Source organism: Aptenodytes patagonicus, chromosome 19 (assembly GCF_965638725.1).
Source record: "Aptenodytes patagonicus chromosome 19, bAptPat1.pri.cur, whole genome shotgun sequence".
In the NCBI taxonomy this organism is placed as follows: Eukaryota; Metazoa; Chordata; class Aves; order Sphenisciformes; family Spheniscidae; genus Aptenodytes; species Aptenodytes patagonicus.
This window is the reverse complement of record NC_134967.1, coordinates 6,296,167-6,360,115: the sequence shown is the minus strand read 5'-3', so window position 1 is coordinate 6,360,115 and position 63,949 is coordinate 6,296,167. Positions and strand designations below refer to the sequence as shown.

Here is a 63,949-nt window from a genome sequence, read left to right as displayed (position 1 = left end):
GTGGGTTCCCTCTGGCTGCAGAAGGAACTGATGCTGGCCCTGGAAGCGCACAGCAGAGGTAGCGTAGCTGAGGGCAAGTTGCATTTGCTCATCAACATTTGGAAAACTGAAGACAGACAATTCAGCGTGCTGGGTGGCTGAAGGCCTGTAATAGTGAGCCCTCACAGGCTGTAATTGCTGGCTTTTGTGCTAATGCATACCTGTGAGCCAGTCTGTGCTGGCTGTACTGTGCTGAGACGTATAATCCTATCCGAAGAGTGAAACCATAATAACATTTGATAGGATTGGAGGCATTTATGATGTGATTTTTTTTTTTGAGGATTTGGGTGTTGGTAGACTGTCGGTTTAAATAAACTAATGTAGATATTTCACTCTAAATAAAAGAATTTTTTTTTAATCGCCATGTTCAGTCTTGTCACTCTTCTGTGAAAAACTTGTTTGGATTTTTTGTTCCAATCCTCCCTAAAATGGCAGAAAGTAGTTAAAAATAGGCAGAGAATCTTGAACAAATTGGTACTGCCTTCTGCCCACACTTGTCGTCCTATGTGCCAGAAGTGAAACTTTCCCTTCTCAAAGGTATGGGCCTGTGTCACAAAGTAAGTTCCTGTTTTTCAACCATTCAGATTTCCCCGTTTTCAAGCACTTGACAGAGACACGGTCTAAGTTGTGCAGCTTCGTCTAACCTGATAACAAGAGGGCTGTACTGGAAATTTTTTTCCAGTGTAGTGCAGTAAGATGAGGTGTCAGTTCTTCTTTCATTCTGCAAACCAATGCGAACCCTGGTTTTGGTGTGAACCGTATTGGCAGTTAGAGTACTTGGTAAACCTATATGATTTGTAAATTAAATGCATCTTGGTTGCCGTAGAGCCCTGATTCAGGAGGTCACTTAAGCACATGCAAAACTGCATGAATGTTGTCACTAAAATTTGGCCTCTTGATTATTTTAAGAACCATCTGTAAAACTAACTAATAATTCCTATAACTTTGTATTTCTGGGTGAGAATAACACCATTTCTTCATGAATAATTAACTTCTTTTCAGCTGCACTAGCCATGAGTTACAGGCCACGTGGCCAGCCCCTTACATTGTTTGTTTGTAATTAGCTACAGACAGAGGTTAGGTCAGATTGCTACAAAAAAACCCAGGAGGAAAACCAAACAAAAAACCAACCCCTCTTGTCTTCGGGATTTCTATCTACCAATGTTTTTTCTCTCTTAGATGTGAGGCTATCACATACGGCTGCCTGGAGTTTTAACAAGGCTATTTGTTTAAAATCAAGGTTGGTTTTCTTGTGTCTTATTGTGTTGCTGCATTCAGTTCTGGAGAAGCATTAGGACAAGAACAGATGGTATTTGAGAGCCATGTTGGAAAAAATTTATATAAATGACCTGGGTTTTGCAGTTCTTGAACGTTCCTTTCAGATTCTGCAGTTCTTGAATGCTCCTTTCAGACTGCAGATTTGGCAGTTAACGTATGTATTTCATGTTTTAGTAGTTACTAAATTTAAAAAAAAAAAAAAAAACCACCACAGGTCCGTAAGTTTATGCTTTTTGTGTTCATTTCCTCCTTTGTCTTTTTTTTTTTGGTTTTCCCCTACAAATATATGACAAGTTTCCGCTCCTGTGGCTACCCCAGTTCCTTTATCTCCTGCGTTTTCTCTTCACATTCTCCTGTGGCTTAGAAGTGCATCAAAGTGACTCAGGTTTGCCATGAGAGACTTAAGAAAGGTCACATCCGCTGATAGACACCATGCCAGGTGCTCAGCTGGAGAGGAAATACACAGCTTGGTAATGTCAGGGACTTGGGGTTTTTGTCTCTGTCTGGTTTGGTTTTCCTCTGTGAAATGTCAGTCACGTTACTGCCTGGCCTCTGCTCCGTTGGGATTGTCTGCAAGGAGTCGCCGCTTTCGGCGGCCGGGCTGTGCCAGCAACCCAGAGAGGTGACACTGAGACTCATTCCACAGGCTAAGGCAGAGCTCTCATCAGTGCGTGCTGCAGGGTCCTTAGTGCTGCTCGAAGGAAGGATCCAGGGGTCTTTACAAAGCCCTAATTGTTTCGGGGTGAGAATTTAACTTGCCTCGGGAACCCGCGTGTGGCACTACATGAATCACGCGTGCTTCTACCACGTTGTTTGACTCCTGTGCCCCCAGCCTTACCTATCACAGGTTTGCAGGGCAGTAATTCTCCCTGTGTGCCAAAAGAGGGCAGGCATTAGACAGGCGCTGCAAATACCCCAAGATCCGGAAACCCCCAGGGTAGCCAGTCCTAGTCACTGCAAAATCTCAAGGCTGGCCTAAAGGTCAGCAGAGCTGAAAGGGACACAACAGTTTCGTCTTCTGGTTCCAGGCTGCAGATAAATTATTTGTCCCTAAGCTGTTTTTTTTTTACCCCAGACTTTGGTCTCTGTGAGCTGTCGCTACTCATATGGTATCCTTCTGGGGAGCTGATGTCCCTGTGCCCGCTCTGGCACCAGCCTCGCCGTGTTGCAGTACTTGCTGCGCTTGCTGCAGTATGAAGCCTCACTTGCCGCAGTGCTGACCTGCGCCCCGTGCACCGACACTTCTACGCTTTCTGCAGCCTATCAGAACTGCTGTTCTACCACAGGTTCCCTGGTGCAGCAAGTCACTTCACCTTGTGTGAGTAGCATCTCTCATAGCTGTCACGACATAGCAAAGGGCTCTTTAAGTAACGACTGACTGGCAGTTGTTTCCCAAGAGCATAGGTAAGTTCTGTACAACGGAATGTGAATCCTGTAGCCAGCAATGGAGTTTTTTACAGTGGGATGAAAGCGACTTATGAGATGGAACTTACAAGGCAATTTATACATCGGTCTAACAAATATCATTAGTTATTCAGAAATTAATGTGATTCAGAAAATTATTGTTCATGTGAACAGCCCCTTACTTGTAGGAGAACTGCATGGCTGCTTTGGTCACCCATTATGGGTAATCGGCAAAATCTCAGTGTCAGGAAACCACATACCCTCCCTGGTAACAGTACTATCTCATTGATGACATTAAGTCCAAGGAGTGTCAGTAAAGCCACTGGACTTGGAGGAACTAATTATGTTTTTGAGAAGTGATTACACTCTTCTCTTGGGGTTTTTTTTTTTTGTTCTTTCCAAAAGGTTAGTGATTTGGACAGTTCAGCTAACTGGTGGCTCCAGTGGCCCCAAGCAAAAAGGAAACTGTAAAATGAGGCTCCTGGCGATATTTATAATGTTCAGCTCATGGCTGGATATCCTTAAGGTGGGCAAAAGTAGAATTCACAGCCAGTTCTGTAAATACTCTTAGGAATGTGTGCCCTGAAGACAGAGGTACAAGTTGCCACATCGGTGCACTTCAGTGGGTGGAAGAATCCACTGGTTCTTCCTTCGAATCTCATCCTTGAGCACTCCTTCTAGTGCTATGTGTGCAGGTCGTGGTAGCACAGAAGAGGGAGAAGGGATTAGGAGATCTGTAACATCTTTTCTTCTGTTCCATCGCTGTGTGCACTTACGTTTCGGCCTTAATCTGCCCTGAGCCCACGTATGGGTATGGGCAGGTGCGGCTGGAAGAGAGTCCTTTCTTCTGTGGAGGTCGGGGCAGGAAGCGAGCCACTGCGTTTGGGGTCTTTTGCCACACGTTTCTGTGCCTCCCTTTCTTTGCTGAAGGAAGGAGAAGCAATCCATCTTCCCCGGGTCTCCTGATATAGCGAGGCCCCACGCTCAGAACTGAGGTTCATTTCTTGGAGACAGTCATAAAAGATGAAGACCTCTTCATCCAGGACTGAGGAACTAGAGCCTGGCACGCAGGAGACGCTTCGGTTCAAACTCCAGCACAAGCCCTTGCAGAGTCTCTCTTCAAAGGGACAGTAGCAGCAGTGTTTGGATGCTCCTTTTTAGTGGCAACTGGGAACTCTGAACCCTGAAGCATTTCTGAACATCTTGGCCCCTAGCTTCTTCTCTTTGCCTGTTTGAGACTCTGCTATGTCTTCCTGTTTCATGCAAAGGAGAAGGCACTGCATGATATACATGCTCGGATAACCCTGAAAACCACATTGCTTCCAATGGCCTTTTAACCCTTGGGATTATAATTTTGAACACAGGTCACACGGATTGAGAGAAACTCTGCAGGCCACAGAACCTCTGCTTGTGTGTGAAGATAAAGACTGTAAGGATTGCCAATTTCTGAAAAGTCTCAGTCAAACACTGTCTAGTTAATCCTGTAGCTGCTGCTGAATAAAATCACCAAACGGTCAGGTGATGAGGAGCGAGAACTACTGCTTATTGATGAGTGAAATAGGCGTTTGTTCTATCAATAGGTGCAGACAGAGCTGGAAGCCCTACCGGATCAGGCAGCAGCATGGAACCTAGCAGCATTGACATACATCACATACAGGACTGAGCAAGAAAGGGATTGACAGATGAAATGTCACTACCTTACATCAGAGGCAGGTAAGGTTAGCTTTAGAAAACCCCCAAAGATTTTAAAGCCAGATAGTCAAGTTGTCTCTGAAAGGTCACTGCTGACTCTAGAGGTTTAGGCTTGGCATGTACAACTGTTGTCTGTGATCTGACTGTAAATGTTCCATTGTCTGGCAGTATCTGTGCATGACTGTAATGCTTGAACAAGAATGAAAACATGTAGAGACCAATTCAGAAAAAAACAACATTCAAAAAAGATAGAGGGAAATAAATTATTAGTTCCTATTCCGATAAACACCAGGTGTCAGATACCACATGTGCTCACTACGTGCCTGCTACCTTTGCCAGGCTTAGGTTCCCTTGTGTACCACCTGCCAGTTGTCTCGGTAGGACCTTTGGAGGTCCCTTCTCTATTGCTGTGATTATGATGCTGAGCAGAAGTCTGATTAATGTTCGTATTTGATATTTAGGCAGTGCTAGTTATTAATGTCCATCTCTGAGCTTCAGGGGAACGGCCAATCCCTCCGTCTGGAACCAGTACACTGTCCGTGTCCTTTCTGAAAGACACGGTCTAGTCTATTGCTACTGCCATACTTCTAAAGATGAAGAAAGTAAGGCATCAGGAGACTAAGTGCGGTGCCTAACTTAGAGACCTGGTCTTCTACCACTCAAGTCTTTCTGTTAGTTATAGAATTACCCATCCCAGCTGTTGCTGGAAGTAACAGTTCTTCCTCTTCGTTATTCAGCAGCATTAGTTATCAGTGGCTGGTGTGCCAGATATTCTGGGGTATGGCCTTGAGGTGTAACTTCCAGAAAGTGAGGCTAAATGACTCTCAGCTCCTCAGGACCCCAGCTTTGGCATCAGAACAACTGCCAGGGTCCTAACAAGGTTTGTCTCCTCCACGTTAGCATTGATAGCGGGACTCCACCCAGGGCACAAGTACACATAACAAAGCCTCAGGGAGTTTCTGGGGAGCCTGAGCTGCACCCCTGGGCAAGTCTCTCAGCAACACACAGAGCTGATCCCATCTCTTCCTATTCCTGAGTTACATTTTTCTCAGCACACCTCATGAATAAATGATTTGTCAGGGTTACTCCTAAGACCGTTTGTGACATGTCCCACGATTTCCGTCAGTGTTGCCAGCTACTCTAAGAGGGTTTGCAGCCCTTTCATGTTTGTAGGGAGCCTACACACTATCTTTTAATGAAAGTGGAAGCACCTGACCTCAAAGGTGGGTGCTGCTGGGACGATGAAGAAGTCTTGATTTCAAGATATCTGGCTTTCCTTTGTGGGTCTTTTGTTCTTGCTTTCTTCATGCAGGTGAGACTAAACACCTCTTTTACAGACTCTGAGAAAGACGTACAGAGCCAGGGACAGTGTTGGGCTGAATGGGTAGGTGTATCCCCTCCTGTCCACAGTCTCTGTATGGACACAGTGAGGAGCTTCTAAAAGTTGCTGGTGCCGCTTTTCCCCACTCTACCGGCCTGTGCTGGGGAAGGGGCAAAGGGTAGGAGAAGGTGGAAGGGAGAGTTTGGCTAGCACGCCGTTTACAAGAGCAGTAGCAGCACTTGTTTTCAGGGCAGATGTGGGCTGCTCTGCCCCCAGGAATGCTGACTGCAGCCACAGTAAGGTGGAGGGGCTTAGTGTGCTCCAGGTATTCCTTGCCCTATTATGTGAGGAGGAGTATTTTCAAATGGTATTGCAGCCAGCATGCCCTGGGGTGAATCTTAATGTAACCGCATAGCAAGGATTTTGAAACGAGTTCTCCTTATTCTTCTAAGAGCCAGGGATAATAAAAATATCCTCAGGGCTGGTCAGGGCTTGTGTGCAATTCAGAAATGGTCATAACTGATTGGACTGCAGAGTATATTGCTGCAGTGTCCAAGCGCTTTGCCTAATAACTTGTCTTCATCATAAGACTATGCAGAGTTCTGAAGAGGGTGAGACAAAGTTTTGTATGCTGCTGAGTGCACCGTGTTTTCTGTACAGGGCCCTGACCAGTACCTGTAAACCTTCCCTGGCTCTGTGTTGCCCAAGCATGGTGGTTATGCTGTTTGGAGGAGCTGGTGAAAGGAATCCTGACTTGGGGGACTGCACCCAAGAACTGTGGTGTCCAGGACTCTCCGTGGCCAGCTGGGCAGCAGCTGCGGCAGGCAGCGTGTCTGTGTTTCCAGTGTAGCGTGAGCGGTACAGGCTGTGACAAATTTGAGGAGCAGTGTTGTGTGGGAAGAGGAGGGGATCTCCTGTGTGGCAGAAGTACAAAGTAGGAGGCTTTTAGTTTCCGAAACATACCAGTTGGCCGTCGAGGGGCATTATGTGGGAAAAACTGACGGCAGAGACCTGTGTCTTTTGTCTGCTTGCAGCTAGTTTGGATGTCATCTTTTGATAGAAAGGTTTCACCTAGCACGTTTAAGAGTACAAGCAGCTTTGCAGCATACGTTTTTAAAGCTAGAAGGGTCTGTTGCATACCAAACCTATCTGATTGTTTCCAACCTGTGACAGGAACATAGGTAGATCCCTGAATAGACCAAAGGCTAAGTGAAAAGTGTGTTGACTGACCTACTCTTTGAGAGCCATAGATGAATCTTCAGGAAGAAAGTGTAGAACACACTGAAGGAAGAGTGATGATGTCTGTGTGGGAAGTTTGTTCAGGCTTCATTGGCTGTCTATTAAACTAAGGAATTAACAGGGCAAATGTCAAATGCTGTAGGCATGGCATTTTCTAGAGGCACTCATCTCTCTTCGCAGGCCTGGCTCTCCCTTGCCTTGACCTATTTGTCATCTCATGCAGCGTGGAAAAGAATCTGTTAAAAACTGCTTCTGCATCAGAGTTCATCTGTTCAGTTGAGAATGAGGTTGGGTTTTAAATACTGTCTTCACTGTGCACACATAAAAGCAACCACAAGCTACAGGGATAGAAGCAAACCCTAGGGTACAGCGGAAATAGAAGTGGGGGGGAAGCAAGCAAGCTGTCTACACGTAAAGCAGAGATGGAAGTTTGCGTATGATTTTGTATAAGGCAAGACATTTTGGAATTGAAACCCAGCAGCAGGTGATGATTACAGGCAACACGTCTGTGCCTATGTACAATTTTGCTGAGCAGCTGTCTTTTGTTACCTAAATCCCAGGGGCCTGAGGGCCAGAGGAGCTGTACGTGTCTCTAAAGAGCCCGTTGCAGCCGTTTTCAGTTTTGGTACCAGGGCTGATCTCGCAGCCTGTGGGGAGGACAGCATTCTTTTGTTTGGTTTCATGGTATCCATATGGAGTTACACTGGCTCTGGAAAATAATTCGAGAGTCTCCTGATCCAGAGTGAAGGAAGCTGAAAACAATTAACAGAATCAGAATCAGAAAATCTGAGTGGATGGATGGACTTACTATACATTGCAATCTGATAGTTAAATCTTCAAGGTTTCTAGACTCATTAGGAACTGTAAGTCAGAATAAAAGTGTCTGAGAGCGCTGAAGTTCACACACTAATTTAATTTGCCTTAATTTTCAATTGTATATCAACTTGCAAAATCCTTTGAAAATCAAATTACATGATGCTACATCGTGCTCCTAACCTGCTGCTCTCTTAATGGAGTCACTGATGCATGGCTGCTTAACCCTGCTTTTTTAAGAATTTGATGACGTAAAATAAAAATCTTTTCCCCGCCCCGAAAAAAACAGGAAGAATGCAGCCACAAAAAGCACAGTGCCTTCCCACAGTGTCAGGGGAAAGAGTGCTTTTGCAGGAAAGTGCTGATACAAGCCCACCCTAGTGCCGTTTGGGTTGTATAGCTCAAGACATGACTGAACAGAGAAGTGAAGTCGGTCACCTCAAGATTCGAGCTTGCTTGCTGCTGGTGGTGTGCCTATGGCAATGGACACAGCAAACTCTGGCAACACCATGCCAGGATGGTGAACTGAGAATAATCCATAAAGAGGAAAAGAAATGCTGCCCCAAATGCAGCTCAAACACAGGTAAGGGAATGATGTGTCTGTCTTCTTTCTGTTTGTCAATATTGTTTTATTTCAACCAGGGTAATCAAGTGTGGGGAACAGGCCTGTGTGTGTCTGTATGTAAATGTATCTTGAGTAACTGTATATGCAAAACAAAACGGCAAGGGCTTCCCTCCTGCCCCCTAAATTCATAATGTGCCTTAGCTATAAACTTCAGAGTGGATTCATGTTTCAGATTCGTTATGTGCTTATAGTTGTTATTCTGTAGTGGGAAAGGGAAAGCTAAGTTTCTGTGGGTTGGTCTTGCTCACTAGGAAAGAAGGTGTTTACTTAACACTGATTCCGAGCCCTTGCTCCATTCAAACGTGGTTTCAAAGTTTGTCTGTGCCATTCAGACTTCAGAGGGAATACAGGGAGCGATGCTCTCTGTAAGGCTGTTCTTTGCAATTTGTGGTCCTAAAGAGTAGGAAGCATCCCACTTCGGTCCCTCCATCCCACTGGCCTGTGCTTGTCCCAGAAGTAAATGCACAGACAAGGTCTCAGGTTATCATTAGTTTCAACAGCCTGTTCTAACCTGTATCCTTGCCTGATCTTAGGATGGTGGTGAGATGGTAGTGGATTCTCACTTGCCTGTGATTTTAAGTCAAATTAAGGCACTAGAGGTGGAACAGGCTAGCTGCAGGACTTACTGGGTGACATTTCTGTGCCTGTTAGGCTGAAGAACAGAACAGGTGATTCTAATGGCCTCTTCCATGGTCCCAGGAACAATCATACTATTCTTCCTAATTTAGTGCTGTCCATAACGGTAGCCAGAGCTGAACAGTAGGGAACATGCAGCTGTTTGTATGACCTACAGCAAGGAATGCACCTTCCTTTTCTGTTTGTCCCGAAACAGGGTTGCTGGAAGCCTTGTCTAGCTAGGATGGTAGTGCTGTTGTTCTGCAGGTTAGCGACAAAATAGCTGAGAAGTTACATCTTTCATTGGTGCCTAGGTAGGGGTCAGCCTCCCACCTATTAGTAGCTTGAATATATCTGCCTCAACCGACAACAAGGACGCTGAGTTCCCTGTGGAAGGAGTGAGTGGACACATGGGATTTGTGGGAATGAGCAATAAATAAGTGAAGAGCTATAGAGTCCTCGGTAGTGTGGAGACCCCAGGGTTATCTCCCTTCCCACTGAGATGAAGTCATTCAGCATGAGGTAGGAGAGTCATTGCTTGGTGGGATCAACTCCAGAATCACCCACTAGTAATTCACAGAAGGAAGCATCCCCAAGCTGTTTGCTTTTGGCTGCCAGACTTCATTAAGTTTTGAAGGCCAGTAAGAGGAGGCCAGTGGGCAGAGGAAGATGTGGGCAGTTCCTGGTGGCCCTGTACATTCCATCACCAACCTCAGGAAATAACCTTTGCTTGATCTTTGCTGCTCACTGTGGGTTTTTAAGCATGCTATTGAACTAGCCAGCATTTCCCTCTATGTTTTTTTTTTCTTTAAGGTTATAGAGCTTCCTGGTTCAACAGCACTTTTCCTCTAACTGGTCTCCAACTGCCTGAAGGACTGCTTGATACTGTTTACTGATGGGATCAGTATATATGGTCAATCCCTTGCTTTCGTGAACCCAGGAGCCTCTCAGAATCAGAGATTATATTTTTTGAGTGCAAGCAAAGTTCACAACAGAACTCCTCTAGAAATAGAAGGACAGAGGGTAGGAAGGGTGCTGGGTTTATGGCTTGGATTTAGACCCACTTCTGCCAACAGAGTGTAGGAAGCAGCTGCTGCTGTTAGGAAAGGCATGGAAAAGGAGCTCTAGCTTCACTGGCCAAGGATCTTTTGGGCACCCCTCCTCTAACGTGGCTGAGCCTAACTGAGAAGAGCTCTGGCACTGTCCTGAGAACTGGCTGGATGGCTAGTTAATGTGTAGTGCCCCTTCTTTGGGGCACTGGCAGCGCCCTCCTCACCCCACAGTGTCTAAATCTACACAATGTAGTAAAGCAAACCTGCTGCCTTACTTCTGTCTACCATGACCTACACTGGTATTCCAGATAAGAGAGAAGGGTTACAGTGGTGAGTCATGCAGTGCTCAGATAACCATGGTGTAAAAATCTGAGTGGTGCTGAATTTGAGTACTCTAGACTTTATCCGGTATGCATGGGAGTGACATCTTTCTGGTATCCATTTTTCCCACCACAGCACAGTAAGGAACTATTTCACCTGTGTCAGCCAGGAAGACTAATGGTTAAGTTAATTTCTGGCCTCTATGACAAAGGCAAGTCTAACTTCTTTCTTCTTGACAGGAGACAACAGCACATGTCCAAATAATGCGGACGATGACTGCAGATGTCATCAGGGATACAGCTGTATTGATAGTGCATGTCTCTACTGCAAGAAGCTGCCTGAATGTGCCGAGGGCGAGGAGCTGGTTAAGCGTGGTAACAAAAGAAACGCAAATGACTCTAAAAGTCGGAGTTGAATATGAGTGGCTGGCTGAGCAGCAGACAGTTTCCTTCACTTACTATAACCTGCTTTTGGGAAGTCTCGTGATGCAGAGAGAAATGGCATGCATTTATACCGTGGCCTCTGTTGCTAAACCCCTTGCTTCCCTAATTTATAACTCTTCCCTTCCTAAATTTGAGCCTTTCACTTTCATGCTCGGACTTTCAGTATTATTTTTCTTCTAAGCTGCTAGAACTGTCGGTAGAAGACTGTTTTACTCTGTGTTGCCTCTTAACTTTACACCCTCTGCTGTCAGATCAGGCTATTCGGTACCTCTTCTGTAAGGGGTCCGCCCATACATTGCCCAAAACACACAGGTGGCAAGAACTGCCTATGTGTTTCTCCAGGGGGGTGATTCATAATGCAGAAAGAGTGTCGAGGGAACGCATTGTGCTCTAGTCTGTTGTATCCCCATCTTTCAGTAAAGGCACTGACCACTGATAATGCATGTTCTCTTTTCTTGTAGGCATCGTAGACTTCACATTCATATGTAAACCGTGTGAGACAGGAACCTATTCTAATGTTAAGAATGGCAGGTGCCGTAACTGGACTGAGTATGTATTTATTGATACTTTCCTTCTTTGGAAATACGCGTGATAAAATTCTTAAATGATTAATAGTTAAATTAGCAAATAAAATTGGATCAAAGATGAGATCACCAATGAGGTTAAATGATTAGTTTTTTAAATTCAGCAATATATGATATTTCTCTCTCATTTGGCTTTATAAATAGTCGGTCTCAAAGCAGAACTTAAGACAAACTGCTGTGTATTCAACTTGCTTCCAAGTCCAGCTCAAACTGATGCAAAATTATTCCAAACATGGACATCACTTGAAACACAGAGACTAAAAAAAGTCTGCACATAAATAATTGTGATGTAGTGTTATCTTGTCGGGGAACAGCCATAACTTTACCTGCACTGCTATAAAAAGGAAAAAAAGGAAACAAGTTGTGGAAAGAGTGGAGGGAAGGAAGAAAGGGAGCCAAGAGAAAGGCTGGAAAGGAATGAAGGGAAAGGCAGGGACATTCTAAATGTGACTCTTATTCTTCTTTTAGTTGTGAAAGTTCTGGGTTTCTAACAATCAAGCAAGGCAACAGTACACATAATGCAATATGTGGTTTCCCTGCTAAAGATTTGGAGCAAGGTACCTTCTCACAATGATTTGTTTCTTTGAGCCTGTAACTTTTCTCTACACTTCTTCAGTTGGTGACTTGCTGCATAGTTATCATCCAGAGCTTGCTGTCATGAAAATTTGCTTTGAAAATTACTGTTGTGTTTCTTGCAATATTAATATAGGTAGAATTGTTGACCTGGGCAAAGATTCCACCATTAAAGCACTATCAGTAATAAAGGTAGAGAGAAGCCCAACAATTGTCCTTGAATAGAGCACACTTACTTGGCAAATTATCACAGTTTTCCATTGAACTGCTCTTGCTGCTTTGCTAGATTTTCTTAGGAAGACAATAGCTTAGTTAGTCATCCAGTTCCTTTACAAGTATTGGTTGAGTCCACAAGAGCCGGAATTGAAATCTCATGTCTCATCATGGATCAAATTAGATAGGAATACGTGGGTACAGGCTTTGCAGGTACTGAGTATCTTGAAGACAGCAAGCTGCACTGCTCCTGCCTTTCCCCCCACCCTTGTCCCTACAGTGAATTGGTGCCTTTCAGGTCTGGGCCCTTCATTCAGAGAAACTGTTAGTTCTGCTGAGACAAATTGCAGAAAGGTGCTGCTTTTAACTTCTATGAGGCAGACACAAGTGTGACAATTTGGCTTGCTGTAGTGCTGTTCAGGGAAACATTGAAGCCAAATCCCCCCCCAAAAGCAAAAACCAAAACAGAGTAGATAGATCAAGCGATAGCTGCGAGAGAGAGAGAGATTGAACAACAAAGAAATCAGGCATGTGGGGTTTTTTTGCATGAATGCTTCTTACCACAGACAGTGATCTATTGCACCCTTGACTTAGAGCATCGCAGTTTTATTGTTAATACCCGCACTGTTTTTTTTCCTTGGAAAATTATTTTCCACAGAAAGAGGAAATTAATCTCTAAATTTCCTTGGAAGAACTGCCTTTCCTTTAACAATAGTTTGGGCACATGATTTCTTAATCTTTATTAAATATATTTAATTGCAGCTCCTATTACAAATGACTCTCGATATACCACCATCCTGGCCATCCTTACTGCAGTGGCTGTATTTGTTCTCATCTTGCTGACCTTCTTCTTGCACTTCTGCATATGGTCACTGAAGAAAGAAAAATACCCCACAGCTGACGGTACGTGCACCTTTGTGGACTTCTGTGTGGCTTTTCAGTGGCGAACAACGTGTCCGTTGATCCAGAGTCAGAACGGAGTAAATTAAGTTGAATAAATAGAGTAAATACAGATTTGCTCTGTGATTTTGGGCGGGTTACTTAGTTTCACTAAGATGCAGTGCATCACCTGTACCTTTGTCCTTTCTTCAGAGAGAGGCTGTATTGGTAAAGGTAATGGGCAGCTAACTGACTTCTGTGAAGACCTCTTGTATGTGCAGTCCTTTTGCTTATTCTCACTGCAGATCTGGAACATAACTTCCCTAGGCTGCCGGTGGCTTCACAACCGCCACACCAGAGAGAAGAGACTTACAGCTGCCAGTTTCCAGAAGAAGAACACGGAGACAAAGCACCAGAAGAAAAGCCTTGCTATTTCCACCCTCAGAGTCTACAATGAAAAGAGATAAATTGCCATGTGCTGTGAGAGTGGGGAGCTGAGCTCAGCTTTCCAAAAAAAAGAAGGGAGGGGCTGGGTGCGTAAGGCATCATTATATACATAGCAATAAGGAATGGGTTTGGGGGGAGTTTCCCTTTGTTTCTTCTCAACAAACCTAGCATTTAGAAACAGAAAAACTGCTAAGTCGGGCTGACATTCGGTTCAGCTGCATTGCGTTACTGCAAGTTTCCTGGGTTGTTGGAGTTTTTTTTTCATTGATGCTCTTTTCAACTTTGTCTGGGACCAGGGGCCCTTCTTGTCATTATTCCCCTTTGCATCTTCTGCACGTGTCTCCGTGGTGCTCCCACAGATTGATACGCGCGTAGAAGGCTGGCGTCCCGCCATCGGTCCCTTCAGTGCTACGGGAGATACAGTAGTACCTGTCGGGCACTCTCACAGCTTTCACAGGCTATCCGTATTTCCAGCTATTTATCCTCTCCTATAACTCAGCAATCCTTGGTACCTGGAATACTGAATTACAAAAGGGAGACTTCTGAACGGCTCAAATGAGGATCACGCTGTCTAGAGGAAGGCATTCGGTTTGATGCTCTCTTCTCACCTAGTTTGTAGAGTAGGGAAAGACAGTGGAAAACAGAGAAAAGCCCGACGTGTTCTTGATGCTTTTTCTCCCCACCCCGGAACAAGAAGCAGAGCGTCTGCTGGTGTATACCGGCATAGCTCCGGTGACTTGATCATCAGCTGAAAGTTGTTCTCCTTACTGAAAATTGTACCATGGAGGATTTTTTTGTGTGTGTTAGATTAGTGCTCCTCCAGTTTCATGGAGCTCTAACACGGCTAGAATTAATTGTTTTGCCTGAATTTAAAGGGGCAGGGTTTCAGCTGGAGTTGGTTGCTTTCTGTGAATTGACACTGATTTCAAATAAGAATATAGCCTCTGGCTTTAACTAGTTAAAACTCGTATGTCTTTTTTAATATAATTATCTTTGTGTTACGTGACTGCAGTAATAGATTCAAAGCTCTGGATGCCTTCTGGTTTGGCCTTCTGGTGAAAGCTGCTTGGAGTAGACTCTTTTATGACCGAATCAGCTCTGGGCAAAAATGAGTTTTGACTCAGCCTTCACATGAAGGGTTATAAATATCTCACAGTACAGCCATTACATCAGCTTCCTCAGGATTTCTTACAGATAATGTAAACAGTACAGGGCTTCTAAATTAAATCCTAACAGAATAATGAAATTTCGGTTAATCACCTTACTAAATACTCAGAGGGGATTATTCCAAGTCTGAATGATACGCTGTTTTAAGTAGGGCTCTGTGAAATTACAATAGCTGCAGAGCAGAAGTTATTGCCTCCACAGATGTGTGTTGCAAAAGCACTTGAACAGAGAATCCTAGGAAGTGGGACAGGTTATTACCTTGGTAAGCCAGTCACGTAGCCTCTGTGCTCCAAGGCAGGCTTGGTGAGCCTGGGTAATGATCTGCCTGTTAGACTTTCATTCAGGTGACTCCATGACCTCTCTAGGCAAGCCATTCTAGTGACTGATCTCAAATCAGAGGAGGAGAGTGATTTTGTTAGTTAAAATTTATATTATCCATTATGATTATGAGGAAGAATTGACTCTTCAGCATCTTTTTAAGCATTCATAAACTATCATCTCTGCTTGATTGCTCTGGGCTCTTCTCCCACTTCACAGGCTGTGGTTTCTGGACCTCTTAGCTTCTCTCTCTAAGCTCTTTCCAGTTGGTCTTTCTTGACACCTTCTCTGGAGGAGGTCTTGGCAAGCTTGAATAAAGCTGAAGGATTAATTTTATTATTTGTGGACATGGTTTTATTGCTGAACATTTCTTCAGTGATTATGTCAAGAGGAGTTATCCTGTCTTTTTGTTTTGGGGTGGGTTTTTTTGGTGCATTATAGAATCTTATCATAGAATCACAGAATGGTTTGGGTTGGAAGGGACCTCTAAAGGTCATCTAGTCCAAGCCCCCTGCCGTGGGCAGGGACATCTTCAACTAGATCAGGTTGCTCAGAGCCCCGTCCAACCTGACCTGGAATGTTTCCAGGGATGGGGCATCCACCACCTCTCTGGGCAACCTGGGCCAGTGCTTCACCACCCTCAGCGTAAAACATTTCTTCCTTATATCTAGTCCATATCTACCCCCCTTTAGTTTAAAGCCGTTCCCCCTTGTCCTGTCACAACAGGCCCTGCTAAAAAGTTTGCCGCCATGTTTTTTATAAGCCCCCTTTAAGTACTGACAGGCTGCAAGAAGGTCTCCCCGGAGCCTTCTCTTCTCCAGGCTGAACAACCCCAACTCTCTCAGCCTTTCCTCATAGCAGAGGGGTTCCAGCCCCCTGATCATTTTCGTGACCCTCCTCTGGACCTGCTCCAACAGGTCCGTGTCTTTCTTACGCTGAGGGCTCCAGAGCTGGACGCAGTGCTCCAGGGGGGGTCTCACCAGAGCAGAGCAGAGGGGCAGAACCCCCTCCCTCGACCTGCTGGCCACGCTGCTTTGGATGCAGCCCAGGATACGATTGGCCTTCTGGGCTGCAAGCGCACGTTGCTGGCTCATGTCCAGCTTTTCATCCACCAGTGCCCCCAAGTCCTTCTGGGCAGGGCTGCTCTCCATCCCTTCATCCCCCAGCCTGTATTGATACCGGGGGTTGCCCCGACCCAGGTGCAGGACCCTGCACTTGGCCTTGTTAAACCTCATGAGGTTCACACAGGCCCACTTCTCCAGCTTGTCCAGGTCCCCCTGGATGTCATCCCGTCCCTCTGGTGTGTCGACCGCACCACTCAGCTGGGTGTCATCGACAAACTTGCTGAGGGTGCACTCGATCCCACTGTCTGTGTCATTGATGAAGATACTAAACAGTACCGGTCCCAATACGGACCCCTGTGGGACGCCACTCGTCACCAATCTCCATCTGGACATTGAGCCGTTGACCACTACCCTCTGGATGCGACCATCTAACCAGTTCCTCACCCACCAGACAGTCTACCCATCAAATCCATACCTCTCCAGTTTAGAGAGAAGGATGTTGTGGGGGACCATGTCAAAGGCCTTACAGAGGTCCAGACAGACGACATCTGTAGCCCTTCTTGTGTCCCCTGATGTAGTCACTCCATCACAGAAGGCCACTAGGTTGGCCAGGCAGGACTTGCCCTTGGTGAAGCCATGCTGGCTGTCTCGAATCACCTCCCTGTCCTCCATGTGCCTTAGCATAGCTTCCAGGAGGATCTGTTCCATGATCTTGCTGGGCATAGAGGTGGGACTGACTGGCCTGGAGTTCCCCGGGTCTTCCTTTTTTCCCTTTTTAAAAACGGGGGTGATGTTTCCCCTTTTCCAGTCAGTGGGAACTTCACCGCACTGCCACGACTTCTCAAATACGATGGAGAGTGGCTTAGCAACTTCATCCGCCAGTTCCTTCAGGACCCACAGATGGATCTCATCGGGTCCCAATCTTGTAACTGGGTGAAATAATTGTAAGGGAAAATGAAGTGCAAAGGGTTATCCCTTCACTGTAATGTATTCCTCCATAGTCCTAGTTTTAATCTTCTAACTTCTTTGTTATTGTGTTTACTGCAACTGACATCCATATACCTTAGCTTCCCCTTCATGTAGAATGAGAGCAGTGATACTTCTCAACCCTAAAAGGATGTTGTGAGACTTAATTAGTACTTTCAATGTATTTTTGCCATCTTTGATTGTCTTACTGTTAATCATTCTGTTGCTGAGAATTTCTCCCATAGGTATCCCTATGTGAAATTCACTTAAAAAGAGAGAGTTTTCCTCCATTGCTTTGGGAAACGTGCAGATTCTTAATTGAGGTGAACTGGAGATTCAGCCAAGGAAAGGTGAAAGCATTGGACTGGATTAAATACGGTAACTTTTTTAAAGTGTAAGACTGTCTCTGCCTTGTAAGCAGTTTCGCTGTGGGATTTAATATACTCAGAAGTCTAAACACCAGTTAGTAAAGACGCTTCTTACAGCTCCTTCTGTGTTGGCCCTGTTTACTCTCAGCTCTGTATTAATCCTTGTTGTGGTTTAACCTCAGTCGGCAACTGAGCACCACGCAGCCGCTCGCTCACTCCTCCCCCCGCCCCCCCGGTGGGATGGAGGAGAGAATTGGAAGAGTAGAAGTGAGAAAAACTCGTGGGTTGAGATAAAAAAGTTTAATAATTGAAATAAAATAATAGCAGCAATAATAATAATAATAATAGTAATATACAAAGCAAGCGATGCACAGTGCAATTGCTCACCACCTGCCGACCGATGCCCAGCCGGTCCCCGAGCAGCGGCCCCCCCCGGCCAGCTTTCCCCCGGTTTATGTACTGAGCATGACGGCACATGGTATGGAATGTCCCTTTGGCCAGTTGGGGTCAGCTGTCCTGGCTGTGCCCCCTCCCAGCTTCTTGTGCCCCTCCAGCCTTCTCAGTTGGTAGAGCATGGGGAGCTGAAAAGTCCTTGACTAGTGTAAGCACTGCTCAGCAACAGCTAAAACATCGGTGTGTTATCAACATTGTTCTCATCCTAAATCCAAAACACAGCACTGTACCAGCTACTAGGAAGGAAATTAACTCTATCCCTGCCGAAACCAGGACAACCCTTCTTTTTTTTTTTTTTAATATTTTCAACAAGTTTTCTGATTGTGACCTCTTGTAAAGGTAAAATAAACTTGAAAATTGAATGAAGTGCCTATGTGATATAATTAAGCAAATTGGAAAGGAAGAGTTTTATTCTTTAGGTTGTCCCAGTGTTCTTGAGCGCACTTAGTTTTACTTTCCCAATTCACTTCCCCTCTCTTACAGAACTCTGGCTATTTCAGCAATGTACCCCCAGCCAAACTCTTCTTTCATTGAATTTTAGATTGGTGCACTTGCGCTTTTTTCCCTTTTTAAGCAAGTGGTTTAACGTTTCCTGGCTGGTGGCTAAACCAGCTTTTCAGCTACCCACTACCAAAATATCAGGAAACTCTGGCTGACGATTTTTTCCGTTCCTGACAATGGCAGAGAAGCAGCAACATTTTGGGCAAAAAAAAAAAAAATGCAACAGAGCTTACTATTTGAGGAATGAGAGATTTGAGTGTCTAGTGGAAGTCTGTGCCTCTGGCAACAGGCGGCAAACCTTGGTGAGGTGCACAAGACTTTCTGGGCTGTGGGTGTTGAATAGCCGGCACTACTGCCACTTAATACTGAAACATGATGAGCAGAGCCGTATTATTCACTGGAAATTTGCAGAGTGGCCTTTTGGATTTCTTTATGCCTACCTTGAAGAGCGGTCCCGCTTCCTGCTTACCTAACCACCTGACTGTACGGCTGCTTATTGATGGGAAAAGCAACCCATTTCCTGACTTCTTAAAGCTCCAAGTCAAAGGGAAAAACCCAAAGTGTGAATCATTTAAGCCCTGGAGAATTTCAGTAAAAGAGCTGTTCTTTGCATCAAAGGAAATGAAAGCTATTGGCTCAGAACAGTGAGCTTGTAAGAAAACACAATATTTAAGTTTCCACTTAGAAAGAATGATAGCTTTATTTTATCAGTGTGTAATTACTGTAATATTTGAATCAGATCATGGCTGAATTTTCAGCTCAAATCCCAGAGTTTATGGGGTTTTTCAAGTTCTGATTTGAACTTCAGCTTGATTTCTGTATATGGACTGTAGGTTAAAAAAGGCTTCTCCCTCGAATCATTTACATCCAATTAAATGTCTGTGATGGTTTTTTTTTTTTTGCTTTAATCTCTGTTCAAAAGAGAAAAAAAAAAATCCCTGAAAAATATCCCAAAGTTTCTAGAGGCTAAGTGATCAAGCAATTTCAGAAATACGTTTCATTAAAGTTATTGTCATGAGTAAATAGTTAAAATATGATATATGGTGATATCTAAAAAACCAAAAAAGTGTTCCTTGACAGTGCTAACAAAAAGGCAAATATGCAGACTCCGAAACGACAACATTAAATTATGGCTTAACTGTTTTACACGATATGTAGGTGAAGCTTAAAAGCTTGTTTATGGAAAAAAATGCAATTTTTTGTGGGACAGTTGGTAGCACGTAGTCTGTGTTTTATTAGGATTTGTCCAGCACTTATCTTAAGCTTGTCTTTGAGTTGTCCTATGAGCTGAGGAATCTAATTGTAAAAAAAGCTCTTGAGCTGCCAGTGATGAGTAAAGACTTGTTGCCATTTAGCGGGAGTCTTTCTTAGGTGCCTATTTTGTCATAGCAGCCTGGGGGGAGTTTGCCCTCACCACCAATCTTCATGCTGTCCCTGACTTCGCACCCTTGAATCCATCCAAGAGGTAAGGACGTGGATCGCTCCGTCGCAGCCACGGCTGGGCATCGGGGCCGGGGGTGGGAGCTGGGTTTGTGCTGCCGCCGCCGCTGCTGCAGCCGCCGAGCGGCCAAGGACAGAGGTAGCTGCCGCTCCGAGGGCTGTGTCTCTCCCCCATGGCGGGTGCGGGCTGGGTGTCGCAGCCCAGGGGAGGCTGTCTGCCCGTCGGGTCATGCCGATCAGCCTCGGCTCTGGGGTAGCTGGTGACGTGGAGCTCTGCTGGCGGTGTCCGTCTTTGGCTGTTAAGAGAAGCAACCCTCGGGTGATGTCTTGGGGTTGGATGTGGTGGTGGTGTCTGTCTGTCTGTGAGGCTGGGGAATGCCTCTGCACCCCTTCTCCACGGAGGCAGGCTGCCTGCTCCCGGACTCGGAGGGCTCTGCGTTCAACTGTGATAGCGTTTCACGGGGTTTGCCCGGCTGTTAACCTCTGTCGTGCAGCCAGCGCTGTTGCTTTTGTTCGTTGAGGAAATGGTAGATAAAAACAGTGTTGCACACAGATGTGTCCCGCTGCAGCCTCCATATGAGTGAGGACTCTGAAAAGCGGATAGCGCTTATCTAAGAAATTTCTGAACAATTCTGTTTATACAACAGAGTTGGAAGAAGTCTCCTACATGCTGAAAAGCGTGCCTTTTCGTTCCGCTTTCCATTCTACTTGAGACAGCCTCACGCTGCCAGGGTGTGTCGAGTGTCTCAGACCCGGTCAGCAAAATCTTTCACCATCTTAAGAGCCAGCTCTTTTAGCACATGTGCTTTAATAATACTTAGAAAAGAACACCACTGACAAATTTTAAGAAGCTACTAATATAACACGGTTTGTGATTTCTTAGAAGCTGACACCACTTAGCCGTGCCTGAGGCTCCCTTGCCTGCCCCCGTAGAAGGGGGAAGTGGCTGGCATAGTGAGAACTGAAACCGGCCTTCAGGAGGGGAACCTCCGATTGCTGCGAGTTCTGGGATCTTCCAGTGACCTAGCTCTGAAGTTAGAACCAAGTTTAGCAGCTTTTCTCTGAGTAACGTACATTGTTTTCCTGATGCCACATCCAGTGTCGCCATTTAGCGTTTTGTGCTTCTAATCTGGATCTGTGTTCTCAAAGTTTGACTTCTAAAATGAAAAAGGTATGACAGCAAAATTTCAGGGCAGGGGAATGGCACCTAGCAGAGGAGAGGCGTTATCTTTCTATCTTTGCTTTTGTGCACCTTCTCCAAAAGTTTAATAAAAAAAAAATCTTCTGGATCTACAGTTCTTCAGGATTTTCTCTATGTGTAAATGTTTATGAAACTTCACACTCTTCACACAAAGTTTTAAACTTTGATTAAAACAATGTTTGATGCTTAGAAGTGGCTTGCTGTTCAGATTCAGAGAAGGACCTTCCCACACAGTTTTAGGAAATGCAGGGCAGCAGTTAGGAGAATAAGGCGATACCCTTTTATATAGTCATTCGCTTACATGCATAAATAATGATCACGGGTGTTTGGGGCCCCAGTGAGCTCTGGGGATTTCTTCATCTTTTATCTGCACAAAAGAGCGAAAGAGTAACTTTCACAAGGATAAGAGGATAAGCGAAATGCTTGAGGTATAGAAACGGCTTTTCTCGTGCTAGAGGTTTTGCTCAAACAGAAGGCAACGAAGGGTACGTGCAGACAGTGTTTTGTTATGCTGCCACGTCTGCGCATGATTCCTGCAAATTATTAGTGTTTTGAAACTGAAGAAAGTAAAACAATATTTTCACGGGACTTCCTGTCCTTAATTCTTTTTGTCGCCTTTCCCAAGGAAAGGGAAATTAAGCAATTGTGTGATTACACACCTGTTTTTCCAAACAACTTTTCAACTTATCACCTAGTTTCAGCCCAACCCGGCAGAGGTGTTCAGTTCTTAAAAGCCTCAGGAAAAGAGACTCATTATTTACGGTGCTTGTGGTCACACCTTTGTTAGATTTTTTTTTTTTTCCTTCTAAAATTGTTGAAATTTTTTTTGCAGTACACGTAGCTGTCTGTTTTCTTGATTTACACGTGGCCAGCGTAGGCTGCATAAAGGAAAAATCGGGATAGATCAGAGACCGTGGGACCACACAAAGCTTGTTCAGGTGACTTTGCAGCTATATCATGGATGCAGCCTGGATGATTAACCTTCAGATAACTGAGAACTGTTTGGAATTAAACGCTTGGTTGTTTTCGTTTGTAGCAATGCTTCCTCTTCAGTGCTACATGTATGTAAAGTGGGGAAAAAATTCTTAAGGTGTTCAAAATCCAAATTAAATACTTTGAAATCGTCAAAATTAATAGATTTGATTCAACCTGGAGGTTTTTGGTTTGTTCTTCTTAGAGGGTAGAAGACAGCAATGAGTATTTGGGGAAACAATTTTTGGTTTGTGAAAACTTCCAGGATTAACATTCCTTCTTGATTTGGGCAGGGAAGAAAAGCCATAGAAAAGGGGCTGTTCACCATCAAGAAGTGCACTATGCCTGCCATTTCAAAGGAAGGCAGTGGCTCTCCAAACCAACAGCTACCTGAATGCTGCTTTCTACACATGGTTTAGGCTCAGGTGAATGGGTTTTATTTGTAGTATTTACACGGTATTTTACAATGTTTCTTTTTCTGATAAGAAACAGGCAATAAATATAGTAAGAAAATTGAAAAAGATTTCTCCTTGAGGCATATGTACAGCTGAGATCAGAATCAGAAGATCCTACAGTGATTCCAGTGGCCCATTCAAAACAGCAGCCAGTGGAGAATAGTTCCTGTGCAGACCATTATTCACCTCTCAGTCTGAGCGCAGCTTGGTTTCCCATTTCCAGTCTATTCTTACTCATTCTTGCAGCTTCTTCAGTTTCTGTTGGGATCGTATTCAGCATGCCTCCTCATCATTGCATGCTAATGTCCTACTGATGCTGCCGGGTTTTCTTAGGGATGATTGGTGGTGGCTGGAGAGTCAGAGGATCAAGGATTTTCTCTGGCTGGAAGATATTTTCATCACGTGAATATCCTAAATCTGCCAAGAATTTACACACTAGATAAACATAGCCACGCTCAACTATAGAATAGCCATATTGATTAAGAAATACTCAGAGCCCAACATCTCTTCTGCTTTTAAAGCATCCACTCCTGATTCACCTTTCTCTCCTCTGAGCCAAGATAGGGTTGTCCACTGTGTAGGGTGTGCTATATGTGCTGGCCAACAAAAAATGATTGACTCTGAAAACTAGAACCTGATAAGGTCCTATTTTGAAGGACCTACTTGGAACTAACTCCTGTTTACATGGCTGTAACTTCCAGGGAACCAGGTCATAAGCTGGTAGTGCACTCATGGGTATTTTAGGAGGTAGTGTGACATAATGTGTCTCTAGCTTCATGAAATAGAGCCCGGTGGCCTGCCTCCTCCCCTCAGTAGTTCTGCTTATTTCAGTATGTAATTTCCATTGAAATCAGTGCAAGTGGAGTGCTTAGGTATCAGTCTTTCAGTCCTAGAGTAGGTAGGTGTTTTGCCTAAGAGGACCCAAATTCAACCCCTGCTGACAGAGTGTTTTTCTTTTTTTAAATATCCACTGGTATTTTACTGGCCAAATGGATGAGTCTTATCGGGAGAAAGATAGGCTTGAAGACAACTCTCTACTCAGGTGAGTCTTTTGTGGAAAAGGAGAAGAAAAGTTGGGAGGATGATAGATCTTAGATGAATCTATGGCTGGGAAAGTCCCAGGCTTGAAAAGAGATATTGCTGCAGTAAAGTTCTCTGAAAAATACCTTCTGTAGGTAGAAGAGGCATTTTTCATAATCCTCTGCTGTGGAACAGGTGATAAGGATTGGTTCTGTCAGGCTTCCTGCAAGGCATTAGCAGGAAAAAGTTTGGTGATGGAGAGGTGTGCAAAGTTTGCCACGACACACAGTTTATTAGCCTATAGCAAGGAAAGTCACAAAGATGGGAAGACAACCCATCCTCAAGGCAAGCCTGAGCACCAGTGTTGCTCAGTTTCTCATTAGAATCACAGAATGGTTGAGGTTGGAAGGGACCTCCAGAGGTCACCTGGTTCAACCCTCCTGCTCAAGTAGGGCCACCCAGAACCGGTTGCCCAGGACCATGTCCAGACAGCTTTTGAGTATCTCCAAGGTTGGAGATTCCCCAACCTCTTTGAGCAACCTGTCCCAGTGCTCAGTCACCCTCACAGTAAAAAACTGTTTCCCTACGTTCAGACAGAACCTCCCGTGTTTCATAGCTCTCATCTTTCTTTTTCAGTTACGTACCTGTAATTTCAAACTGTAACCTGCCCAGCAGAGCAGATTTCTCCTTTGCCTGGATTCCAGTTAGGGGGAGTCTTCCCTTCAAAGAAGAAAAGAAAAAAGGTGCTTTTCCTTTGGCTTCCCCCTTTTCTCCTTGCTAGTCAGACATTTTCATCACTAGCTCCAGCTCCTTTTAGTTCTTCACTTATTTGCCCAGGATTTCCTGTTACCTTGTACGTGATTGCAGTTCTGTCCTCATCCACAGAGAGGAAAAGCAGATCTTCTGGAAACAGGATCAGCAGTCTTTCCTCAGAGTCCTGTGGAAAAGAGGCATCTTAGAGACAGCAAAAACGTTCAATAACTTCCACTCAGTGGATCCATCTCGGTCAAAGGCAGAATATGAAGTTTAATGACTGACAATACACCAAAACTCGGAACTGTCTGCAGCACCCAGTTGCTCCTGCGCCAGCCACGGATACTATTCTTTGTATTTCTTATTCAGGCTGGATAGTCATTGCTTAGAAGGCTGATAGGATATCACAAAGTGGTGAGGGGTTTTTTTAGAACAGGTCAGGCACACATCTGCAAGGAAACGTTTAGAAAATGTTGATCTTGCTGTGTGACTGGAAAGGGGTGGACTATCCCTCCCAGCTCTACTCCCTCGGAAGTTGAGTGCAACTGTTTGGACACGTTGTCAGAAGCAGCTTTCAGAAATACAACTGCATTTCCTTTTGTCTCTTTAATACTGTGGGACTTTGACATAATTGGCCTTTTCTTTTTTTTTCTTCTTTCCTTTTCTTTAAGCATCAGCTCCACGTGAGCCTAAACTTTCACTGGTTCCCGTCTTTTTAAAGCCACCCACATGTCAGAGTGGCATACGTTGTACGTTACCCCCATGCAGCCACTAGCCACTTGCACCATGGTCAAATGCTGTATCCTTCCCAGATGCTGAATAGGTTTTCCTTCCCACTTCAGAATGGTGTTACACAACAGATGTCTCATCAGCTCCCTTTTCTTCCACTGTTCGTCACACGGCACCTTCATTTTTTGGGGGACAGAGCAAAATGAGATAAAACTACAAGTATGATGTTTTTCAGGGTTATAGGGTGGTGAAAGAAAGGTATTTAGGATATATATATATGCTTGGAAATTGGGAAACCCATGATGAAGTTCCTAGTTAGCTGTGGGTTTCCTACCTACTTGAACTAAATCATGTGTACTGTCGTTTCATGAGCAGCAGGTGAGACAACCAAACAGCTTTAGCTATTAAAAGGGAAAGGTCTCATTTTCCTTCTCCCTCTCAGAAGAGGTTGTCCGAGACACTGGTTTGATTTGAATTCGAATTTCGTCTTAGTTCAAAGCACTTTGGGCTTGGCATTCAAGTCCCTTTATTGGGGGATATTTTCCTTCAGAGTAGTGCTGTCCAGCTAACAGGGGGCTGGGGTTTGATGTGGGCTCACGGTGTGCAGGGCTGGGCTGAGTCCTGGACGGATTGCTGCAATCTATATTGAATCCTTAGAGCAGGACCACCTGAGCTAACTACTGTAACATGAGCTTGTATGCACCAGCTACAAACAATTACGTGAACCGTAGGGAACATCAGAAATCAGCAGCTCTTAAGGATGGGTAGTCTGGGTTGCACTTTCTTCCCCCAAACTGAAGACAAGCATGCTGTTAGACACAGCTAAGGTACAGTGTCGCCCTAAAGTCTGTGCCATGCTAGAATCATAGAATCATAGAATGGTTTGGGTTGGAAGGGACCTCTGAAGGTCATTTAGTCCAACCCCCCTGCCGTGGGCAGGGACATCTTCAGCTAGATCAGGTTGCTCAGAGCCCCGTCCAACCTGACCTGGAATGTTTCCAGGGGTGGCATCAAGGACAAGCAGAGTGGATGTTTAAAAAGGGGGAAACCTTAGCAGAACTGTTAGTAAATAACACTGGGGAGCGGGGAATGACAAGCTGGCTTTCCAGTTGACTTTTACCCTTCAGGAACCTGAGGGTACCACGACATGGGCAAAAGCTTTGGGAGGGCTCGTTGCGTTGCTGTCTGTGAATTCCTCAAGGCACAGCTGCGTGGGTGTTTCCAATGGCAGTGTAATCCTGCCATCTTGTGACCCTTGTGGATGTTGCAGCGTGCAGTGTGTCGCTTGTGCGACAGTCAGCATGTATCAAAAAGTCTTTATTTTGTGACTGTAACTGAAAGGAAATGTAATTTTTTTTACCAGCGGAGTAGTTACATCCCAGGAACAAAAACGACCAGTAATTTTTCTAAAATCTCTCTTGAGCATAGAGTAGCAGTTGCAAATTTGCGTGTAGCAAGTTTACTTGCCACAGCCTAGAACAGCATCCTCAAGTAACACTACTGTTCATTTCCAGCCTGCATTCTAAAAATCCCTGAAAAACCCCGTTCGCTTTCAAAGCTGCCACAGTTTCCTATTTTCATCCCATTCCCTTCACATCTCTTCTGCATTGACTCACCAGAAAAGAGATACTATTGTTGGGACAGGCTGGGCAGTGAGCGTTTGCCATCTTGATTTGGTGCTGGAGGTGTTGAACCCACATGTCGAAGTCAGCTGAATTCTGGCAGCAGATGAGCCTGGATTCTATCATGGACCCTGTGCAAAGAAACATACGGGCCCTGGGTCTGAGGGAGGGTGGTTGCGACCTGCCTTTGAGCCTAGCGGGTGAATTCTGTGTGCTGCCCCTCCACTCTGTCGTTCATTATCTCTATAGCCACATTCCACCTGTGCTTTGATACCTCATGGTGAAACAAGCTCGTGTCTGTCTTGCGTTGTTCTTGATGGCAGGTACTGGGTTGGCACTGACACAATTAGGTAGCTTCCTTGTTCTAAATGCAGACATCAGCATTTGCCTCCTGTTTAGTTTAAGTAGAAAATTAGAGTAAAGGGGAACCTATAATTTATATTGCCTTGCACGTGGGGAATTCTGGTTAACCCTAAGGCATTCTTGGTTTAAGGCTGTGCAGCAGTTGTGTCTACCTGCAAAAACTAAGATTCTGAATTCCTTCCATGTCTCATCCCTCTGTGCAACTATAGCATATGCTGCATGTGAGAGTCCAGCCCAGAAAGGCATGGCATATTCTCCAGCATGGCTGAATGTTGGAGAGGAGGCATGTCCCTTCTTCAACAGACCTGCTCACGGCTGCATAGCCCCTCTCATCTTCTAGCCACGTAGGCCAGTCCTTGAAGGCTAGAGCATGGGTATCACTGCTTTGTGACTATCACAGGCCCCTTCAGGAACTGCAGAACAGGCTTACCAGAAATTTCAAATGTGTGGCTGATTGCACTTGCAATCTCTCTCAGACGCATCCCAGCAAGAGGAAGGAGACCCTGGTAGGGTAGGGAATTGTGTTAGAAATTGGTTGGTAACAACAAACTCTTTGCGTCCCACTGCGGTCCCTCTGATGTACAGCGGAATGCTTTTCTGCAAGCCAGGCTAAAGAATTTCCCATCCTTCGAACCTTTGACTTACAGAAGTCTGTGTGGGATGACATTCAGCTCAGCTGAAGACATAGGAAATCGGGGGGTTATTCGTGTTTCTCTACCTGTAAAATGACTGTCCCCCTTCATAAAGTGCTCTGAGATATAGGGGTGAGCTCCACCAATAGTCCAAGGCTGGTGTTGAAAAGTATTTTGTATGAACTAGATGGAATTGCATCTGCCTTGCAGCCTCCCCCTCTTTAATTCCTGCCCCACGCCCCAAACCATGCTAGAAGACTACACTCATGTTCAGGACAAAGAGGCCCTAGTTTGCATTTTGGACGCTGTATTTCATAAACTGATGATTTCTTTTCTGTGTCCTCTTACACCACCAATCCTAACTGATGGAGGGACTTAAGATTTTTATCGACTCCAATGTTACACGGATCAAGGACCTTCTTTCTGTAGTTACGAAGTTTCCCAGTTTGGCGCTCTTTTTTTCTCACATTTAGGATCCACAGGCATATACCAAAGACAGCCATCAGGAGACATTGCTGTGCTGAAGGCGGCTATGGATTCTGGATTATGTCTCTCCTTGGTACACCATGTCTGTTCTTATGACCTTCTTTCGATACCTCCTGGTTGATGCCTTGTTCACTTAGCTCGCTCCTACAGAGTTGCAGTCCCTCTCCCCGGGTAAACAAATGATAAGAGGCCAGCTAACATTATAGATCCTAGAAGTAGGCATATAAATAGAAACTGGCACTCCCTTTTCAATCCCTGGAGCAGACTCCCTCCCCTGTTCAAAGTAAGCTGAAAAATGGAGAATTGTGAGCTACTGTGCTAGAAAACATGCCAAAGCTCCCCTGAACTCAGTGAAGTGTCTCTGTCTTGGCTGATGGGCCCTGCAAATGTTTGCTCCATCCTGAGCCTTCCTCTTGGCCGGGCACCAAGGGTGGGTACTCTTTTTGCCATGTACCTGCTAGAGCTATGAGCAAAGAGTTATTTAGGAAATCTTGAATATGAACGTGGATACAACAGACACAAAAGGATTCTTGTGCTTTACCTCATAAACAAATGCCTTCTTTGTACGATCCACTGAAAGAATCAGCAAGTGGAAGGAGGACAGCACAATGTAGCATTCACACATCTCCTGCTGAAATAAGATCAATTATATCTTTCCTCCAAAATGTTTCCAATTTTTTTTTAGAAAAAGGAAATTATATTTCTTCAAAGCTCTTCACCTTCCCTTCCCTTCTGCTGATGCAGTACTTAACGCACGTACAGAGTGCTGATAGGCTGTCATGCTTAGTGACTAGTTGGTAACTAGGAACGATGCCGTGTTTAACTGCGGGACTGTCTTGCACTAGGTCGCACTTTGACTGAAGCTTTATGTCAGTACTTTGTAATTTTATATCATCTTCCCTTAAATAGTCTCTATGTGCTCTCTGAGCCCTGGTAAGCCAGGCCATGGCATTCCTGTGAGACGGGGTGGTTTTACTCGTGTGCATACAGCCAGATAAACAGTGATGTGCAGTTAGAGGCGTGAATCCGTGGCAAAGTTAGACTAGATCTCATTTCCCTCTTCTGACCCCATCAAAACCAAGGTAACGGCAATCACACTTCTACCAGTCGCCCCCAGTACCTGTGGAGAGGGCTTGATCGTTACACAAACAAATTTGCAACCATAATAACCAGTCCTTATCTCTTTGGGGAAAAGTATACAAGAAACTTCTGACAAAACCCCCTGTTTTTTCCCCTGGGGGATGAATGAAAAGATTCATGCTGCTCAAGGAAGTGGCTATGAAATCCATTCAGCTTTTGCTGGCACTGGTAAAAAAAGTTGAACGTATTAGCATTAACTCTTGAAAACAAAGGTCAGGACAAATTGTAGCTTTAGTCAAGCCCTGGGATTTGACAGTTATTTGGACAGGCTGTATGAAATCCAAATTTACCTCCACCTTATCCCTTGGGTATTAATCAGTGGTTAGAGTAAAAGGATGATTACCTCCATGCAATAACTTCTCAGAAAAACCAGGGAGGACCAAATAATTTCCCCAAGAGAGTGGATGTTCATCCCTTCCCAGCCGCTGATAGGCTGTGTGATCAACAAGTTCACTAGTTCCTCCCGCGTTCTTCCCCACAGTACTTCTGCCTGAAACAAACAAACATTAGCATGAGTTTCTTCTGGTAATCTTACCAGGAATATCCTCTAAAGTAAGACAAGTAGAGGTGGAAAAATGGAAACGAGAGCCAAACAATAATGATTTATAACACTAGCTAAAAGAGAGAAGGGGTGGTTTGGCAGCCCAGGCGGTGGGAGATTTGGATGTTGACCATATATGTGAATTCGCCTAAACCCCTTCCCCTCTCTCTGTCCATCTTCTCTCAACAGTGGTGATAAAACATCATGCCAGGAAAAAATTCAAAACTGACTTGTGATGACAAACTTTCTTGCATGTGAAATTGTAGAACAAAAGCTGAAAAACTATGCCTGGGCCTCAAAACAGAGAGAACTGTTGGTCACTTGCTTTCAAAACAGAGGGCATGTCATAGCCTCTGGCACTTTACTGTAATGGGATAACACATCAGGATAATGCCATGGTGGGTGAGATAAATAGGCCTCTGATTTCTTCCTTGATTCTACATACAAGTCTTTGCTTGCATGACCCTGCTCATACTCACATCTTCTGTTTCTGCCAGGATTGCAGGGTCCTTAGGATGGAGGGATGCCTCACTCTGGCCTTCTGAGTTGGACCACTTTCTGAAACGGAAGAGAATATGGAAAGGCATAGAAAAGCACTTACATGTGTTGCATTTTTTCAAAGAGAGAGAGAGATTAATGCTCAGCAAGCAGACAAATTTATGGATTTCTAGCAGAAATTTGGTGTATTTTAGAATATGCTATTTTCAGCAGGAATATTGGTTGGAAACAGCTCAGTGAACTCTAGGAAAAAAAATGCAGCAGATGCAGAATCAGAAAGCAGGCATGTCAGGGAATAGCACACCTGAACTTTTGGAGAACATACCACTAAATGTCCCCTCACATTAAGCAGAGACTAGGTCCTAAATTCAACAGAGCACTTAGACTCCTAATTTTCCACTGACATTGCATAGAAAAGAGTGTAGGGGTGATGAAGGCACTTTCAGTGTGCCTGCTTTCATGGACGAGGAAGGAATAACACCGTTTCTTGTAATATGGTGAAATTATGGAAGGAAATGTATAACGTAGCTCAACACTTGGCCTAAAGTAAAGAATACTGCGGTGGTATGGTAACAGTCTTCACGTATGTAAAAGACCTCTAGAAAGAGGAGGGGAACGATTTTTTCTTTTTGTCTGTGGTGCGTAAGATCGAGACAATGGCCTTACCTGCATTAAAGGTTAGCTATTAGGAAGAAACAATGGCTTGCCTGGGACATTGCAGAACCTTCATCACTGGAGGTTTTCAAGGACAGGTTAGACAAGCATCTGTCAAGCAAGATTTAGGAAGAGCTGAGGCTGCTCCAGAGGTGGAAGCAGGACTAAAGCCCTCCTGAGCTTCTTTTCAGGCCTCCGATCTCTCTCTGACATGTGACAGTCTGACTGAAAACTTCCATTTCTGACAAAACATGAGCCGTGCTTGCCAGAGCCCCAGGAGTTAGTTGTGATTGCCCGCCCAAAACAGAGAGTTACGTCCATGGCAGGAAGGAATGTTTCCACCTTCAGTTTCTCAAATGCTGACCCTCTATCTTAAAAGACCGTGACACCTGGGGGGACATATTGAGGAGAAGTAAGCAGGCTCTAGTTAGAAGATTAAGTGAGTCTGACACTTAGCGTTACTGTAAATTCTGGCTAGAAAAAGGGAAGAAGAGAAAGCTTTTCCTTTAAGGGAGTCATATTTGGACAGTAAATACAGCCACTGAGTTTGTCTCAAGCACCGAATGTCTTTCTGTTTGCGTGGAGCTGAGTGGGTTTTTTCACATGCCCCCAAAATTGCTACCTACCTGGTCCTGACCGTCTTCAGCAGCTCCACCTCATCCTGGCCTGTTCCTGCAGACCCAGCCTGCCTGGCGCTCAGGCTGCAGCATCCCATGCTTGGTCACCGGCTCCCCCGTCCACAGATGCTTGCTTCGAACTGATGCTGCATCACAAGATCACATGAATGTGCCCTGAACTACGGTCACTTAGAATGAGCACGGGAGGGGAAGGAAACACGCACGTACCCTTCAACTTACTGCTCATTTAAATTCCTCTTGGGGTAGAAGCAGCAGCGTCTGAGATGCAGAAGCATTTCCTGTTGGTTTTAAACCTCTCTCCCTTCCTCCCCGTCTCCCTGGTCCCCCAAGCGTCATTGTTTCCTGCCGAGATGGGGGCCTGATACCATAAGCATGTGCTGCGGCTTGGCTGTCACCTCAACCAAACGAAAAATGAAAGAGAGCCTTAATATAACCAGGTTAAATGGGCAAGGCACAGGGGATCTAATGAGTGAGGGAGCTGGACGTCCAGCTACGAATGATGGGACGAAGTGGGGGATTTCCACTGTTAAGCCTTAGGTTTAGTCTTTGCAGCTTCTCTCCCTGCCTTTTTGTGTAAGGACTTTGTATGTAGAAAGTTTGGCCTGTTTCTGGATTGCACTGGTCAGATCAACATTGTTTTTAAACGGGATGAGTTTTAATGTGGTAACGGTTGTCTCATTTTCTGTAACTTCCCTATAATTTCTGGCTGGCTGGTTAAAGCTTTCTGCAGAAGAACTAAGAACTTAAAGAAACAGTTACTGGTTTTCCAGTTGAAGTTGAAACCTGTTTGTTTATGTAAGATGAAAATGAGCTGGACGTGGACAGCACATACAAGTCTAGCTTTTATTTTCTTTTTAGGTCTCCTGAACTTGTGAAAGCCCGCTTGCTCTGTAATGGTTCAGAGGGTTTTTCCATGATGGTCGAAGAGCTGCGCGTGCGGTACAGTTAGGACAATTGTTGACAATTCTTTCTGGACAGCAAGGCAACCTTTTTTCTAGAGCAACCGAGCTTCTTGGAAGACTTCTCCAGCACTTTGGCAGGGCTCTGACCGAAGCGGCTGGTACTGCCTGTTTGTGGCCGCAGAAAGCGGCCTGTACACAGGCCAGTTCTGGGCTTCCAGGGTTGTTTCTGGCCAAGGTCTGCAGCATCCTCGTGATAGAGAAGCACAAAATGGCAGAGTGTGTCTAAAGGCAAAACCCTCTGGCCTTTGAGGCACTTGTTGAAAACCTCGAGAACCAAATCTAGAAAAGAAGATGCGGTTACTAAACACTCTGACGCTAAAATACACCCAAGCTGTCATGTGTATGCACAAAGCAGCTGTGTGCGCGGGAAGGATGAGGGGCGCGGAGGGGAAGTGGTTTCCAACCTGTGATCTGTGACCTCCGTGGACTATTACTATTAAGACAATTTAAAAAAAACCCACCCAAACACCACACTTTTCTTGCATTCACTTCAGCCAGCTTCAGCTCCACCAGAAACATTTCAGGAAATTGGTAGGAAAAGTATTGTAAAACTGCTTACAATGCAGTACAGAATATGAACGCGCCCCAGAATAAACATACATACGCACAGGAGGGTGACTGTATCTATGAAAGTAGGCGTAAGTAGGCTATTGCTAATACCCTTCATGCAGACATAGACTCTCCCTTTACTACTTCTCCTTACACGTACAGTGATATCACAGAAAATCAGGCGTGAAAGAGATTTTGGTCCTCCAGGCAGGAGCAGTTCTAGTTAATGTGTATCAGACTGCGTAAGGATTTTTTTCAGTCTTTGTATAGCTCACGTAACAGTTGTCAGCTATATTTGCGAAGTACAGTGGGATACACTGGCATTTAAGCACTGCCACGGCTGTGTAAGGCGCACTGTAAAAACCAACTTAAATTCCTGCACATTCAGAACAACAGGCATGAGAAAAATGTGCAGGTGCAGTTTATAGGGTCACGTATTAAGATTTAGCCTTGTCTACATAAATATGTAAGAAAACATTCTTAAAAATAATTATAACAAAAAAAAAATTAACCACTTATTTCTTTCTAATGGGTGCATGGCTAAAAAGACCATCGCTTTTCTAGGTCTGTGTGGATTAGAATTTTCAGTGCCTTCCAAATTGCTTATAAACTCAGCAGTGAGATATCTTTATTGAAAGACTGTTTTGGACCTACAGCTGATATAAACAGGAGTCTTTCCTCTGACAAGCAATGGAGTGATACGATTTTCTGCTGCTGGCCGCCCTGTGACTTGTTCACTTACCAAGACTCTCGTAGACTACAGTTGGGATGATGTCTCTCAAGACTTTGCAGTTGGTATGCAATGCTGGGTTTGCGTTCATCTCCAGAAGCCAGACCTAGAAAAGATGAATGCCAATCAGGAAACGAGGCTGGGTCTCCTCAGAGTCAGAGCAATGCCCTTTTACTGACTTAGTGAACACCTTGAGAGGTAGGAGTACTAATAAATCCCAACAAAATCCCGTAACACAGAATGCAGGCAGGACAGAATTTTCATAAGGACTGGATGAATTAAATAAAATCCCTTTTTGCATACATTTACATACTTGAGAACAGCACTGCACGTTATTTTGTGTCTCTAGCTGATGCTCTTTAGATTAACTCCTGCTCTGTAGGTGTGTAAAGGCACTGTGTTTCTTAACATTCCAGTTTCCGTAACAATTTCTAGTTGAGTTTTTTGGATACCATGAAATAAAGTTATAAGGAATCTAGGAATCGTGTTGATTTGAGGTGGACATGGGATCAAAACTAAGCAAACATGGCACTGAGTTTTTAATGAACCCTTGGCCATGATTTCCTGGGTAAGCTTTAGTTTCAGGTAGAAGCCATGTAAGATACTGATTTTACATATCTATACTGGTCTCATCCCCATTTCCCTTCGAAACGCCAAGGTCTGAAGCTACAAGCCGCAGAATGTGATGGTCCAGTTGCAAATCTGTGCGAAACCAAACAATTGACTTGCATGTAATTCTGTTTACTGTTTCTTTTCCCTACAGCGAGAGAAACTCTTCTGTTCGCTTCCTGCCTCCGCCATACGGTGCTGCATCGTGTACATAACACATGTGGGAACTATTCAGCGTTTTGTAAGGAAGGATATTTAATCATGTAACAGCCCCAGGAGAATTTTACTCCCTTTTAATTGATTTAAAAAAATAATTCAAAAAATCTTTTTTTTTTTTTTCTGAAGCAGTACCTGTGAAAAATGAAGCCTAAGTGTTTGGTAGATTTTGGCGACATGATAGCCTTCACTTTGGCACTTTATTTTGCTGAGAATAAAATGCAACAATAATTTTCGCTTCTTTGAAATACTTTATTAAACAAATGAAAAGACTGGTAAGTGAGGGCAGTGAGATGTCTTTTTGTCTTCTTCCAGAGGAGAACTGGAACAGCTGCTCAAAAAAACCTGCTTTGCAGATGCCAACAGAGGGCACCTAAGTTACACACATTTTTCTTGGCAAACATTCTTCTGAGTAAGTGTTCTTTTTCCTATTAAAAGTTCGTAAGATTTTGTGCTGACAGACAAACTCAATGAACCTTCATAATTGTCTTGATTATGTTTTGGTTTCTTCTCCTTCGAAACAAATAAAACTGATAAACAGGAGGAAGAAAGTTTTCTGTGACATCTATGATGCTGTTCACCTTCTACATTCCCCATTATTGTACTATCTGAATGTCTCACTGTTTTTAAATGCTCTTAACCTCTCAACAACCAGGGCAATTAATAAATGCCCTTTGTTCTATTTCAGGAAGAGTGGAGCGAATAAGGCCAAGATTCACCATATCTGTGTGAATATCCCTAATTTCATGGGAATTTCATGTAGAATGAAATTCCTGTTCTTCTCCTAGCATCTGGCGTGCAGGTGCCTTGCTCAAAATTTCCTAGCAAACATATGACAAAGAAAGGAGACCAAAACCCAGAATGTCTGTCCTCGACTTCCTAACCATGGACCATCCTTTTTCTTTAGGCTTTTCGAGTGATGAGAACAATAACGAGTCCCTGTGGCTTTGGTCAGAAGTGCTGCTCTGGATGTTTCTCGGGGATGAAGAGGTTACTGCTACCTGCAGCCTGCCAGTACAACTCCATGTTCTGTCACATCTTAAACTTCCTCTGTCAAGACATCACAGGTAGGCTTAAAAACTTTAAACAGTAGGATTTCTCCACAGGTTCTTGAACAGCATGCCGACTGCAACCAGATCCTTCATTACACCAGGATCTGAGGTCTCATTTCTTGTTCTTTGTATAGTGCTAGATGCAGTATTAGCATCTGCTGAATACTTTTTATTTTCACCTACTTGGATTACTATTGTAGCCTCATTGCTGTAGAACCATCCTTACAGCAGCAGTTCAATGGCTTTCAAAGGAGCATTGGATGATGAGACTGGGCTCTGTCACGTGTTGACATGGTGGCTACAGACAGCATAAGACCTGTCTCAAGGGTCCTTTCCCTGCCGACATGGGCAGAAGTAGGACTTGGGGGTACTGGGGGATGAAAAGCTGGACATGAGCCGGCAATGTGCGCTCGCAGCCCAGAAGGCCAACCGTATCCTGGGCTGCATCCAAAGCAGCATGGCCAGCAGGTCGAGGGAGGGGGTTCTGTCCCGCTACTCCACTCTGGTGAGACCCCACCTGCAGCACTGCGTCCAGCTCTGGAGCCCTCAGCGTAAGAAAGACATGGACCTGTTGGAGTGGGTCCAGAGGAGGGTCGCAAAAATGATCAGGGGGCTGGAACCCCTCTGCTATGAGGAAAGGCTGAGAGAGTTGGGCTTGTTCAGCCTGGAGAAGAGAAGGCTCCGGGGAGACCTTCTTGCAGCCTGTCAGTACTTAAAGGGGGCTTATAAAAAACATGGCGGCAAACTTTTTAGCAGGGCCTGTCGTGACAGGACAAGGGGGAATGGCCTTAAACTAAAGGGGGGTAGATTTAGACTAGATATAAGGAAGAAATTGTTTACGCTGAGGGTGGTGAAGCACTGGCCCAGGTTGCCCAGAGAGGTGGTGGATGCCCCATCCCTGGAAACATTCCAGGTCAGGCTGGACGGGGCTCTGAGCAACCTGATCTAGTTGAAGATGTCCCTGCCCACGGCAGGGGGGGTTGGACTAGATGACCTTTAGAGGTCCCTTCCAACCCAAACGATTCTATGATTTTTGGTGTGCAGGAAATGCATGACTGAACCAGAGTTTTGTTCTGTTTCTGATCAAAACCCATTTAGTTTATGTAACTGTGTGGGTCTTTGCTGGAGGTTGCCAGGTGGAAGCTAAACATCCTGCTGGGGTCTCGGGGACGGAGAGGGCATCGGTCCGTGCTCCCAGAGGCTCCAAGTGACTTGATAGCCAAGACTGAATGGGAATGCATATATCTCTCTACATCAGAACTTGTTCTTAGAGAGGATGGCTGTAACATGCTTCAAAGCCCAAAGATATCCACAGCAGGGCTGTCTTGTCCTGCGTTTGTGTAGCAGCAGGTGTCCAGGGAGCCTGACCTCTGGCTGGAGCTTTAAGCAGCACTGAATCATAGAATCATAGAATCATTTAGGTTGGAAAAGACCTTTAAGATCATCGAGTCCAACCGTCGAGATACCAGTCAGAAATAGGAATAAAATAACTTGTTCTGTATCCTGTGCGGACATAGCTGCAGCCACATGCACAGTCACAAACCAAGCACTGGAAGGGCTGCTCAGATGTTGCCGACCCAGAAAGCGACCTGCTTAGTGATCGTGGAGACCACAGGCTAAGGCAGTGGGGTTCTGTTTTCCACAGTCTTAAGAAGCTTTTATCAGATTTTTTTATCATTGTGACCTGGAGTGGGCACAACCAAGTCTACAGCATCCATGTGGTACTTCATATTCCCGGGGTGAATGAAAAGCTATGTCATTCAAATCAAAGGAACCGTCCCTGCTTTAACTAGGGATTTGAGTGTTTGCTTCATTTACGTACATCTATCACAAATTGGCAGATAGCTTATCTATGTTCAGCCTGTTCTTTACTGATAGATAGCTGAATCCTTTTATGGCTGATAAAAAATTTACACATCTGTCTTCCCAGTATACCTCTGGAGAGAAGCCCTTTTGCACGGCTGATGCAATGCTTTCTGAAAACAGGTTCCTTGAACATTTAAATGACACTGTCCTAAGCTGTGCAGTGACTTAGGCATTTACAGTGCAGCACAGGGAAGCTCCAGAAAACAGTAGGAAAAAAGCCAACAACAGCAAAACCACATCCATCACTTTTGCTCCCTCTCCTCTTAAAGTACTTCATTCTTTCCTCAGCTTACATATGAATATGCAAAGCTCTACAGAAAGCTGTGGTTTCTCAGCAGGCCCTGCTTTCATAGTCTGTGCTTCTAAGAACTCTGAGGCAGGAAAAACAGCTTCCAAAGACTGAATCAGGATGCTGCAGGGCCTTCAGGAATTATTAGGAATGATGCTGGGGGCATTTATATCTCAGACAAATAAGGAAGAGGGAAAGACATGCTAAGCTGTAGGACTGAACATATAAGACCATGTTGAATCAGTATAAAGCAGATTCTACACGTGTCGTGAAATAGGATGACAGGGAGAATAAGGCTGTTGTGTATTACAGGTGGAGGGGACAGGGTGTCAGACCAGGAATTGTAGTGTCAGCCCACAGAAAACTGGGACTTTGCTGCACCGACCAGTGTTAACTGTGGGTTGAAGCTGTCGGTCCCGGGTCCAGCTATTGTACACTGCCTCTGCAGGGAGCGTACAGGTGTCTCTTGATGCAGCACCGCGCCGATAAAAAAGTAGGTTTGTTGCTCCCCAGCAGGGGCAAGAAAACATGGACCAACCTATGCTAAATCAATGCCTAAATTTCCACATTAGTCTCTCTCAAAGGGAAGTTCCAGGTTCCAGCTGACTGTGTCACCACTAAGTGTCCAGAAATCCTCATCGTTCTTACAGATAACACCTGTCAAGAAACAGATTTTGTTTATCTCTCCATATGTAAAATACACGGGGACGTAATGGTCTTTAAACGCTGAAGTTTTTAACTAGCCAGGTAGGAATTGCCACAATAGAGTGATACTGGATCTTCTATTCTACTTAAGGTTTACACAGCCAGGGCTTTGCATGCCAAGGCTGCAAAAGACAATTGGCACTGAAATTTGAGAAGCACCAGTTTCTATGTCTTTGCCATTTGCTCTCCCTTGCCATTGACTTCCTGCACAAAGGAGTCTATTGTTCGGGTGCCTTACCCACTGCTGCATACATTAATCCCATTCTTTCATAGGGTTTGCCGTTCCCACTGCCCTTTGCTGGAAGACGTTTGAGTTCCTTTCTGCTTTAGCAACAGCAGAATCTGCCAGCTGGCTTTCTGTTATGTTTAGGCCAGGTGGTTTTGAAGGACTGTGCTGCACTGAAAGCACCTCGGTCACCGTATTTAACATTTCCCTTTCCCTTTCTTCTGGCTTTTCTTGTCTGTGTTTCATTCACGCTTTACAAGTTTGAATTGTAATTCTGGCAGATTTTATAGACTCCGTGGGCTGACCTATTGCTAAAAGGTGAACCTACAGTGGACACGGAGATGCTGATGCTGACATCTGAATCGATAATGACTGATTCTTCAGTATGGTGAGGGCGAGTTCTTCATTGCCTTTGATGGATACTCAGCTAGTGTAAATCAGTACACTACATGTGATGTCAGAGGCATTACACACTGATTGATGCTGGCGTTTGGTTTCTGGAGAAAGAAAAAACTGAGTGGGCATAAAAGTTCCCATACTTTTCACTATGAACTCCACTCCCCTGTGAAAATTCTGCACAGCACAGTTTCAGCTGCAGTAAGTTCCTTTTCTTCTCTTCCCATCCTGAGCTGTTAATGCCAGGGTTTCACTGTGCAGCAAAAGCGCAGGCAATACAGGTGCCGTGTCTTGATGCTGGACAATGGAACTGGAGAAGAAAACGAATCCTACGCTTCATAGCTGACTGACTGAACGCTCTATTTAATTCCTAGCACCAGAGCCTGTGTCAGCCGTGCTATACTGCTGGCATTAGACATCTGGCCAACATCATACTTAGTATTTGACGATATCGCATTCGTACCTTAAAGTTTTCATCAATTAAAAAGTCACAGCCGATGAGATCAAAGTAGCCTAGTTTGCGATCCAGTTTGTGCTTGGCTGCCAGGAAGCACTGCAACATGATCTGCTGCATCCTTTTCTGAAACAGAAGACAGGGAACGGCGGTAACTGGTCATTGTGAACGCCAAGGGCATAGGAGTCACGGTAAGTCATAGGTGCCCTCTTGGTTTAGGGACATTTTTTCTTCCCCTGCCTCCAGCAGCGCCCCTCTCTAGACTTGGAAGGATGTCGCATTTTTCAGGCCATATGTCTGTCCACTTTGAGTTGATCGGAACCCCCTCTTGAACTTGGTTCTCCAGACTGCTGCGGTGGTGCGTGAAGGAATCTTGGCCCTTACTCAGAATGAGCTGTCTGCAGAATTTTTAGTGGTGTTTTTTCATTTACTCCTATGGGGGTACCTAGATGTGAGCTGAACACAGCCATTTGTGACAGTGGTGACTCACAACCCCCTCACAGCTGTGCTGGACATAGTGTTTTACAGAAGCCTGGTGAGCTAGAGCAACTTGCGGTAGGTGGTGCTAAGTTTAATTCAATTTGGAGTCGAAATGCACAGTGGGAAATTTCTGCACGAAGAGGGATACCATAAAGTTGCCTGAAAAGTTTCTGATCCCCTGAGAAACTTGGCAAATTCAGCTAGATTTGATTCTGAGCTGTTTTGCTAAACAAAAACATATTTTAACAAAGTTTTTAGCTTTTTAATTTTCTTTGTATTTGGCTTTAAACTACAGCATTTCCAAAATTAACCTGAGAAAGCTGTGTCCTCTGCCCTTTTCATTTTCACCCCAGCAAGTTTTGTAGAGAACTAATGCATCATTAGACTCAGGCTGATGAAATGAAGTCTCAGGGCTCAGATAATTTCTTCACTTTGTTTCATCGGTGAGACAGGAAGACGGTAAGAAATCAAGCCAGTTGAGTCTTCTTATCTCTGCTCCATGATAAGAGAAGATCTAAGGCCCTGACATGATTTTCATGTGGCAAAATCAGATGGAAAGTGAAGGGTGAGACCAAAGTCAGACAGGAAAGAGACCACTGAGAGCGTAATCCCTTTTCAGGCTAAGGCCTGTCAGGCTGGAGAGCTCTCTAATGTGTACTTTATTTTTTAATGCAGGACCACAGCGTCGGGCCAGGAACGTGAAGACCATAATTGCGTTTTTATAGCTAGCATTTACATTCACACTCTCTTTCTCAGCAGTTTACCCATTTTATTAAAATTAAACTCTGTGTGTCTTCACTTCTGTGTTGAGCACCTGCAGATAAATGGTTACCATGGGACCGTCAATACCTTCTCACTCAGTGTATGTGTTTCCTTGGGGCCTCCAGTGAACTGACGGGTTTTCCCCCTGTTTCTGTCACCCTGATTAGGCAGACTAGCACACCATACACTTGCTTGCACTTACAGTAAACACAGTGAAAACCCAGTCTTTGGGGAGGCCATTGGTTTTTCTGAACTTCTCATTAACGTGGCTGTTGAAGTGCTCCATCCGCCAAACTGTCTCATCTTTCAACTGGCTGTACAGGGAGTTCTTCTTCTGCATGTACTGAGAGGTGGGGAACAGAGCAAAGGGGGTATTAGATTTCTGGCGGTGAAGAGTAACTGGGAACCGGCTTGCACGGCAGACATCCAACTACCCTGAGTTGTTCCAGGCATCTGGAGTTGGGAAAGAACCCCAGGGTCAAGTTGTGGGGGTGGAGGGAATAGAGCCCCTCGCTAGCAGAGCTAAACCTGAGCGAATGTGCTGCCTCCCATTGTACAACACTGCCACAGGCAGAAACGTGCCTGACCCACATGGACGTTGTAGACACAATTACCCAAGGCCTCTGTCAGAGCGGTGTTTTCTCTGTGTGTGTGTGTAGGTATGATATGTCGGGACCAGCGGTTGGCAGACAGGGAGAGGTGCTTTCAAGTCATAGTCATGATATTCTTTGGGCTAAATCTGGTTCCAGTGTCTATCTGCCCAGTATTCTCCTAGAGGAGAGTACATCTGGGTGAGATGTATGGATGTATCCCCAGAGGAAACCAAGGTGAAGGCTTCTCTCTTCCCCTGTCTCATTAATCCCTGCGTCAGCTGGAGTTTATCAATAATGGGGTGTTTACATTGTTCCATCAAAGGCAAGTCCCCTTTCCCTGTGAAACAGCTGGCCTTGGCTGCAACTCCATCTGTGGGACGGTTACTGTGAGGTCGCAAAGCTTCTGGTTAGTGACGCTGTCTCTGCTGCCTCTTGTCTTTTGGAAATACAGTAGGAAAATGGCTGATTCCAGGTGGGATGAAAGGGTAGGAAGGGAACGAGAGCAGAATCAACTGTAATTTGAAGAAGTCTGGCCTATTACCGGCCGCTCCTGTAAATTTCGTTTCCCTCCTCCCAGCAGGAACCCAGATAATTTATGTTCTGCTAATAAACACCTGTCCTTTGTTTAATATCACTTGTGCCATGGGATCCTACCTGAGCACCTGAATTCCCGTGTGGATAGCTCTCTAGCTCAGCAAACAAACTATTCCAGGAAAACAAGTGGCATACTGATAATAGCATGTATTGCAGGAAGCAGCTGTAAACTGCTGTCCTGAACTGCACTTCTACAGGAACCGTAAAACTCCAACTGAAATGGGCTTGTCTGATACCTCTTTAATGCGTATTTTGCTAGTTCTTAGAACACAGCGTGACACTTGGGAGGACAGAAGGGCTTTAAAAGCAAACTGTTTTCTTCCTTCCGATTCTTTTGATTCTCTTTCATCAGGGCCAGTTCTAACTACTGAAAGGCCTCATTTGAAGCCAAAATGCAGGTAGATCTGAGCAAGGCAGGCTCCTATTTTGTATGACAGGAGATGTATGGGGGTACAAGCCAGAACAGTCTTGTTCTGTTGTAGCTCTCATTTGAGAAGCAAGACAAGCAAAGATGGAGATTTAAGAATGATGGCTCTTGAAGAACACATCTGCATCTTACATCATTATGATTATCGTGTTTAAGCACAACAGGATCAGCAAAATCCTTAGCCAAGATTAAGGCTCCTTTGTGCCAGGTAGCTGCAATCAAAGGCTTCTTGCCCTGAGAAGCTTATGGTCTACAGATACATGAGAGCATAATGGCAGGAAAAAGAGGTCCAGGGAAAGAAATTGTCAGGTTCAGCAGAGGACTGGTCCATGGCAGAGAACGGAACCTTATCCAGTACTGCTTCTGTTCAGCCTTGTTGCCATGCCTGACCATAAGCCCACGTCCATTTCCTGGGTGCACGGATTTGTCATGTGTGAGGCATGCATTTTTAGCCTTTCAAAAGTCTTTTTTTGCTTCCCATCTCTGTCAACCACTCCCTCCCCTTCTTCTGAACTAGGTGCGCTTAGTTTACCTGATTGGTCAGATGAACAGTCAGATCATCAGAAGCGGCATCATAATTGACACAGGTCAACCGGACATAACCCCGGGCAAAAAACACCACGTATGGTGCTGTGCAGGCAATGAGGAGGTAAGACCGGACATCAAACTTCTTCCCTTCCAGGAGCAGAGGCTGGTGAATATACCTGTCAGAGCAGTATTTCAACACGCGTCACCAACAAGTAGCCATAAGACATGGCAATGCAAAGCTCACACAAAACCCCACAGCCACACGGAACTAACCTGGTCGCCCCTTTTTCAACACTGGTTTTAAGGTGAATGGCAGCAGAGGGCGCTCGTAGGAGAGGTTAGAAGTGCCTAGAACAGCTCCGCTCAAGAGGAATAGAAGCTGTGCCGAGTCTTGGGAGCGGGAGGTAATTAAAGATTTACTAATACTTACTGGAGAATATACAAAGTTTATGTCTGAACACAAAGAGCCCTTCATACACCACCATTTCTTTTATTGCCAGAGTGGTGTAATCTGGGAATTGTTTCCCTTTATCATCTAAGGTTGCTGGACGTCTGCATAAATAACAAGGATATGCTGTTAAAACAACGCTAACAACAGTTTTCAAAGGAATATGGAGCCTCATTCTTCAGAACATCAGCCATTCCTCACTAATAGAAATCAAGATGATATCTAAGACAGGGTCCAACCACTTCTTCCCCTGGCGCTGCTGCTTGTCTATGTCAAAGAGCACATATTGGTCTAACTAAGGCCCTTGGTCTAATTTTGTCAGGCAGTCATTGTTTTGCCCCATATACTGGCTGCTGCATAAACGCAGTCCAGCCTATTGCAGAAAGCCCGTAAGATCATCATTCCAGTTTACCATCTTACAAATCTCTCCTGCCCTTTTCAATGAGGCCAACCATTCCTTTGTTACGAAAAGAAATGTTTGGATGAACGAAGCAGAGAATATTGCTTGCTTTGGCTGGGGCGGCTCTTGGAAAGGTTGCTGTGCGCTGTGTTCTCTTGCAAGATGAAGATGCCAAGCCAGGACAGCAGAATGTCAGGTCAGTGTGAGGAATTGGTATCATCACTTTGCCAGGACACGCAGTGATCACTACATGGCAAAATGTGCTTTTGCCATGCCAATGCTACAGCGTTGTCACGAGTGTATCACATTGTCATTGCTGGCATGTCATGACAGTGCCAGGCAATGTCATGCGTGCGTGGGCACCTTGAAGTTGAGCGTGCCCTGTATGCCTAGCTGTGCACACCAAAGGCAGCATCAAAGGCATCTGGGAACTGCAGCTCCTAGGATAAATAATGAAAATGTCTTTTTTGCATTTCTCTTTGAAAGTTTTATTTACTCATCTCAAAGCACTGAAGTGATTTAATTATAATGCATTCCTCAATTGAGAGAGGGACACTGAGGCAAAGGGAAGTCAAGTGAGTTGTGTAAGAATAAGCAAGTAACGTTCAGTTGCTGAAACTGTTCTCATGACTTCTGCTGCCTTATTTTTCCCTTCCTTTTCCTGCTGTTCTGCTACTCTACAAAACATTCTAGCAGTGGCTGAGAGGGTATATATTCTACAAAGCAGAACCTTCATGGTTCTTTTATTCATGCAAGGAATAAAAAATAAAACAACCCTAACCCAAAATTTTAGTGACTGCTAGCCACCGCCTGTTGATTGAGGTATAGACTTTTGCAGCATTGAGGCAGAGTTAAGAAGATATTTGGGAGGCTTTATTAGATTGCATGGAACAGATGTTGTAGCTGTACAATTTGTAAAATGCTAGCTTTGTATAAGAAGCTGGGATAATACCTAATTGAAATTGCTTTGCACAAGGCTTTATGTATAGCATTCATGTACAGAACTGTAGTATCTGGCCTTTTGAAGTCATTCTTAAATTTCCAGACAAAGGTAAACTCAAATCTTTCTGATGACAAAGATCTACCTTGAAATGACTGAAGTGTGGATGCAAGACAGACTAACCAGAGAAATAGCCCCTCTCCCACACAATGAAATCCCATAGGTTGATGAGATGTGGCGTAACCACATTAAATACCTATGGAACAATTCAACTCTCTGAGGCCAGTGTGCTTAATCAAGCACACCACTCACACATGAATTCCCAGGCTTCAGTCTCTACCTTTGCACTATTCTTGCCTGGGGAGCCTTGTATGGCACCTTCTTATTGAGTAAGTTTTCCTCAGTGCTGTGGAGCTTGGCTTGAAGGGTGTTGACAGCGGCTGGATTTTTAAGCAGGAAAATTCCTCGCCCTTGATTAGAGCAACTTGGTTTGCAGATCCAAATCTGTTCTTCTGCAGAGAGAATGAGTCTATTACAGTAATGTGTGTGGTACGAAACACCGATGTGCCCGTTAGCGGGCTCTGAAAACCGCTCACTTGAACGTGTGTGTATGTATATACGTACACATGCATATAGATATCAACTATTATTACTGTGTATACTGTCATGAACATTTTAGAGGATCACATAGCTATTTAAATTGGCTGCCACCATGATTAAGACAATTCACCTTTGCAAAGCTCAAAAAAGGCATTTCTCTCATCTTTTAAGTCCAGGCGAAAAGATTCTGGGAAGAATTCTTCCATCTTCAGTAACCTATGGGAGAATCAAGTACAAATTGAAAACCCTATCCAACACATTCATTCCTCCGTTACTTTCAGAAAGGATGGTTGCAAGTAGAAACTTAAGAAATGGCTTTTTTTTCCTGCTTGTAGACAGTTGTGTGTTAGTTGTATGTTTTTGCTGAGCTACCTCATTCCATAAGCTTTCAGGAATGTATGTTAGCCTTAAGACATTCTTCGTACGCTCAGTTTTTTGAAAACTAGTTGAGATGGCTGCAGGTAACCATGGTACACGATTGCCATTTGGTTTTTTGGTAGGTCAAAAATATAGGAGCAGAAATGGCAATAAGCTTCTCTTATATTTACAGTGTCTATGACACAAGAAGTTGTGGCCTTTCCAGTAGGACAATGTACCCAAAACGGGAATTACTATGACCGTTGTCTTTGGGGGACCTGGCACTCCTACAACTCCAGACATAGAAAAAGAAGAAATTCTGTCTCTGATGTATGTAGTTCTGGAAAAAAAGCGATTCAGAGAAGCGGGAGTTCTTACTTGGAATTAGAGCTCCTACTGATCTTTTTCATCACCCGCTCTTGCTCTCTCAGGCAGCATAAAAGCCCTATCTTACTGGTGAGGACTCCGTTGTTGGGAATCTGATAGAGAAGCTGTTCACCTGTATGAGGGGAGGGAAAAAAAAAAGCTTGCCCTCATTGTCCCATGCAGCAGAATCTGCAGGATGAAGCTGACTTTGCTACCGTTGACTTTCACCAGTTTGCTTTAAGGCAGTAGTGACAACTCACAGAGCAGTGAAATCACTTGCTGTAAATGTGTTTCTGTCCAACCTTGCAGCGGAACAGACCCACCTGATGGGGCTTCATGAAATGGTGCATCCCTTGCCCATGCCAAAGGTGCCACTGCCGTCACACCATTCCAGCTGCAGAATTGCACTGAAACATACCTTATCTGCACCGCCGTATATTAGGCCAACTGCTGTAATGGCGCAGCCTGACAAATAGCCACCACATTGCCATCAGAGCTGGCAGGAGGGGAAAGGCGGCTGCTGTACGTGGACTGGTAGGGAAGCGATGACACACTCCCTCCGCCACAGGAAAGCCCGCAGCTCTGTGCCGTGATGCTCAGGCTTGCCAGGGCACAGGTCTTGACCGGCTCCCAGAAGTAAAAGAATTGCCCCAGGGGCTGTGCTTAGGGAGTTTTGTGTTTGTTATGCAAAGTACCACCCTGAGGGTGCCAGCTGCGGGAGTCCTTGATTTTGTGCTTTTCTGGTGGGAAAGCTGGCCGGGCCCTGTGAAGTCAGGATGCACCGATGAGACGAAGGGCAGAGTGCAATTCAAGAAGTTGCTTGCTAATACAGTGGAGTAGTTTGCCTTTTAGTGACTGTTCTCCCTAGATAGAGATAGCTGGGGCTGGGACGTGTGGGGTGACCCATCTTGAGCTTACTTTACTTCTGTCTTCAAGTGCACCCTTCCTAGCTTTTCTCCTCTCCCCACCCGCACTGCGGGGGCATCTCTAAATGCGAGGCACCCTCTGTACGCAAGGCCTAGACTAGTGCTTGAGAGGTGCCAGAGTAGGCTGCATGCTGTCCCTGTGCTGCAGTTCTGTGTCCGTCCTATTGCAGCCTGTGCTCAGATCCAAAGAGGGAGGACCGCATTTCAAAAGTGATCGTGATGGTTTGTGTTTAAATCTCTGTACTGCTCATTTCACTATACTTAATTCATTTCATTGGTATCTTTTCTCCCAAAGCTGTTCTCCTGTCTAAAACCCTTTCTTTAATCACCACGGCAAATCCAGCTCTGGTGTCCTGTCTGAGGTCTGCCCAGAAGTTGAGGTTACCTGTTTCTCCTACCTCCACGTGACGTCCTCTGCCCTGGGAGTCACAAGTCCAGCATTCTCAAGTTTTTCCCACTTCCCTCTCCCACTCAAGGCCCACAGGCACCTCTACCTTCTTTGAAATGGTAATAGGTCTCTCGGCACTTGATTTCACACCATTTCAGTGCGTAATCCTCTCTTCTGTTGTCATAGATACGCTGCCAGCCTCTGCTCTGGCAATAGATGCTCACACTGCATATGGAAAACAAAACAGCAAAGTAGCCTCCCTTCTATTAACAAATGCTTAGTTAGCTCATTCCCCTTGAACTCCTAATAATTTTCTCTGTGAGCCTGACCTAACGTGCCCAGAAGCCCCTGGGTGGGGGGTAAGGTGGGAAGCAGTAATTAGAATGGCTGCTAGTGGACCTGCTGGTCTGAACTTGAGAGGGTGGGGTGAGTAACTGAGGATGCTAAGAACATTGTGATACGGCAGCTCTAATGAGAACTTGTACCATTTCAGCAGGGTTTTTCCAATTAGGGTGCAACTGGAATAGAAATGGAATAGAAATGCTCAGGGTCCAGTCTTAATAAGGAGCCTCTCCGCTGAGGAGTTTAGGGAGAGATGACAAGTAGCGACAGAAAAAGCTGTTTGTAGACAAAACTATGGAAACATAGCAAGGAAAGTGCTGCTTGCAGCAGAGATTCCGTGGTGCTTGCTGGTGACAACATCTAGAGAAGAGTGCCAATATGCTGGAAAGAACTCAGAAAGGAATGAATGGAACTTCTGATCTGACAATTTTTCTTGGGCAGAAATCTCTTATTATTTTTTTTGCTTGTTTTACATTTAGCACAACAGAATGTTGATGAACAACGGTGGTTCCTAGCTCTAGTGATGATGCTAGCAGATTTGCTACATGGTGCAGCTAAGTGATTTCTGAACAGCCCCAACAGAGAAACTTTCATTAAACAAATAGAAGTATTTCCTTTCTTTGCAAAGATATAGTAGTTAGCGACTTTACTACAGGTGGCCTTCCAGTGGATACTTTCTATCTGAATTCTCTTTAAACGGTTCCCCAGGTGTACCATTCCACAAAGACAGCAAATCAAAGGAAAATTATTTGAGGCCAATGGATAATGGATAACGTTGCATGATTTCATACATGGTCATACTCCTGTTCATATGAGTCTGCTGAGTGGACCTACTTACAGCCCAGCTCCATTAGATCCACTGATATAAAAATATGGTCCTGGTCCCATTGGTACTTTTGGTATCTCTTCTTCTGGCTGTTTTTCTTGAGGGCATGCCTTACCCTGTGTTCTATTCTCCTTGGACTTGACTTTGTCAAGCTCCACTTCAGAGTTGGTAGAAGTAGCTGCAAAATTAGAAATTGAGACACTTCAGATGATCTGGGACCTTCTCCATAAAACCCACATCTAGAAAGACAGCTGTTACAGAAGAAAATACTGTAAGGTAAGGGACTGCTTCAATTGGTTTTATAGCCGTCACTAGGGGCATTGTCTTAAAACAATGCAGAAATTATTGCTAATGTAACCTGGTAGCAGGTACCGTGGTCTATTAAGTGGAAAAACAGAGGAAATATAATAAAACATGTAGTAGAAGGGAACATTCCAATCAGCCCTAGTCTGTCAATGCAAAATGGCATTCTCTTACTTGGCAGGCCTCTGCTTCACAGCACTTTCCCAGATATCTTGTCTAGGTGGGTCTCAGTTCTGCCCTAAGCTGAGCACAAATCATTCCAGCGATCCAGATGGATATGGATATGGATATGAGAGAGTCTGACAGACTGCAAGGTCTAGGGAGGTGTGGAGGTACAAAGGGAGAAGGGCAAGAAGAGCCTCCTAAAAAGTGTTAGCCATACACTGTGCACCGAAACAGCTGTTCTTCCAACTGGTAACGCCTATAGGAATTTTGACAAGCCCAGGATGTGACGGCTCTGAGGTCCCCCTGACAGGCAGCCACAAAGTGGAATGGCACACGTAAACTGTGCTGACAATGACTGAAGGGGTGGGAATGGGAAACACCCTGCCTCAAATTGGTAACTAATCATGTCAGGCTTGTGACGGTTCTGTTACTTACTCTCAGCTCCCAGGGCTCAAAAGCTGGTGAATTTGTAGGGGATAATTTTTTTTCAGCACAAAGTTAATGAGATCTGCCTAACCCGTAAGTGCTGCTGGGTTATTTGTGGAGGAGAATGTCAGAGCTTGTATCTAGCTGTAGCAGTTGGGAAGAACTTTAACTTCTTGGTCTTCTAGGAATGATAAACTAAACTGAAAACATCACTTCCAGATCTTCCTCTGTCAAGAGGTTCCCCTGTATAATACATAGCAAAAGCTTTTCTTTTGCAAGGCAAAATGAGACTCCATGACTTTTCCCCACCACCCCCATGCTTCGTCCGTATTTCAGGTCTCTGATGTTCTTCATACAGCACAGACAATTCTCTGGTGCAGTCCCCAGTCATGTTCTGAAGCATAAAGGTGCTTCAAAGCAGCTGAAGCAACTCAACTACCGTCTCACCCTGACAGATACGGGCCAAGAGGTCTAACACTGTGCTTTATAATGTATTTTTTTTAACTAAAGTAGCAAAGCTTGTTCAGGGTCCTGTCTGATACAACTAGACTGTCATACGCTGTGGTACTGTTGGAAAAAAATATGGTACGTGAGCGATTTCTATCTGATCAATCTTCACATTGTTCAAATGTTCTCCAAACGGATCAATGACATTATAATACATAAATGAGATGAAGGACATTATCAGATTGGAACTTGAATCACATTTGGATATGAGTGAAAGAATGGCCAGTAATGGGAAATTTTATTTTGAATATGGTTGCTGGTAAAGGATTTCAAAAGGGCAAACCGTACGGTTTCAGAAGTGGTATCTAATGTCATCAGCCTCAAAACTATTGCTGGATTTATCACCCATTATCTTGGTCTTAGCAAGAGAGTTCTGTTCGTGGTTTGATTTCATGGCTGGTAAGTCATAGGAATTGTGAGTCTGGCACTTGCTTCCAGAACAGCTCGTGACTACTAATATAACTGGCATTTGGGATACTGATACCCAAACCACTGCCTCCAAACCTACAAAAAGCGTACATAGGCTTAATACTGCCAGGGGCTGAGAAACTATGCCTCTGGTTTCTCTTCAACTTGGCTACGCACAAAACTTTTGGGAACAGTAAAGCCTGTGAATAGAAGACAAAGTCCTCTCTGTCCTAGTTCTGTTCCTACCGGGATGAGGAGGGAGCCGGGAAGGAGGGAGCAGGAAGGAAGCAGATGACAAGACTGGAGTTACCTACTCTTTGGGCTGTTCTTTTAACGTTATTTGTTACAGTACGTCCTGTGATCACATGAGTAAAACCTTCCATCTCAGTGACAAAACTCTTCTGACTTAAGTGGAGCAAAGGTATTGGACATTGTTATCTCTCATTTTACAAGCACTTGTTTTATGTCCTCGTTGCACTCCACCTATGAACACAGGTGCAGCCCACAGTGAACCCTGCGCCCACAGCTATTGAATTTCCCGGCAGGCGCCCACAGCTATTGAATTTCCCGGCAGGCGCCCACACCTGGTTCCGTTTGCTTTGGAATAAAGGAAGTAGATTGCAGACTCTCTGAGGAGGGACTTGCTTTAAATTTCTGCTTCATGTAGTACTTGGCACCAAAGGGTTCTAACAGTAAAAGCCTCAGCGTTGTTACAAACTGCAGCATTATCTGTGCTAATCCCTGGGCTCCTGCCTTGAATTTCCTCCTTAAATTGAAACCAAAACAAACCAAAACCCCATATTGAACAACCAGTTCAAACAAGCCAGGGCACAACGTCCATGATGGAGAACACTGCCTCGGCAATGTCTTTTAACCCACTGAAATGAGCTTTCTCCACGGTGAATTTCAAGCTGCCGGTTACTGGTTGCGTGGAGCCGAGGCTACGCTGGCTGGTTGCAGGACGGTGGGACAGTTGCAATGGGGAGGGCTCTCCAGCAGAGAGCGGTGCCTGGCTCTTCGGTCACTAGCTCATTTTGCCATCGCGGCACCAGACCAGGCGAAAACATAACATATTCTGTCTTCCTCTAGAAGAGACTATCATTAGCCACCCAGTCAAAGTTTTTGAACAAACTGTTTGAAAGTAGCTCAAAGACGGGGTTAATGCATTATGCATAAGCGTCAGGCAAATTAAAAGACACGCAGCAAAGTGGTACAGCTCAACCGTTTCCTCGACCAAATGCATTTTATGAAAAGCTTGTACCGCAAAGCGGTACCACCCCTCCAGCTACTGGTATCTTCCACGAGGGAGGCAGATCTCTCTGCTCTGCCTTAGCACGGTGTGTTATAGTGCTGGTCTTGTTACTCTTTGATATGGGAACGTAAATATTTATTTATCTATTTTTAACATTTGATTGCTCATTCATACCTCCTGCGAGAGCTTTTGCCTCTTTTATCACCTCCCTCCTTGTCTGGATTGCTAAGAAATTAACCAATTTTAAACAGTCCCATTTATCCTGAGACATGGACACATGAAATATCCTGCAATGATTGAAGTGCTGGTAAGGTATTCTTCCATTAGTCTGAACACGTACTTGTCTCTCCCTCTCTCATCTTTATACAGAGACCCAGGGGGCAGGAGCCTTTTATCTTCTTTTCTGTCTAATTATGGAATCTCCCAGTATTAAAGATGAACCTTTATTTCATTGAATCTTTCGACATGTATTATTTAAGCGTGAGTCCCCTTAGCCTTCATTTGCTTGTGTGTTTTGCATCCTTAGATGGCTAATTATTAAAGAGGTAAGGACAGACAGGGACGGAGGGGGTTATTCTGTTGCCCGATTGCCTAAATTTCAGGCAAAGGCCTTTTCACTTGTTTATCAGAGGTGGGATTAGATGCTTGTTGGGACTTGAGCTCTTAGGAAAGAACAGGCAGAGTGGCTTGGCTTGCAGACCTAATCAGCAGAGAGGAGTGGGGATTTCAGAGGCTGAGTTTGTGCACCTGAACTCAGTTCTACATTGTCCTGTGAAAGAGCCTGTCTCTGTCCAAAAGGTATTTGTGGCGGGGAGTGGGGGAGAGCCCTTGGGGAAACAGTCTTCTAACTCATCACATAAACTAGCAGCACGAAATTAAACAGCATGATTCCGTTCCGGAGAGCCCGCACAGAGGTTGTCTTCACGCCGGCTGCAGCCAGTAAATTAACATTGCTTGAGACAGTTTTGAATTCGGCTCATTCATTTCTTTGGGAATTGTGTGTTGGCGGTGTCTGTGTAAGAAGCTCCTGTCTAATCTCAGCTCTGCTTTCAGTGCACACGGGGATAAACAGACTGGCAGGGAGATGCAGTCTGCTTTGTGTCATTTGTCCTCCAAAAGAAAAAAAAAGCAGAGCTTAGAACACAGAACTTCCTTTTTCCCTTTTCCATGTAAAGGAAGGTTTAACAGAATAGCAGCTGACTGATTTCTCTAAAATCCAGAGGTTATATCTAGCTGAAATTTTCATTTAAGAAAGCTGAATGATCTAATCATCTTTCTAAAGACAAGCATTGCCCTAAAGATTACCTCTGTATTAAAAAGGTCTTCATTTGAAATGAATACATTTTTTACTGCCAATGCACAGCGCTGAGTTCAACAACAGATACGTCAGAAAAATAATGCTGTTGGTTTTGTCATTGAAAGATTTGTGGCATTTCAGCCAAATTATCTCTCCGTAAAAAAGTAATGGTTTCTTTTCGGAGGAGCTGCTTGCTAAAGGATAGCTTGTATTTTTCTTCAAGTCTTGAACAAAACACTTAAAATGTTAGTATAAAATATTTTAATATCACTAGATATTTGTCAGCCAATATCAATAATTTCTGTCTTGAATTATTTTTGAAGCAAAGGGATGAGCTTGTATTTTCACAGGGTTTAAATGAAAATGGTGTAAATTACGTGCAATATGTCTGTATTTTAATAATAATAATAATGTAATTTATGCCATAAGTCAGTGGCCAGCGCTTTGGCTAGTATAAGGAGATATAACTGCCTTGATACTGGCATTAACTGAGAACCTGGCCATAGGACTCGGCACAATTAATGGCTAAAAACAAGGATACAAGATTCACCTCTGTCAGCTGATAAGGATCCAGCCTGTTGTCGGTTACTTCCTTGCACCATGGATTTGGTGTTCTTCTTCCTCTTGCTTAGCACAAAGGCCATCTCAGCCTAGCCTGCAGAAGGACAGATCATCGTCAGCTGCTTTGCCAGAGTCATGAGTGGTCTGGGAAAGTTTGTAAGATGTATTTTTCTCTTTGTCACCATTTGCTCTGTTGATTTTAGGTGCCATTTTTCACCATCTTCTGCGGTTTTTTCATTTGTTCAGAATCTTTGACATAGTTGTTCAGCTGGGAACACACAGGCTCTACTTTCTATCTACAGCTTCTTACGGGTGGTCTCTGGTGATAAGCGTGTTGGTGACTGTGCTGAGGATCTGAGTGCTTTTGTATCTAATCTTTGTGCTCTTTCTACTTCCTTCCCATTGATAGCACTCAATGCAGGTCTTGGGTTGCCTTGTAAATTTGCTCTAAGTAACCGGGTGCTTTCCCTAAGTCTGCTGCTCATGGTGGAGCAGTGTCCAAGAGCTGTTTTCAGATATATCTGGTGTTCTTTGTCTATGGCATCATCAGGCTCCAGTTGTTCAGCCTTGGGATAAAAGACAGGCTTCTTTTCAGGAAGCTTGAAAGCCGAGACCCATTTTTTGTCTTTGCAATGGATATGAAAACAACAAATGAGATATTCTATCTGGAGACGGAAACCATAATGCTGAATAATTGTTGGACGTAAGGTAGGCAGAATATTTTTAGCAAGTTTCATGCTTGGAATAGTCAGTTGTAAAAAAGGACTTGTTCTGAGTCAAGGCTGCAACTCGTCTGTAGGAAGGATGCTTACCTTAGAAAGCGTAGGGCAACTGAAACATCAGCTAGAATTAGAGAGGGAAATATATATTTGCAATGACTTACAAGCAAAAGTAACAAATAGCCTAAGAACACCAAATAAATGAAGCATACATACTGTGTAGTTTAAAGTCCATAAGAAGGACAAATGCAAAAGTGCTAGTCACTGTAAGTATTCTTATGTAGGAAGATATAATGCAATAGGCTAAATCATAATATTGAGCTACTGAGTTTACAGTTAGATATATTTAAAGCATATTTCCCGTTAAAGACTGTCCTCCCCCAAAGTGATGTGTTGGAGTGGGTAGGCAAGGAAGGTAGACAGGCATGTCAGTGTCACTGATTCATTGTGTCTGTGGCCATGTCGCCAAGCATTACAGCGCCAGTTCCCCTCTCTGCCTGTTTGAGTAATAATTGCATAATTGCACCTGGGTGGGACTGGAATTCTCATTTTGTAACACAGTCAAAGACTGACTGTTCAACTCTACTTGTTTGAATGGAGTTTTATTTTCAGTTGGAGGCCAAAGACCCCTGCAGTTTCCCATGACATGACATGTTAAAGAAAAAGAAACTGTCTCCAAAAAAATCTGAGGTTTAGAGAAAGGCAGGTGTTGCGGAACCTCAGGGCACCTGCCTTTCTCTAAACCTCAGTCTGGCAAAGCCACAAGGGGAATTAGGGGGAAAAAGGGTTCTTTCAGACCCCAGTGGAAGGTAAGGAGGGTGAGTCTGGCAGAGGGCTTTTGCCAGACAGTAAGGTGAAGCTGTAAGATCCCCTGAAGAGTGACAGGGAATAAGAAGCTGTTCCTCTAACAACACTCTCGCCCTCGGACTGGGAGGCGTCCTGACGGGGAAAGAACTGACAGGAGTTTTCAAAGAGGGGATTTGTTAGACTTAGGTTAGGGTCATGACTCCAGCACAGTGCACGGAGCAAAGGCTGCTCTGGGTGGAACTGTAGAGAAAGAGGGAACATGTGGAGTGGGGAACAGGAAAGGTAAGTGGTGTTTTATGCTCAGGTAGGTTTGCATTTGCTAGTCCAGTTGCAGTAAGGAGTTTTGCAGTGCTTTCTCCTGCACTCAAAATGCACAGGTCAGGAAAGGAGTAAGGCTCAAGCATGTCGTTGAAAAACACACATGAAGAAATCCTCATCATGCTGAGGAGATACTTAGTTTTATGTTTCTCTTTCAGTTGTCCCTGCTGTGATGTTGAACATCAAAAGCAGAAATCTTCCTCTCGGCCAAAAGCAGCTCTTCTGTTCTGCTGGCGTTCCACTATTTGCTTGTTTCTTATCCCAGCCTCTTCTTGTAGTTTCATTTTAGGGTAAAAGCTTCTCAGAAGTTTCTGTTCTCATGTTGTTGAGCACTTACATGTCACTTCCCTGTGAGGCTGAAGGACTCGAACTGAGCAAATAACTGCTTGTGAGGAATTAATGCACCCAGTGGCCTCACAGCTTGTGTGTGCCTTTCCATCCAGATACCAAGTTGTGTAGAAGTCATTTTACACACTCTCCTGGCAAAGTAAAAGGATCTTAAAACAGTAGAAAGAAAAGTCTGCAGTAAGTGAAAAGCCTCCTCCTTATGTCTGTCTGCTCAATGATGTATGTCTCTGTAGCACCTTCTTTGTAACAGGTACCAATACATACAGTGATTGCTGGTGATAACAATGAGATGGTGCTGCTGCATCCAGAATTTATGTAAATCCAGAATTTATGTAAAGCCTTTTATATCAAAGAACAACATTTTAGGCATCATCTTGTTTGTCTGGAGAGGTACTACCTCTTTGTTCTGCAACAACTCAACAAAACAGTTCAGTGTTTTTACCAATGTATATCTGATGACAGCAGGTTGCCCAGTTTTGGTGATCTGATGAGATCTCAGAGAAGGGGCTTTGAGGACTTGCCATATCATGTTTGGAGTAAGGGCCTGGAACACTCACTCCAAATATCATAATACAGATGCAAATAGCTGTTTAGCTTATAAGTTGGCATTGCTGTCATCAGATGACACAAAATGGCTTCAGCATCTTATTGATAAATCACTCTATACCGTATCTCAACGGAGATTAGAGAGGCATTCTGTACAACCACAACTTCTTGCCTTTTAGCCCCTTCTTTCAGGGGCTAAAACCATATCTTAAGCTAACAAAAAGTAATGGAAATTCTAACCTTTGCTCGGCAGTTTCTAAATACGTTAGCAGAGCTGTAACTGTTCCCTGTCCTGCCTTCAGTTCGGAGAACTTGCACTTGACTTCTAGTCGGGCCATAAACAGCTTCTAAAGAAACAAACCATCCTGTGATGGAGCAGGTTTGCGCTCTGGAAGAGTACCCGCTGCCTTATTTCATTGACCGAAGAAGGGTGGATTCGCAACAGCAAGCAGAGACTCAGAAAGCCAGCCTGCTTCTGCTTTATAAATAGCAGGATTCCGTTGTGCCTGTCTGGGAGGGTCAGAAAGCCTTCAGCGCTATAAACACGGGCTGATCCCCTAGCAACAGCTGCCTGGCTACTGTTGGTAGTCACGCAAGGGGTTCTGGTGTTAAAAATGCAAAGGGATTTCTACAGATGTGTGTGCTTTTAGATAAAGCTATCCAAGGGCAGCGTTACGGGCGGGCTGCTGAGCAAATCGGCGTGTGTGTATCAGAGTAGAATTGCGTAACAGAAAAATAGGAAAACCAGTTCTCTGAGTGTCTGCTGGCAGGCACAGTTCTGCTCACTCTTCTGTGGCTTTCCTTAAGTCTTCTAAAGGTCAGGCTTCATCTCTGCTCGAGACGTCCTTGCCACTTGCACTGCTCCGAATAGCAAACCAGAAAGCCCGATTTCATTCTCTCCAATGCACAATCACCAATAGGACAACAGATTAAAGACATGAAAATATATACTTTGTCTGTAATGTAGTTTTCCTTTCTTGGGGCTGAGTTTGCATAGCTCAGTTCTTTGTTGGACTTCGTTAATGCTGAGTACTGGAGTTGGTCCAGTGCAGAGTGTGCTGTTAAATTTGCCAAGACTAAGTCGTGAAACCAGGTAACAGGGCAAAATTAGCATCCTAAATCCTCGTAAGTCCTTCCGTTTCTTTAGTGAACAGAGGCAAATCCTTCTGCAAAGTTCTGAAGAGCAACTCAGAGGCCAAAGGCAGCTGCTGCGGCAGCCCTCGAGAGCCAACCACGACTGCTCTGTGCAAAGGTGAGGTCTGCATCAGCAAATATATCCATGCAATAGAAGTGGATCTGTAGAGGGAGGGAGTACACCTTTTCCATAACGTGTGCACTGTGGACACCAGATCTTCAGTGCCATCCATTACTGGTGGGACAGGGTGAGTGCCTTCCCTGGTTCAGCTCCGTCCAAACGCAATCCAGTCTGTGAGCTCAGAGGCCACCCAAGAGTTGAGCCAAAGCGTGCTGAGGAGGAATGATCGTCATATTTCTGTGAAAATTGCATGCCTGACGTGATCAAAAGCACACCTGCAAACTCATCTCTAGCCGTTAAAAAAGGCAGTGGTGACACTGTCAAAACACAGCTCACGCTGATGCGAAATGACACTGATGTATATAAAAGACATAAATTCAAAGATATTTTAAAAAGGGGGAATAAGCTAATGATAGTGTGAGATAACTGCCAAATACAGAGGTTCCTCTTAGAAGACTCCCTATAATTGGTTATTGAATAGTTTTATTGTGTCACTAAGCTGCAGCTACTCGTGAGCTGAGCCTACAATAACCCAGGGATTAATTGGGTGTAAAGGAAAGGAAAAGAAAAGAAAGGAGAGGAAAGAAGAGGAGAGAGTCCTGCATTCCCCTCTTCATCCCAAACCTCATAAGGGCCTACATGTGTTTCCAGGAGTCTGCGAACGCTGGGCTAAGTATGGAAAAGAAACAACTCTACGGTTTTGGGTGTTTCTCCAAAACAAAGTTCTAACCAAATGGAGTGCATCCATTGCCAGTTTTAGGACTAAATGAACCATTTTATGACTTTCACAAATCACTATTTCTATAGGAGCCTCTCCTCCCTCCCATTTTTGTTTTTATTAGACCATTAATTATCTGAGTAGCTAAAACAATGGGACCTTGATTTTTTCAGGCAGCTGCTGTGTGCTACCAAACGAGCAATAATAAAGGACTTTGACACTTATGGAGCCTCAGTCAAAAATAGAAAGGCCTATTTATGTAGCCTTAAATTCCTCTCTCTACATAGATTTTTCTGTCCTTCAGATGCAGGAGCAAAAAAATAAGGTGGGGTTTTTTTGTGACCTCAGCTGGATATGCACAAAGAGTAGGTCATCTCCAGGTTAACATCAGAAGATAAAGCTTGGAAAGGTCTGCGTTTACTCCCAGGCTCTCACGCTTCCAACTGCAGACACAACCGTTCAATTATTGCCTACCCAGAAAACCTCGGCCACATCTGCCAGCAGCACCCGAGATGCTGAAATCCGCTCTGTGAGGAGAGAGCTCCCCTTCCAGGGAACACATACAGCTCCTCACAATTAAAACTACACGGGAGGAAGAATGAAAATCCAGCAGTAAACCTGTGTTTTCTTCTGTGGTAACAAACCCCCCCCCCCCCAACCAAAAGGGATGGGAAAAGTTGATGGAAGGTGGAATTTGGCTTAGATTCAATCTCTCTCTGGGTTGGCCCTGTATCCTCCAATGTGGACGTGCCAAGCCAGTGTGAATACTCTGGCACTCCTCCCTGGCGGTCACAGTGACCTTCAAGAACATTCTCCGTATTTTCCTGTTCGTTCACAATGCCTCTGATTAGCTCCAGTGCTCACGCAGAGCCAGGCAGGATCCTGTCCTTGCCTTACCTTCAACCTTCCTGGATTACCTCTCATGGCCAACCCACCCAACCTAATCTCTCTGGTCATGCAGGGAACAGCGTGGAGTGGGAGGACAGCAGTGTTGCAACTGCTGTACTGCAAATACTTTCAGCAAACGTTACACCCTCTAGGAAATATTGCCTAATTGTTGGAGAAGGGGAGAGGCCGACAGTTACAGAGTTAAAGGAGGCATTTCATTCACCTGAGACCTTGATGTGTGCTGCTTCAGTTTTCCTGTGCGTACAGTGAAATGAGACGTTGCTTAGAGAATTACCAGGGAAGACTGAACTATCTATTTGCCCTGTGTTTTGAGATCCTAACACAGGCTATTTTAAATGCACTTTGGACACCTATTTCCCCGCCCTTTTCTGTTTGAATCTCTAGTGCTAAGCACGTAATTCAAAGAACGCTGGAGGTTTTCCTTTGGATGGGAGGAGGCAGGGAGGGCGAAGGGGCCTTCATCACCTCTCCCTCTTCTGCCCAGCTGCCTGTTTACATGAAACCTGCACGAATGTAGGAGGCCTCTAAAAACTGAGTTTTGTAGAACTTGACCAATGGGTTTAAAAGTCATTAGAGTAAGAAATGGCAAAGACAAAGTGACTGGTGAGCCTTATTATCTTGGAAAACCAGTCTCAAAAAATAACATACAATAGAAAAGAACGTGTACTGCCAACACAGGTACAATTAGAGACAGCGCGTGTTTAATTCACGGTAGTTTGTCTGTCAAAGAGTTTCTGTGACTTGATTAGCTATACAAGCAACATTTGAGTCATCTGTTTTGGGGGTCAGACAGTGGGACAGCTTGCTGCTGCGTTTGGTCTGTTGTTTAAGTGTATAAAGTTGGAATGTTTTGATGTGAAAGGCCCATTTGTGTTCCATATTTCCAAAAGTCTTACGGGATCCGTACGAAATACAAGTATAACAAACTAGTCCCTTGAATATAAAATATACCAAGATTTGTATAAGAAATCTATTTCCACTATAGAAGATGCAATAATAAGGTTATAATTCTTTCCCAAGGTTCTCATTAAATCCAAGCTACAAAAGCAAGGAGTGCTGTATAAAACAAAAACTAGTAAAAATTCAAATATTAAACCACAGAAAATGCCTTTGAAAGAATAAATGGTCTACATAGTTACTTATGCAGAACCTTCAAGCAAGCAGCTGAGCCTTGCTATTCAACAGCCAGGAAAACAATGGAATAGAGAGCTCACGTCACACATCGACAGAAGCTGCAGGTAGAAAAGACAGCAGGTCTCAGAGGGTCTGGATTTTTCTCAGTTTTTGTAACCACCTAATGGATGGATTTCACAAAGCATACTGTGGAAGGATGCAAGCTACGTAAACACATGGTAATATTTTCTTGCTGAAGAAAACAATCGTAGCTTTCCTGCAGGAATATTATGCTTTTTGCTGCTTCTCTCTATAAATAGATGTGATTTGAGGACAGAAAACTACTGTTTCAGTGGCTTGTGAGAGATGCCTTAGCAGCTCCTGATCCTGATCATCTCGGTGTTCAGGTGGGCAGCGCTATTCCATCCAAAAGCCGCTGAGCCAAAACCAGCGCTCGGGGCTGGCATCAGCTTCAGCCATGAGGCGACAGCACGGAGGTTTCACCGCCTGCTGTCGGTGGGAGAGCGGAACTATCTAGACAATCTCTTTCATTCAAAGATTTTTTAGGAGTGACTCATGTGCTGGTGGTGCGTGTGCTCCGAGTGCCCTTTTTCATAGCTAACTGGAGGGTCAGAACAGCACGTCTCTCAGAAAACAATGTTTTAATCATGTTTGGAGGCTGCTTCCCCCACCGCCTCCCCCCGCACACACAAATAGAATAATTCCCAAAGTACCTCTGGAGCTGAGACGAGGTCAATTCCAATGTGTTGGGTTTTTTTTTCCTGGCTTGGCATTGCTATTTTCCAACAGTAGCAGTGTTTTTTACAGAGAGTGCTTTTACAGGGGGTTACAGCACCATCCGGGAGGGAGAAACCCACCTTGTGGAGGCAGCTAGGAAGGACTATGCACGGTCATGTACAGGTATTTTCTTGAGTGTGCAGCAGGGCTGTAGGGGTCAGAAAGCATGAACTCCCCTTGGTTCTGCAAGAAAGCCACCGTGAGAGACGGGGAAACTCATGTCCTCTTCTAGACTTTCGTTTTCTCACCTGCACGATGGAAAAAACCAATATTTACATGTTGTGGACGTCAACAGTAATGGATAAATTGCTTTGATATGTTTGTTAAACAATGCATCCCAGTCGTGAGCTGTGGGGCCCCCGCCCAGAATCAAGCTGCAGTCATGGCTTGTGTAGGTTGTATTTCAGTACCGGAGGGGAAGCAATAGGAAGCAGTGCAACACGCATCAGCTTTCCCAAAGAAGCGTATCAGTCTAGCCCTGTCTCTCACTGCGCAGCAGGCATGCAAGCCGCAGACACATGGAAATTAATGATTAAGCCCAAATTCTGAAACAAAGCTGTGGCGTCAGGCGAAGACAAACCGTCTAGATTCAAACATGAAATCCAAGCTTTTTGGCTGGCTGCTGTCATAGTTTTGTACTGAGGCCACTCAAAACCACAGCTGTGGGAGGTTCAGCACAAGTGCCCATTTCATGTAACCTGTCACGAAACCCTAGGTATACAAGGAGACTGATCCATCTCCCTCCCACAAGTGTTTCTTACAGCGAATGGGAAAACAGAGCAACTGAGATGATCAGCTAAATCCCAATTTACACCTACATACCTGCATCAAGAGGTGAATTCTCTGCGCAGTGATTTCACCAAACCAGTTTCTCATAACAGGACCAGTTTTCAATGTTGCTGAGCACCTACAATCCTGCTTGAAATCAACAGAAAGACAGGAGCTCATCAGTTCATGAGAGCAAGAGTTGTGAGAGGAAAGACTCAGTCAATCATGGAAAAAGGAATTTGGCCTGAAGTCCAGTGAAGTCTGTGGAAAACTTCCAAGGGTTTCATCTGGCTTTGCATCCGTATTTTGAGGAAACTGGGAATATTTCCTAGAAAATGCACTCCCTTTCTCTCCCTTTTCACCTGCCTCTGTTGCTTTGTTGTTGCTGCTTTGTTTTTGTACTGAACCCTTTCTGATGTTTTGTTCTTCTGCCTTGTTCCGATTTGGAGCTGCAACTTAAGAAGCACTGAATCACTGGAGTAACTTTACATGCAGCCAGCCATCCCAGCTTAAACAAAATCCAACCCACTGTCTAAGGTGTGGCAGTGGGAAAAAGAAAGGTGAGAAAGAAGTAAAGCAAACCGCCGTTGTACATCGTCCTTCCCCCTGCTCAGGTTTCCCACTGCTCAGTTCCAAACCCAGTAGCACTGTTTATGTGGGAATCAGCTGCCCTGCCTGAGTGTCTCCTGGCAGATCCACAGAGGCTCGCATTGCTGCCTGTATACCCTCCTAGCCACTGCTGTACGTCACCGAGTGCTTCAGTCCTGGAGTCACAGCTGAGCACAGGTAGTAAAGTAGTCCTCTGTCCAGATTGTGGCTTCCAGCAAGTTTCCACCCCACCTCGCTGTAAGAATGGACTTTGTGACCGGTCCTCCTTTACTCCCACCAGCAATTGATCAAACTGCTCTCCTCTTCCAAAAATAGACCAAGGGCTCCACCTGAACATGTTTCAGCCCTTTACCTCCTGACGCCTCATTAGCCACCAGCAAGAACACAGGACCTCCCCATAAAGATCAGGCCTGAGGCCAGCCCACCCTGGTACCTCATCCCCGACCATGAAAAGAGCTTCAGCGGACAGAGTACTGAAGGGCACTAAGTTGGAAGAGGCACGGCTTCGCTGCGTTGGAGGCAGTGTGGAAAGGTTACCACTGAAGAGGCAGAGGTGAACCCAAATGGCTGGTGAAGCTGGGGCAGAGCTGAACTGCATGCTGTGCCATGCCTCACTTTTTTTCTGGTGGACCTGGACCACTCTGCAACCAGGACCTCTACTGTCTTGAGAAAAAAAATAGAATACGTGGGAAAAGTTGTTGGAAAAGTGTCGCACTCCCTGCCTGCTTTTGCCTTTGCTTTTCTGTGCTGTTTCTAAAAACGTTCTCTCCTTCTTTGAACTCCTTCCCTTCCCTCCTGGTCCCCCGGCTTTTCCCATTTAGGTAAGGAAGTGACCTGTTCTTGACATAGCATCCAAGGTAGATCCTGTGACCGACCCTGGTCCCCAGGCTTGACAGAAGACTTGCCAGGTTCTTTGTGTCTGAGTGGACCACGAGGAGCCCTTCGCTTTTTTTTGAGGCGATTTAATCCGCAGCTGGCCATGCCACAGACGGCTCTTTGCTGCTGCAGGTGCATTGCTGGAAGGGGCACACGAAATGCTGAGCTTTCTCAAGAGCACTCCTGTCTGAGTTGTCTCCATGCAATAGATGATGGCTTTGTGAAGAACAAAGCAGAGGACCGTTTACAATAAAAGAGGAGTGTGCTTTGGTGAGCGCAGAATGTTTGCTCTGCAGCTGTTAATGATGCAGAACCGCCGCGTTTGGTGGCTCTGGGAAAGAGGTGACTCTGGGCTGCGTGTAAGGCCTGTTAATGTTTGTTTCACACTAACAAGGGCAGGAATGCAGCAGGCAGGAGGAACAGTTCTTTGCTTTCCTGCCCACAGAACTCTGCTCACTCTGCTTTCTGCTCTGCCCCATGGCTGAGTCTGTTGTTCCAGCAAACTAGCACAGCATCTCAGTGTTTACAACGCAAAGCAATTCTAACCTGCGCCAGCTTCCATCCACTGCCCTAGCTTGCAGCTTTCCCATCATTCAGGCCCAGTTACACCCTCTTTTACCTGTCTCCCAGAAAGACAAAATCAGCCTCTGAAAGCCAGGGTCTTACTGACATTGCTATGAAACAGGGCTATGGGCT

At 44.7% G+C, this 63,949-nt stretch overlaps 3 protein-coding genes across 3 annotated transcripts; 1 reads left to right on the top strand and 2 right to left on the bottom strand.

The window, feature by feature from the left end:
* The first annotated feature begins 8,121 nt into the window (after nucleotides 1-8,121).
* On the top strand, nucleotides 8,122-15,353 carry TNFRSF18 (TNF receptor superfamily member 18). Its single transcript, XM_076356268.1, is given in 7 exon segments — nucleotides 8,122-8,369; nucleotides 10,639-10,773; nucleotides 11,304-11,391; nucleotides 11,895-11,983; nucleotides 12,975-13,115; nucleotides 13,397-13,515; nucleotides 13,517-15,353. Coding segments are annotated over 7 exon segments (789 nt in total). The 5' UTR covers nucleotides 8,122-8,194; the 3' UTR covers nucleotides 13,559-15,353.
* Nucleotides 15,354-22,249: 6,896 nt separating this feature from the next.
* Nucleotides 22,250-28,647, bottom strand: LOC143169006 (rho guanine nucleotide exchange factor 6-like). Its single transcript, XM_076356101.1, has 8 exons — nucleotides 28,590-28,647; nucleotides 27,361-27,433; nucleotides 26,562-26,698; nucleotides 24,975-25,121; nucleotides 24,314-24,400; nucleotides 24,108-24,183; nucleotides 23,610-23,686; nucleotides 22,250-22,825 (listed from the first exon to the last, which is right to left on the bottom strand). Exons 2-8 carry the CDS (start codon nucleotides 27,410-27,412, stop codon nucleotides 22,751-22,753), a joined length of 651 nt encoding a protein of 216 aa, XP_076212216.1. The 5' UTR covers nucleotides 27,413-27,433; nucleotides 28,590-28,647; the 3' UTR covers nucleotides 22,250-22,750.
* A 3,716-nt stretch (nucleotides 28,648-32,363) lies between these two features.
* Nucleotides 32,364-54,125, bottom strand: TTLL10 (tubulin tyrosine ligase like 10). Its single transcript, XM_076356243.1, has 11 exons — nucleotides 53,459-54,125; nucleotides 48,563-48,728; nucleotides 47,489-47,607; nucleotides 46,081-46,201; nucleotides 45,476-45,561; nucleotides 45,086-45,257; nucleotides 42,962-43,133; nucleotides 41,018-41,158; nucleotides 39,583-39,699; nucleotides 33,773-33,866; nucleotides 32,364-32,760 (listed from the first exon to the last, which is right to left on the bottom strand). Exons 1-11 carry the CDS (start codon nucleotides 53,550-53,552, stop codon nucleotides 32,465-32,467), a joined length of 1,578 nt encoding a protein of 525 aa, XP_076212358.1. The 5' UTR covers nucleotides 53,553-54,125; the 3' UTR covers nucleotides 32,364-32,464.
* Nucleotides 54,126-63,949: the final 9,824 nt, after the last annotated feature.

What these genes read in the sequence shown, in the direction of transcription:
- LOC143169006 (XM_076356101.1), bottom strand. Translation starts at nt 27,412, where the DNA reads ATGCGTCTGAGAGAGATTGCAAGTGCAATCAGCCACACATTTGAAATT. An exon ending in ACAATAGTATCTCTTTTCTG is followed by an intron (nt 25,122 to 26,561) that starts GTGAGTCAATGC and finishes CAAAAAATGAAG; the next exon opens with GTGCCGTGTGACGAACAGTG. An exon ending in GCCTCTTCTACCTACAGAAG is followed by an intron (nt 22,826 to 23,609) that starts GTATTTTTCAGA and finishes AATATCTTCCAG; the next exon opens with CCAGAGAAAATCCTTGATCC.
- TTLL10 (XM_076356243.1), bottom strand. Translation starts at nt 53,552, where the DNA reads ATGGCCTTTGTGCTAAGCAAGAGGAAGAAGAACACCAAATCCATGGTG. An exon ending in GGATCTAATGGAGCTGGGCT is followed by an intron (nt 47,608 to 48,562) that starts GTAAGTAGGTCC and finishes TTCCATATGCAG; the next exon opens with TGTGAGCATCTATTGCCAGA. An exon ending in CTGTTCATCTGACCAATCAG is followed by an intron (nt 41,159 to 42,961) that starts GTAAACTAAGCG and finishes CCCACCTCTCAG; the next exon opens with TACATGCAGAAGAAGAACTC.